Raw genomic sequence first — 72089 nt, forward strand, 5'->3', positions numbered from 1 at the left:
CCAGGTGAGTAAGTAATCCAGGACTTCTGTTTCTATATAGCTTCTTCCTCGTACCACTTGATCAACCAATCAACATACAACAAGGCTCTTGCCCTTGCCACAGGCCCCACCATGCCCTGTTGTATCCCACCAAGCTTTTTCATTTTTTCTTTTTTTTTTTTTTGAGACAAGGTCTCTCTCTGTCACCTAGGCTGGAGTACACTGGCACAATCATAGCTCACGGTAACCTTAAATGCCTGAGATCAAGAGATCTTCCTGCCTCAGCCTCCTGAATAGCTAGGCCTACAGGTGTGCACCACCACACCCAACTAATTTTTATTTTAAATATTTTGTAGAGATGAGGATCTTGCTATGTTGCCCAGACTGGTCTTGAACTCCTTGAGCTCAAGCTATTCTCTCTCCCACCTTGGCCTCCCAAAGTGCTGGAATGCAGGCTTGAGCTACCACACCCAGCCCACCCCACCAAGCTATCATCCTTCGTTTACATTACCTGCTTGGCTTTTGAAGGTATTTGAGTAGCAGCCCCCATCGAGCATGCTGCATGTGCCCAGCTTTGTCTTGGTGTTGTGGAGGGCACAGGGGAAGATGGAGTGTTCTCTGCTCCCAGGTGTGGATGGCCAGACATGCCTGCCGAGAGAGCAACCCGCAATGCTGGGTCCACCATCGAGAGGCCATGTGATGCCAGGCCAGAGGCTGCTGAGTGGGGACCTGAGTCAGGCTTTTGTGGGGGATTTGGTTAGGCTGAGTGAAAGGAGAGCCTTCCAGTAGGGAGCCCACAATAGCAAGTGTGGGGAGAAAAGAAGGCAATTAGGGTTTCATGGGCTGGAGAGAAGGCCTTTCTGCATAGAGTGGAGGGAAGTTTAGAGGTTAAATGGCTTTGAATCCATTCATACTGTTTACTGAGGACCTTTTTGTGTCAGACACCAGCTAGGCAACCTACACACTGTATCTAATTTCATCCTTATTACAGCCATGGAGGTATTTTTCTTATTTTACAGCTGTGCAAGTATAAATATGGACATGAAATATTTTGAAGTTGAATGACTTGCTCAAGCCCAGTCTGACTCCAAAACCCATGTTTTTCCCATACAGAAAGCTCCTGGGGGAAGGTAAGTTTTGGGTACATATGAAGCAGTGAGAGTATAAGCCTTAGGAGGAACTGGAGATGGTAGGAACTGTATAGGCAAAGGCAGGTGGCAGGACCAAGGTGTTGATGCGAGGTGGAGGTTTGATTGATGCAGAACTTCCTGCTCAGGTCCCATTACTTTGTCAAGGGCCTTGCTGGGCCCACTCAAGGGCTGAGCAGCTGTCTGATCTGCCCATCTTTCCCAGCACGCCAACCTCCTCCAGCTGGCCCCATGTGCTGCCTTTCTGCCACGCTGGTCTTTTCAGGCTCTTTTCTGGCTCCCCACCTTATCTTTTGCTGTTTCTCCCACCTGAATGTCATCATCCTCCTATCCTCATTATCCCCTATCCTCTCTACTTATCCAAATCCTGCCTTTTCCTTTTCTTTTTTTTTTTTTTTGAGACAGGGTCTCACTGTGTTGCCCAAGTGGGAGTGCAGTGGCGCGATCATGGCTCACTACAGCCTTGACCTCCAGGGCTCAGGCCATCCTCCAGGCTTAGCCCCCCAACTAGCTGGGACCATAGTTGTGTACTACCGTGTCTGGCTATTTTTTTTTTTTTTGGTAGAAATGAGGTCTCACTATGTTTCCTGGGCTGGTCTTGAACTCCTGGACTCAAACAATCCTTTGGCCTTGGCCTTCCAAAGTGCTAGGATTACTGGTGTGAGCTACCACACCTGGCCTAAATCCCGCCCACTTCTTTATGGTTCCCTGGACATTTTTGCTCCTCCTGAAAGCCCTTTTTGACTACTCCAGTTGCCCTGGTTCTTCGTTGAGGATGCGTAGGCCTCGTTCTAAAGTCCACCTTATCTCCCCAGTTTATAAGCTCCCCATGTTCAGGCAGGGGTCACAATATTACCCACTCTCCACAAGCTCCACAAGCATTATGGGCAGTGGTAGGCCACTGATGGGGGCATTTCCTATGGGCTGGGCAAGGGGCCAAGCCCTTCACACACATTTCCTGATTTCACCCCCGCAGCAAACCCTATGATATAGCAATGAGTCAACTATTAACTTTTAAAGATGAAGCAACTAGAGACTCAGAGAGAGGCTGAGTAGCCTGCCTGGATGTGGAGACCATCCTTGACTTGATCTGACTCTGGAGCCCACTCTCTTGACCCCTCTTCTTGCCTGGAGCACCCATGAAGCGGGAGTAAGTTTTGGATCTGGACTAGCCCAGGTATAGAGCTGGCTCAAACGAGGCCCCTGCTCACAGGTACCCATGGTAAGAGATGTGAGGGCCCAGTGAGGTGGCTGGCCTCTTCGCAGATGCCTTGCAGCACACCCCCTTCTCTTTTTCTGTTATTTCTTTTGTTTGCTGGTAATGGTGTGTGTGCTTCTGTAAACTCAGCCCTGTCTTTCATTAATTTCCACTAGGAAGGGAAGCCAAGGTGGCCACAGTTTGAGGAGGTGCCCATTTTCTGGAGGTCAAAATAAGCCCAACTTGGGTGATGCAGGGAGCCTGGGGATGCTTCACCAACTCCAGCTGTCCACAGCTCAGGGATCCTGGTCCCACTGAGGCCTTGAGTCTCCCATCCTCCTGCCTAGGCAGGATGAGCCAGCCTGGAGGCAGGTGGCAGGACAGGAATGCAGCCTTCTCTCCAGCTCTTGACAGGGCATCTCTGGGAGGCCCCCCGGCTCCTTCAGACCACAGCTCTGCTGGGGAAGCCAGGGATTAGGGGCCTAATTCCACCGAGAATCCTGTTTTTCTTAGCCTCACACAGATTGCTTTTTAGGAAAGGCCTCTCATCTAATTAGCCTGAGTCAACAGCTCCATTTATTTGGACACGTGATGTTATGAAATGGGCTGCTGCCGGTGTGTTTTTGTACCGCATATCTGGGCTGCCCCTCCAGGATGGCATCAGGAGCAAGGCGCTGCAGGCCGTCCAGGCCGGCAAGAGCTCAGCCTGAGAGCAGCTCCAGAAGAGGCCGGAAGGGAGGCCACAGGTTGGCCAGCCAGGCGGAGACCTGTGCACTCTCAGATTTCATAACAAGAAAGTGACCCACTGAGTGTCCACATATCCAGCTTCCTCTCCCATTGGTGTTTTTGAATCAAAATAAAGGGATTAGGGGCCCTTGACCAAAACTCCTTCCTTTCTTCCCCATCAGAATCAAAAGAGACTTCTACAAGGGGCTTTTGATGGTGACAAACCCTTTACCACATCTATAGTACTCTGGACTTTTTGAGAAAAAAATCAATAATAGTTACTATTTATTTTTTTCTTTTCTCAGACTTCTTAGGGATGAAAATTGCTATTTAATGGTGAGCATTTGCTATGTAAAATGTGCTAAGCACATGATATGATAAATCACACACACACACACACACACACACACACACACACACACACACACACACACGGTTTCTTCTCTCTCTCTCCCCCACACCTGCTATCCTTATCTGCCTGGTGAAAGTGGAAGTCCCCCCATTCAATCCCCTCCTTACTCTCTCCAGCCCCTCTCAACATTGGTATTTGTTTGTTCAGATTATTTTCTGTGCATTTATATTCATGTATATCATATATTATTTCTAATCCTAAAAGCAGTCATTCAAGGAAGATATTAATATTCCCATTTTGCAGATGAGAAAACTGAGGCAAAGAAAGGCTAAGTAACTTGTCCAAGGTCTCATAGCCAGCAAGGAGGAGAGCTGGGTTGAAATCAGGCCTGAGTGACTACAGAGACTGCTGGGCAAGCCTTGTCCCTCTGGCACTACCTTGACCACAGCAGGTTCCAGACTTTGGCATTTTTTTTTTGAGACAGGATCTCACTCTGTCACCCAGGATAGAGTGCAGTGGTGTGAGCACAGCTCACTGCAGTCTTTATCTCCCAGGCTCAAGCGATCCTATCATCTCAACCTCTCAAGTCCTGGGACTACAGGTATGCAACACTATGGCTGGCTAATTTTTTTTATTGGTCTTAATGAATTGTAGTGCATTTCTTACTTGTGTCTCCTTCTTGCCACCTCTCCATGTTGTTACAATTTTTGCCAAATCGGTCAGTCAGGGTGGGCACTCAATACAGTTGGGCCACATGGAAGTCATCCTCTGCTCTGCTGCCTCTGCCCTTCTCCCCGACCTGGATTCACAGCCAACCTAACAGCTTTAGTTAGACCACTTTCTGCTTTCTGCATCCAGAGCCAAATGCAAATAACTGCCAGCAAGGGTGGCGTTGCCACTACTCCCCTAGATTGTGACTGGTCAACGTGCACATACCCCAAGCCACTGAGCATTTCGGGCTGAACGTTCATCTCTTCTTGGCCAAATAGGATATTGTTGTGAAGAGCAAAAATGTTTTCCTCTTTATAATGGGCCAGGAGCTGCTGTTCGGTCAGGAGCTGCTGCTGCTGCTGCTGCTGCTGCTGCTGTATGTGTGTGTGTGTGTGTGTGTGTGTGTGTGCATGCGCGCATGCACAAAAGACTAAAATTAATTTTCATAATTGTTGTAGGGTGGAAAAGTGGAGAACTAGGAGAGGCAGGAGTCAAAGACATTGCTGGATGCATTGAGAAAACAAATGTCAGTGCTAGGCCTGGAAGCTTCTTAAAAAGGTAATGGGACCTTTTTTCCTGTTGAACTTTCAAACCTTCTGACCCTGTAATTTCTGCCCTGGAGTTTATCAGGGACACCAGGGGCCAGGAGTGTAGCACGACTAAAGTTACTGGGACAAAGCTGGAGGCAGGTCAGCGCTCCACAGGGGAGTCCCAAGGGCCTGCAGGCAGCCACTGCCACCAAGAACTTCTAAGGCCAAGAAAGGGAAGCCTCGAAACCAAACATCCCTGCAAAGTCCCCGGCAAATGTGTTCCTCATCAAGGCAGATACAAACAAAGTTTATTAAAAAGCCTTCCAAAGGGACATTCCAAATCACCAGCAGGCCTCCTCGAGGTGAATGTCCATTCTCCTGCGAACTCTTGTTTCAGCCTTGTTGGAGCTTTTCAAACACCGAGTCACCAATGTATCCAGGAAGGAAAATAAACAGGGGGCTCAGGGTGACCCAGCGCTTGGTACAAGTCTGCACTTTCTGACACCACAGCCAGTGGGGTTGATAGGAATGACCTGGGAATCGAGTACAAACAGGGCAGTGAAGCCTCTGGCCCTGTTGGGGGGGTGCCCCTCTTTGTGTCCTAATGGCAGCCCACCAGGCAGAGGAAGGGCCCCTGTGGTTGCAAAAATGGCGGGTTGGTACCATGGAGCAAGCTCTGGAGTGGGAAAGTCATGCGTCTTCTGCATTCTGGGAGGAGGAAAGGGCCCTGCCTCGAACTAACTGAAAATTTCCTCATCTGTAAAATTGGTGGTTTTCCCAATAGATGGAAGTAGAGTTGCTCTGGTTGGAGTGGAGGTTGCAGGCATCAAAGCCTGGCTTCACATGTTTCCCAAAGCATGTAGGAATATGCCAACCTGATGCTCTTTTCCAGTGGTTTCTTGAGGGGACAGCAAACTCCTTATCCTTATCCTTGTGAATCCCTAGGGCCCTGTGGAGCACAGTTTAATACTACCCATTCCAGAGTTTAAACTAAGATTCTATAATTTTAAAATAATCTAAGTATGACAAGTGGACCAATAAGCAAGTTGTGAACCAGAGTTACTACAATGGGTAGGAATAGCTCTGTCTTTAGAGTCAGACAGGCCTAAGTTGCCACTGCCTACTGTGTCACAACTTCATGCTTAAACTTCCAGAACCTCATGAAGACGGGGTCATTACTGCCTCATGCCATTGGTGTGAGCATCTGTGCTAAAGTCTAAATCATCAGTAAAGACTGACACAGAGTCAATACTTAATAAGTGGTAGCTCATTTGACTCAGCAATCCCATTGCTGGGTATATATCCAAAAGAACATAAATTGTTCTACCAGAAAGGCACATACACGCATATGTTCATTGCAGCACCATTCACAATAGCAAAGACATAGAATCAACCTAAATGCCCATCAGTGGCTGACTGGATAAAGAAAATATGATACATATACACCATGGAATACTACACAGCCTTAAGAAAGAATGAGATCATGTCCTTTGCAGGAACATGAATGAAGCTGGAGGCCATCATCTTTAGCAAACTAATGCAGGAACAGAAAACCAAATACTGCATGCTCTCACTTATAAGTGGGAGAAAAATGATGACAACTCATGGACACAAAGAGGGGAACAACAGACATTGAGGCCCACTTGAGGGTGGAGGGTAGAAGGAGGGAGAAGAAAAAAATAGCTGTTGGGTATGACACTTAGTACCTGGGTGATGAAATAATATGTACAACAAACCCCCGTGACATAAGTTTACCTATATAACAGACCTGCACATGTACCCTTGAACCTAAAATAAAAGTTAAAAAAAGTAATAATTATTATATTTTTATTGTTGGATATGCCCTATGACACTAGCCTGTTCAACATTTTGGGGAGTCAAAGGGGTGACTAGAGAATAAAGGAGAGGAGGGAGAAGAGAGGGTACTCATGGGAGGAAGGAGGAACTTTGCTGTTGATAAAAATCACACCCATAACAATTTATTGAGAGTGTCTATGAGCTGGTACTGTGTATGGAGATTATAGCAAGTCCCTCTTGCAACACTCCCACACTGCTGGCTACTGTGTTCCTTTTCTTTTTTCTTTTTTTTTTTTGAGATGGAGTCTTGCTTTGTTGCCCAGGCTATAGTGCAGTGGCGCAGTTTCGGCTCATTGAAACCTCTGCCTCCCGGGTTCAAGAGATTCTCCTACCTCAGCCTCCTGAGTAGCTGGGACTACAGGTGCGTAGTGCCACCATGCCCGGCTAATTTTTTGTATTTTTAGCAGAGACGGGGTTTCACCATGTTAACCAGGATGGTCTCGATCTCCTGACCTTGTGATCCGCCCGCCTTGGCCTCCCAAAGTGCTGGGATTAAAGGCATGAGCCACGGCCCCCGGCCCTGTGTTCCTTTTCTTACAGGGTGAAAACTGAAGCTCAGAAAGCCTTGGCGATTGTCCAAATCTCCAGGCCTGTAAGAGGACCTAGGACTCAGTTGTCTGATGTCAAAGTCTAGGCTCTCAGCCCCTAAGGATCACATGTCCCCAAATCTGAGGTGAAGAGTGCCCTCCTCCTGAGCCAAAGATGGCCTCGATCTGGAGATCCACATCTTGTGCTGGGGGGAGCCTGCTACAGCTGCCAGTTGCAGTGCTGGAGAAATCCTTCCTGTCACAGCGTTGTGTACAAAGCCAGGGAATGATTTGGCCAGTTTGGGTGATCCCAGCTTTTCTGGTTCTAAGCCCGGATTCTAAACTCTGGCTGCACACTAGCGCCACCTGGGGAGCTTTGAAAAATTCACACCACCCAGGCCACCCAGGCCACCCAGACCAATGACATCAGCATCTCCTGGTGGGGCCAGAACATTAGTATCTTGTTAAATTGCGTGGTGATTCCAAAGAGCATTCAGGCCTGAGGACCTCTCAGAAAGGAAACAGCTGGTTCTGGAGCTCTCATTCCCTTTCACCGACGGGCTGGGGTGGGGGCTGGGAGTGAAGGAGGAGTTTCGAGGCAGGAATTGTGCATGGGTAGGGTGTTAGTAAAAGGAGAGAGATTAAAGACTGACAAAGAATGTGTGGGGTGTGCGACATGGAAGCTCAGACAGATTAAGTACCGGATTCGGAGTGCACACAGGGTCAGTGGCAGAACTGGGAGTCATTGCATTGAAGTGGTGCCAAAATGACTGGGATCTTTGTTACTGGGGAGACCCCAAGCTCAGTGGTGGAGTTTTCCAAGACCCAGTTCTGCACCTGATTCTCTTCCTAACCCATCTTCTCACTCAATGAACTTTTGAACTTTGTTCACACCCAGGGCTTTCATCACCACCTGACTCTCAAATTTTTGTTTCCAGTCATGGCTGGTCCTTGGACCCTCAAACCCATATATGCAGTGACTCACTTGACATTTCCACTTGGATCATGCCAAGGCATCTAGGGCTTCACATGGCCAAGACTAAACTCATGTACTGCCTTTATCCCCAACCTGGTCCTTCTGCAGATTCCCAGGCCTGGGGACCAGGAATCATACTTGACTCCAACACCTCTTTCTCTACCTGTCTTCTTAGCTTTTAGTACCTTTTAAGGACCTGTTCATCTTGGCCTCTTGTCTTCATCTTCATTGCCGCCTCATTAGCCAAGCTACCATCATCTTTGGTAATTAATTCTTTTAATTTTTTACTTTTTGGTAGTTTATTTTTGCTTACATGATTATTTGATTATGTCTGCCTCCCCCACTAGCTTATACACTGTGTAAGGGCAGGGACTAGCTTTTTTTTGTATCCTCAACATCTTACTTGGCCCCTCAGTAAATAGTTGTTGAGTGAATAATCTGTTTTAAACTTTTTATTCATTTCGAGGGCTGTTGATATAATCACTGCTTCATTATGGCTTGCTGCTTTCAGGACGATGAAATCACGAAGCTGAAATCAGAACGATGTGCTTAGATGACTTTGCATTCCATGAAGTTGGGGAGCATAGAGGTTTTGTCTATGGAGGTTGATCAAGGGGGTCTGAGGGAACCACATGATGTGAGCTGAGACATGGACACACGACATGGCAGGTGAGTGCACACACACACTCACAACCGTCCTTGGTCAGCCCTTCTCTTACTTCCTTGCTCAACAGACATTATCTTTATTTGGAGAATCAATTGTGAAATCAATCCCTCACTATTTCTCCAACAATGCAGCTAATAAAAAGAAAAGCTATTTTGATGGTGTCTGGTTTTCAGCTAAAAGGAGGGTCAAAATAGCAATTTTATCAGCTGCCCTTTGAAAGTGCTTCTCTTGGTCACAGCAGTTCACAGGGAGAAACACGATGATTCTGACGCCATTCTTGATATTAGCTCCTGCTTGAGGTAACATATTGTGTTACCTCTGAAACAGGGCATCCGTGGGTAGCCAGCAAGGTCAAGTCAAGATTATATCATGCCACCGTGTCATCAGAACATGGCTCAGTTCTCCCCTATCACCTGTTCCAGTGAAATACTGGCCAAAATGGTGTGTCTGTGGGATTCTGGCAAAAGTGGGCCGTGGGAAGAAGCCCCAGGCCCTGGGCTTTTCATGCCCTTTCTTGAACCTTCTCTTCTTAGACACTTCTCCAAGAAAACTACCCCAGTGTCACAGTGGTGACTCTGACTTGTTGTTCCTGCCCCCAAGTAGATGGAAAGGCCATTGAGGGCAGAAACCAGGAACTTTCCATTCTCCACCACCACCTATCTGGGTCTTCATGGGTTCTCAGGATTTCCCTGGTAGGGGGCAGAGGTATGGCTGTGAAGTAGTTAGAAATTAAGTAATGGAGTCAGAGAGAATAAATCTACTTTCGGTACCTGCCACTTCTTGGCTAAGAACTTTGGGCAAATTACTTAATATTGCTGAGCCTCAGTTTCCTCATCTATAAAACAGGGATCATAATAGTAGTTATTATATGTTACTTGCATAAGGTTTTGTGAGGTGGAGTCAATGAAATAATGCATATAAAGCTTTTAGTTTAGTGCCTGGAAACAGGAAATACATAATAAATGCCAGTTTATGGGATGAATGGAGGGTGGAAGTGCCCCTCCTTCCTGGATTGGGGGTCAGGGGAGATGCTGGCATACACTGGAACCCATTGGAGGTGAATTCTCAGCTCTTCTAAGTTCACCACTCCTTTGGATCTGAATTCCAAAAATGGAAAATAGACACCATTGCCCTTTACTGCCATCTTGTTAAGCAAGGCACAGATTTAGAACCCACATATTTTACAGGTTAAATGCCAGCAGAAGACATAAAACAGATTGCAGTGTCCCCAGCCAGCAGCCCCTTATTGCATATATCTTACAGACAAAGTAGTTTTATTTGTTGTCCCTTTTACTAACCCATCTTGTCTAAGTATATTTTTTGGGACTCTGAATCTGTCAAAGAGGCATTTAAAAGGAACTCATCAATTGTTCTTGGCCACCAAAGAGTAAACAAAAGCACAGATGCCCCACTTTCCTAGGCTAAAACCCCAGCCACCCTGCTTTGATGTGCCAACATTCCCTAATGAGGTCACGAAGGCAGCATGTGTTCTCAAGAGCTTCTTGTGCACAGCCAGGCCCCCTGCCACAAGACTGGGAAAGACCCCTGTGATAGAGAAGCCCAGGGCGTGGCCGGGCTCAGAAGAGCTCTTTTGATTTACGGTTACTTCTTAGGCTGCCGTCTTGTGGCAGTTGTTCTGAGATGAGTCTGTCTGTGGGTGATGGGGCTCTGAATATCTCCAAAGATACACTCCCCTGTGATTATGTGCACTTGCTTGATTATGTGTATGTTCCTCTTTGTGTCCATGTACCTGCCTGCATTTGCATATGGGACTCTGGGTCCTAAAGTCCAGTTGTAGGAAAAGTGAAACAAATTAAGAGGATCTCAGGATGGGGCCTTCTCCAGGTGGGACATTCAGGCCAGCACTGGGTCGCAGGGGTCCAGGTGATATGTCTGGAGCAGTGTAGTGTCAGGACAATAGTAAAAGCAGCCATGTATTGAGCAATTACTACGTGCCAGATGTGGCCAAATACTTCCTGTATATTTTTTCATCTAATTGTAACGATAGCCTTCTGAGCTAAGTGCTGTTATTTCCCAGTTATATAGATGAAGAAACCAAGAGGAGAGGAGAGGTCAAGGCACTTTCCAAAGTCATGGAGCTAGTATGTAATACAGTTGGGACCCAAAGCTTATGCTCTAAACACCCTTGTGCAGCCCTGGGTGGGACACAGAGCCACAAATACCTGGGAACCTGTCCTGAGTTAGCCACTTGGATTATGAGACTTTGGCCCAGTCACTTAACTTCTCCCACCCTGTTTCCTTATCTGTGAAATGGAGCTTCCACACAGGGAAATTGTGAGAATTAAATGAGATCACCAATGTATTATATTCAGCACAGCGCCTGGCACAGGTGAGGGCTCAGTAATACAGGTTTCTTTCCCTGGCCCCACCTCTTAGTTTGGGAGGGAAGAAATGGGAGGGTCTATCTCTCTAGTTGGTCCTCCTACTATTTCATCATTGTCTCCCTCCCCTGGGCTTTACAGAACCCTTTGCACCAGTGTCAGGAAGTCCTTGGTTCCTGAGAGTATGACCCATTTCTCAGTTTAATCATCTTGGCTGCATGGGAAAGGCAGCACTGGCTAGTGTAAAGAGCTCTTGACCAGAATTGAGGCTAACCTTGGTTTTAGTCCAATTCCAATTCTGAGGCTTGGACAACTTCTGTTTCTCTGGGTCTCAGCTTTCCCATCAATAAAATGGAGGATGTGTCCATATACAGGACCAGTGTGCATATGTGGTACAGGTGCAGCCACTCCCTGGCTCTGCACCCACTAAAGGTGTGATTAATCAATTGCACCATCTTTGTTGGTGATACTGGATGTAGCTGCAGAGCCCTCCCCAACACATGGAGGCAATCACTGCCAACTGGTTAGAGTTGAAATGACTATTAGAACCTCTTGGGTATTCCTGAAACCATTTGCTGTCTAAGGACCCTTCCATCTCTGTTATTCTGACTCTGCCATCTGGGTCTTTACTGCTCTGTGGGACAGTGCAAAGAGCATGGGTCTGAAATGAGGGGAGTTGATGATAGCTCTAGCCACATCTAGCAGTTCTGTGACCTTGGGCAAGTTGTTTACACTCTCTGAGCCCTGTTTTCTAATTTGTAAAAGGGGAGTCCTTACATAGACTCTGACCATTTGCATTGTTGTGAGATCAAAAACATTGTAGCCTCCCTGAAGGCAAGACCTGAGTCCCTGTCATTGTCACGCTGTGCTTAGAACAGGGCCTGGCCTGAAGCTGATCCTTCATGAATTTTTGTTCAGTTGAAGTGTGGTAGAATATTAAAGCTGTAAAAATGGAAGGAACTATAACCCAATCAATTACGTCTCTAGAGATGTGGTTTTCAGTCTTTATGGAGCACAGTGCTGCTCTGAGAATCCTTTCAACATGCAAATTCCTGGGCTCCGCTTCAGGGAGCTGATCCAGGATGCCTGGGGTAGGACCCAGATATCCCCAATTTCAGCAGGCTTTCCTGGGAATTCTGTTGAAGGTAATCCAGAAACCACGGTGTGGCAAACAGGGCTGCAGAGTTGGGAGGCCCAGAATGGAAGTTAAAATAAATGGAGAGGCCTCAATTTGTTGCTAGTTGTCCACCAGGAGTTGTATAGAGTGGCATTTTGGAGTTCCCAGAGCCTCTGGACCAGTGAGGGAGTCACCAGGAAGGATGACTGTGCCTGCCCCTCTACCCCTCATTGGCTGCTTCTCTGAGATTTCGGTCCTCAGTGACTTACGCTCTTAGGTTTCTGTGCTCTGACCCTTGTGGCCCATACAGCAAGCAACCAGGTTAGTGGCACTTCCCCTTTCATCCCAAGTAAAATAGGAGTGTTGGGGTGTAGGCTGCCAATGCTGTTCATCCTTAACTATCCTGTGTGGCTCATGTGCAGCTCTCCCCAACTCCATCCACAAGCTGGAGACAGAGATTTTTTAGGAAGGGCAGCTAGGAGGTCACTGGCCTGGGCTCAGCCAGGGTACTCCAGCTCAGGTGGAGAGTGTGTGTGTGTGAGAGAGAGACACAGAGAGAGAGAGAGAGACGGAGAGAGACAGAGAGTGCTTTCTGGTGATTTTGGCTGTCTACATGGTTCCCAAAAGACTGAGTAGAAAGCAAAAAACAAATGTAATGTTTGGGATTTTTTTTCCTGCATGTTGATAAACATGGAGATCTTTGCAAACACCCATGTATTAGATGGAAATGGAAATGTTTCATCTTTATGTTTCAGTATGTGATAATGCATCTTGCATATGTAGACAATTGGTAAAAAAAAAAAACACTCTTTGACAGTGCGAGACTCTGTCTCAAAAAAAAAACACTCTTAATGATGTTATTTTGCTTTACATTCATAATCATTATTGTCATTGTCATCCTCATTACTCAACTTAATTTCATGAATTACTGAGAGAGATTTGGATTTTTGAATTCCCATTAAATATTCAAAATAAATCCAAATTTAAAAAATTTTTGCTTCTTTTCTTTTCCTTTTTTCCCAGGACCTTTCTTCCACAGCCAAGTTCTGTTAACCTCATGTGCTTCTTATGTGATTAAATGAGTTAATATGTGACCTCTGCTTACAATAGTGCCATAATGATGTCCATCCTTCTTTGTTACTACTACTACATGCACAAACCTGTTAACATAAATCCAACTGTAGCAAGCCCCCGAAATATCCCAAACTAATGTGGGAATTGTCTGTCCTACAGACATTAAATTCTCAGCCAACTGAACTCTTTTATTTTAAGAGAGGAGACTTGTGCACTTTAGCCACCTGGGATGGAGGCCATGCTGGACTCTGCTGTCTTCAGAAACAGGGCTTGATGGGCACAGCCTAATTTTTCTTTGGTTTTGTGGGGGTCAGAATTTAGAACACCAGCTGGTGGTTGTCAGACCACTACATGGCCCAGAGCCAGTGCTTCTTGAGTTCTTTTTCTCTGTGTTATTTATGGTGCACCCTTCCCATTCAGAGACTCAATCATTTCCACTTCAGAGAATCTTCTGTTCTCTTCCTTCTAAGTCGCCGTACCAAATCCATCACGCCCTAGGGACAAGCAAGACACTGTTAAACTTGTAGGAAAAACAACAGTCAGTATATCCTGGGCCAGACAGCTGCTTTTCCTTAATCCTAGGCTGTTAATGATGTTCTGGAAAGTGAAGATTGCCATGCAAATACCTTTCAGAGAAATGAACTGTTACCTGGACATTGCATTCTAGTGGGACATGGAAGCCTCTCCTATGCTCAGCCATCCCTGGTTCAGTACCCAGCTGGGTGGGACACTCTAGCTGGCCTCCTTTCTTGGAGTCCCTGCTGCCCTAGCTTGTGCAGCATGTCTCACAAGTGAAACCAGATGGCCAGGGTGGGCAGTGAGGGAGACCCAAAAAAAAGATCCAAGGAAAACTGAGCTCCTGGTCCCACCCACTGCCCCAAAGTGCTTCTGAATCGGTTCATCCATGAACAAACCCTAGAATTCCTTTTATCTCCCAATCACCAAGAATTCGATCCTTTATTTAGTCCTGAAACTCGGAAACTAATCTTTTATTTATCTCTGCTGTAATCCCACTTCAGGCTGTGTGTGGAATACACCACTTGGGAACAAACCTCTAGGATTTCAGAAGGACCCTCAGTCAGGAAAGCATAAGGGCTTACAAGAGAAAGTAAAACCAGGCCCAGGATGTTTTGGTTCCATGTGTGAATTGGAGAAGAATGTAGCTCATTTGGGCTTGTGTGATGGGGAACGAGCCACAGGCAAGCTCCCTAATCACAAAACCACAGGAGAGGGCAGGAAAATGGGGCTGGCATGATGTTAGGCAAGGCAAGCTGGTTGAAACAATTTCCCAGGCTCCCTTGAATGCTAGCTTGGCCCTCAAGCCAGGGCAAAGGATCGTTGACAAAGAATCATTGCTGCTTGGAGTGTGCTGAGCAGCTTCAGATGGCCATCCTTCTGCCGGTTTTGCCCTCCCACCACCGTGGATCATGGCCAATGTGGCAGGCATGTGCTAGCCAAATGCACCCTGGCCCCCTCTCCCCATGTGCCCATCCTCAGCAGACTGACTTCCACTTGGGCCCTGAAAGGAGCACCTTGCCTCTGGAGGTCTTCCAGACCACCATCTCTGCTCTCTTTCATTCATTCATTCTTGTATTCAACTAGTATTTCCCGAGTGTCTACTAGGCCCAGGGACCAGGGCTGGGAAATGGCTATTCAGTGCCGAGCAGGCTATCACAGAGCTCATAGAACCTGTGGGGAAAGAAATCAGATGCCAAATAAAGTCATTCAACTAAAATTAGATGGAAGGAGGGGAGGAGCCACATCAGGGTTTTGGGATTTTGGAATAGGGGAACAAACCTTGTGCCAGCAGTCAGAGGCAAGCAAGCTGACCTTAGAAGGATAAGTAGGCGTTAGCAGGGTGCAGAGTTGCAGGGCAGGGAGTCTTCCCAGACTCCTTCACTCTGTTTGGCTTTTTGGCTTCTCCATGTTTCCCTCCAATCCTTAGCTTCTGACTCAGGCCTCAGGGCACTTGGCATGCATTCAGGACTCCACTTCTAGAACCTGTCTCTGAGCCCCAGCCCCTGGCACCACTTCCAGAACCAGCCAGCTGGTCTGGCCCTCCCAAACCCCCTCCTGGGGAGGTGGCTTCCCTGTCTCTGTCCTTCTTTCACCAACTCACTCCCATGTGTACCCATACATCATTGATTCACACACCATGTCAGCCCAATTCTATGGAGCTTTCCTGGCACCTGCTGGCCTCACAGGGGCTGCAGCTCGCTTTGTTCATACATGCTCTCCCTCAAAAGTTAGCTCCTTCATTAATGTTCCCTCAATCTGGGCCAGGCACTGCTCTGGACACTGGCAGAGTGGTAAAGGTGAGCCTGAAAGAGGACCAAGACAGCGGGGTCAGGGAAGGCTTCCTGGAGGGGGTGACTCCTGGGAGAGTCCTCAGGCTGAGGATGAGTTAGCCAGGTGCATTGCCCTTCTGTTCACTTCTACTTCTCATACCCTTTCCCATGCCTCTCTACCCTCTATGCCAGCCTGTCCCATTTCTGGGCTTCAGCTTCAAGAGATAGCGCTGAGAGGGCCCTTGGAAGTCTTCCAGTCTGACCTGCCCATTTGACAGATGGGGATAATGAGGTCCCAGGAGGAGAAGGGATTTGCCCAGAGTGAAGCAGCTAAAGGAAGCACGATGGCTAGTTACTTCTATTGTTCCAGAGTCTGTGTGCCTAAGACTTACTTCTTCTCCAGCCAGAAAGCCTTTCTTGGAAGCTGACATCAGTTCTCTCCTCTGTGTGTCCCCTGGCACCCTCCTGACCACTCTTCCTCTCCCTGCCCTTTCACTTGGCATTGCCTCATGGTCTCCAGGGAGGGTTTTGCAGGGAGTCATAATGCCTTCCTGCCCTTGGGCAAGGGAGCCTGGAAGGGACATATATTAGGATACTCAGGGGACTCTCTCTAGGGAGAGTCCCTTTGGGCTCTGTCTCTTAGGGCCTCACTAGAGACAGTGTCTTAGTCCATTCAGGCTGCTATAACCTAACACCTGAGACCAGGTGGCTTATAAACAACAGAAATATATTTCTCACAGTTTTGAATGCTGGGAAGTCTGAGTGTGTTTCCTGCTTCATAGCTGATGCATTCTTGCTGTGTCCTCACAGGGTGGAAGGGGCCAGGGAAGCTCTCTGGAGACTCATTTATTTAATTAAATTAAATTAATTTATTTGAGATGGAGTCTTGCACTGTCACCCAGGCTGGAGTGCAGTGGCACAATCTCAGCTCACTGCAAGCTCTGCCTCCCAGGTTCATGCCATTCTCCTGCCTCAGCCTCCCGAGTAGCTGGGACTACAGGCACCTGCCACCATGTCCAGCTAATTTTTTGTATTTTTAGTAGAGACGGGGTTTCGTGTTAGCCAGGATGGTCTCGATCTCCTGACCTTGTGATCCACCCACCTTGGCCTCCCAAATTGCTGGGATTACAGGCGCCCAGTCTGGGAGCCTCATTTATGAAGGCAGTAATCCTATTCAAGAGAGTTGTCCTTGGGATTTTAATATATGAATTTTGGGGGGCACACAAACATTCAGACCATAGCAGACAGTGTAGCTTCGCTGTTAAGAGCTGTGAGACATGCACCCCATTTTAATATCCTGTGAACCTCAGTTTTATCATCTGCACAATGAGGATAAGAATAGGGCTAGCAGCAGCTTGAATGAAATCATGTTTGAGAAGTGCCTGCTGCATAGCAGGTGCCCACCATTAAATGCTGTTATTGCAGTTCTGTGTTCAGCCCTTGCCCATATAGTCATGGCCAGAGGTTGGGGAGGTATGAAAATTTCTGGAATGCTGCATCAAGAGGCCTAGAGTAGGGGGCATAATATGCTGATGGGCCAGGCCTCTAGGGAAATAGTTTGATGGATAGGTTGGTAGAGGATAGAGTGGAGTGCCACAGGTTAATAAACGATAATCTTCTGGAATCTTCGCCAATTTGACAGGAAAAGGAAGAAAAACGCCAGTAAATGTCTGAAGACCCTCCCCTCCCCCCACTTTTTTTTTTTTTTTTCTGAGACAGAGTCTCGCTCTGTCACCCAGGCTGGAGTGCAGTGGCGTGATCTCGGCTCACTGCAACCTCTGCCTCCCAGGTTCAAGCGATTCTCCTGTCTCAGCCTCCCGAGTAGGTGGGATTACAGGTGTGCACCACCACGCTCAGCTAATTTTTGTATTTTTAGTAGGGACAGGGTTTCACCATGTTGGCCAGGCGGTCTCAAACTCCTGACCTCAGATGATCCACCCTCCTCGGCCTCCCATAGTGCTGGGATTACAGGCGGGAGCTACCGCTCCTGGCCTGAAGACCCCTTCTAATAAGCATGACATGTACAGATGGTTTTGTTATTCAGTCCTGTCTGTGTTTGTGGACAGGACATCTGTGTCCATGAAGGCTTAGCTTGCAGGGCTTTGAGCCTGTGATGGCAGCAGAGTCTAGGCCTCAGTCTGATGAATGGATTTAAAAGGAATCCAGCTCAGAAGAGAGTTCCTGTTAGAGCCAGGACTCTGTATGAACAAGGAGAAAAATGATTCTCTGGCTGGATGTTTCTGGGCACACATACCAGCTAAAGAACCTGCTCAGAGAAGCATGCTCCCATATACTATCCCACTACAGCAGGGAAAAGTAAAGCACAGAGACCTCGATTGACACCCAGTCTCTTAGCAGAGCATCTTGGACAAGAATCTGAGTTTGTGAACTCATGTTTTCTCCCTTCCTTTTTTTTTTTGAAGTAAAAATTATTTTTATTTGCATTCAAAGTTGTACATTGATATAGACCCACTTTTGCATTTTAAACTAGACAATAGTGCTTTCCTGCCCTAATCTTGAAGGTTTCACTTAAATTTGTAATCTGTTTTAAGTGAAGTAATATTTTCTCATAGTAGTTTTACCCTGAGAAATTTTTCCTATTTCAGAACACATTTTGAACTGTGTTATGTTCTGTCTTTTAGTGTTCATACCTTTCTTCTTCCAGAACCAGATCCTGTGATTCTGTGTCTATAACCTATTTCTTAGCTCCTTTCTTCCTACTTTTTCTCCCTCTCTTTCTGATTATGGTAAATAATTTGATTTTTATTCTAAAACCACTGAGAAGGCATGACTGTAAGTAGGAAAGTGAGATGATCTGATTTTCTTTTTTTCAGACGGAGTCTCGCTCTGTTGCCCAGGCTGGAGTGCAGTGGCGTGATCTTGGCTCACTGCAAGCTCCGCCCCCTGGGTTCACGCCATTCTCCTGCCACAGCCTCCCGAGTAGCTGGGACTACAGCTCGGCCTCCCAAAGTGCTGGGATTACAAGCGTTAACCACTGCGCCTGGCTGAGATGATCTGATTTATATTTAAAAAATTAGATTTATTGAGATATAATTTATATACCACAAATTTACCTTTTAAAAGTATATAATTCAGTGATTTTTTAGTTTATTCACAGAGTTGTGTAACCATCTAATTCCAGAATATTTTTATCACCTCAAAAGGAAACCCATAAACATTAGCAGCCACTCCCCATTCCTCCTTTCCCCCAGCTCCTGGCAATCAGAATCTACTTTCTGTCTCTCTGGATTTGTGTATTCTGGACATTTCATATAAATGTAATCCATTATATGTGGCCTTTTGTCTGGCTTCTTTCACACAGCATAACATTTTCAAGGTTTGTTCATGCTGCAGCATGTATCACTGCTTCACTCCTTTTTACTGCTTAATAATATTGTATTGTCTGGCTATATCACATTTTGTTTATCCATTCATCAGTTGATGGGCATTTGGGTTGTTTCCACTTTTTGGCTGTTATGAATATTTGTGTACTGGTTTTTTATGTGGACTTACGTTTTGACTTCTTTTGGGTATATACCTAGGAATGAAATTTTTGGGTCATATGATAACTCTGTTTAACATTTTGAGGAACTTCCAAACTGTTTTCTAACGTGGCTATACCATTTTACAACTCAACCAGCAATGTGTGAGAGTTACAATTTCTCTATATCCTAACCAACACTTTTTATTCATTATCTTCTTAGTTTTAGCCATTCTAATGGGTGTGAAGTGGTATCTCGTTATGGTTTGCATTTCTCTAATAACTAAGGATGTTGAACATCTTTTCATGAGCTTATCAGTCATTTGTAGATCTTCTTTGGAGCAACATCTATTCAAATTCTTTGCCCATTTTGATGTGGGCTATTTGCTGGTCTCCTCTTTTCTGAAGTGCGTTAGTGGGTAATTATCTGATCTTGTGGGGCACAGGGCATTCCCTGCCTCTTTGTAGCCCAGGGATCACCACAGGGACAGGAACCAGCTTACCAGTTAGGTATTATCCTCGGGGATTCTCTAACCCCAGATCAGTTTCAGAAACCCTGGGAGTGGTCCAGGGAAAACCAATGTGGAAGGCATTGACTGAGGCCCTGGCTAAAAGCCAGGAGCTATTAGGCTTGTTCCATGACCTCTATGAGTTGAAATCCAGTTAGTGATTCAGGTACAGAGGCTGTGTAATAACCAGGACAGAGGCAAGCCTTGGAACTCTGGGTGACGGGAAGGTTAGAAGGTATGTCCAGGATGATATCTCAATCCAGGCCTGGGATCCAAGGCCCTTTGGACAGCCAGGTTGGGCCCAGATGGAGCCACATCACCTTTGCTCAGGCTTCTCACCTGCCCTTGCATAGGACAGCTTTCTTCTACCCTACCACTCTGCCTCAGCTGGCATTCTGCCGCCAGGACTTTCCATCCTCTGGTGAGATCCTGGCCAACCTTGAGAGTTAAGATCCTCTTTATTGTCCCCTCTGACTGCTCAGCTCATGAGGATTTCCCACCTCTGACCTTCTGCTTACTGACCTTCCCCAGTGACCTACCCTTGCCTTCTTAGTAGAGGGCCCTCGGGAGGGAGCAGACACCTAATCCTAGCCAGAACAGGCTCCTGCTTTTCATCATGAACCATGCACAGGTGCTCTTTCCTTCAGGCTGTTCCCCCTGGCCGGAGATGTTCCTCCCTTTCTCTCCTTCTTTTTTTTTTTTTTTTTGAGACGGAGTCTCGCTCTGTCGCCCAGGCTGGAGTGCAGTGGCGCGATCTCGGCTCACTGCAAGCTCCGCCTCCTGGGTTCACGCCATTCTCCTGCCTCAGCCTCCCGAGTAGCTGGGACTACAGGCGCCCACCACCACGCCCGGCTAATTTTTAGTATTTTTAGTAGAGACGGGGTTTCACTGTGTTAGCCAGGATGGTCTCGATCTCCTGACCTTGTGATCCACCCGCCTCGGCCTCCCAATTCTCTCCTTCTTTCTAGCCCATCCTCATAAGTCCAACTCAATTCCCCTCCCTGGAATTTCCTGACCTCTGCAGACCACTGTGACATCTATGGCTGAATTGTATCCCCCTCCTAAGTTTGTATGTTGAGCCCCTAACCCCCAATGTGATGGTATTTAGAGAGAGGGACTTTGTGAAATAATCAGGTTTAGATGAGGTCATGAGTGATAGGATTCGTGCCCTCATAAGAAGAGATAGTAAAGAGCTTGCATGCTCTCTCTCCCAGCTACGTGAGGACATAGTGAAAGGGCAGCTGTCTACAAGCCAGAAAGAGTACCCTCATCAGAAACCAACCATGTTGGCACCTTGATCGTGAACTTTTTAAGAATGATTTTAGCCTCCTGAACTGTGAGAAAATAAATTTCTGTGGTTTAAGACATCCAGTATGGTATTGGACGACTAAGACAGTGACCTTTTCATCATCTTCCTGAGCTTCCACTGTATGCGTGGACAAATGCATGTGCATGTATGCATGCACACACACACAAACATAGACACACACACACACAGACACAAAAGCACACACACGCATATACACCTGGTTCTATTCTATAGCACAATGTTCCCCAGATTCTAGTCTTCCCAGCCAGTACTACCTTCACCAATTTTTCATATCCAGGCATTATTTGTACTTGCTGTATTTGTGTTTTTAAAATGTTTACTTGATACATTTTGTTCCATTGACTTTTTTCACATGCTGCCTCTTTCAGCCTTATCCAAAGCAATAATATGTAGTGCAAAAAGGGATTTGATGTGATTAGTTTTCTGATAGACATTACAATACAAAAGCATTAGGTTTGTTCTTCTAAAAACCTAAAATCATCTTTGCCATTGCCACCAGTGGCATCAGTTCCACACGTTGGAAAGCACTGCTGCAGCGTTATTCTTTTGCTACTTCATGCCTTTCTATTAAGTTTATAGCCTCCTGGGTGTGATGGCGCACACCTGTAATCCCAGCACTTTGGGAGGCTGATGCAGGAGGATCACTTGGGGCCAGGAGTTCAAGACTAGCTTGGGCAATATAGTGAGATTCCATCTCTACAAAAATGAAAATAAAAACATAAAAATTAGCTAGGAGTGGTGGCATGTGCCTTCTTTTGAGAAATGACTATTCATGTCCTTTGCCCACTTTTTAATGAGATTGTTTTATTCTTACTGTTGAGTTGTTTGAATTCCTTTTATATTCTGGGTATTAGTTCCTTATTGGATAAATAGTTTGCAAATTTTTCTCCTATTCTATGGGTTGTCTCTTCAGTTTGTTGATTGTTCCCTTTGCTGTGCAGAAGCTTTTTAGTTTAATGTAGTCCCATAGGATCCAGCTGTTTTCTGAATGTGATGTGCCAGATGTTTCATGGCTAGATTGCTGGAGAGCTGCAGATTTCTCAGCTCTGCAGCAATCCAGTTCTTTAATGTTTCCTCATTAAAGAACCTCATGGTGAAACTGATATGCAGCAATTTTTTATCCCTTCCAGTGTTGCTGGATGAGTGAGATCAAAAGTTAAGAGAAGGACTTGGATGTCTAAGGCTGGGAAAAATTAGATCTGATAACAATTTGTAATGAGTAGGTCACATTTGTCACAATTAGAAAGGAAAATAAAGGTGCACACAACTACTGTTGGGTACTTTGCAGAAGATTCATGAACTCCATTTTGTTGTTATAGGGAAGGAGATGCTGGGTCGTATCACCCTTACCTTGCTGAAGGAGTAAAGACTACTCAACCACAATTATTTTACCTTTAAAATGTTCTGACTAGCATCACTTCACAGTATCTACATTTATTGCATTTTAAAACAATGTATTCACAGAAATATAACTTCTGTGAAAGTGCAGGTAGAAAGTACACAGATCATAACTGTATTATTTCGTCTTATGGATCTCCTCAGACTCCCTCAGGCTCATCTGCCCCTAGATGCTTAAACTCTTTCTCTACCTTGCCGTCACTATGGCTATGGGTGACCAAAGTCATTCCATCCTGCATTGTTCCTTGAACTGAGGCCAACCAGACTCACATATGGGCTGTTTGCATCCTCCTGTCACTTCCAGACTCAGATGAGACACCACATTAAAGTGGAGTCTGTCTTCCCAAGAGGCTGCCTAATGGGCCAGATGATGCAGTTGAAAAGTGTGAGGAAATTAATTCTTCATGGGGTAAACTCAGACAAATGGGAGACAGGAAGGAGTTGACAGATACATTCCTTCTCCTTTCTCCCCTTGATGAATGGCTGCAAGGCATGCTTTTCTGTTTGCCTGTTGCTCCACTTCCTTGCCAATACTTGATGTTTCCAGTCTTTATAATTTTAGTCACTTTGGAGGTATGTAGTAATATCACCTTGTGTTATAATTTGCATTTTCCTGGTGAATAATGACATTGAGCATCTTTTCATATAGTTATTAGCCACTTAGATAAATTTCTTTGTTAAGTTGCTGTTGTCAAGTCACTTGACCATTTTTTTCTATCGGGTTTCTATCTTTTTCTTATTGTTTTGTGGTTCTTAATATATTCTTGAGACTAGCCCTTTGTCAGTGTAAGTTGCAAATATCTTCTTGCACTTGTCTCTCTCCCCCTCTCTCTCTGTGAGAGAGTCTCCCTCTGTCCCCCAGGGTGGAGTGCAGTGGTGCAATCACAGTTCACTGCAGTCTCAACCTCCCAGGTTCAAATGATCCTTCTACCTCCTGAGTAGCTGGGACTACAGGTGTGTGCCACCATGCCCGGCTAATGTTTAAAGTTTTTTTTTTTTTTTTTTTGTGGAGATGGAGTCTTACTCAGTTGCCCCACTGGTCTCAAACTCCTGGGCTCAAGTGATCCTCCCTCCTTGGCCTCCCAAAGTGCTGGGATTACAGGTGTGAGCCACAATGCCCGGCTTCACTCTCTTATTAAGTGTCCTCTGATGAAAAGAAATCTTAGTTTTAATGTAGTCCAATATATTAACAGTTTCCTTTATTTTAGTGCTCTGTTTGGATGTGTCTTGTTTAATAAAAATTTTCCTATCCTAGAGTCATGATGATAGTTTCCTGTGTTGTTTTCTAGAGGCTTTATTTTTATACCTTTCACATTTAGATCTACAATTCATCTGAAATTTTTTGTGTGGCTTAAGTATAGGGTCAGGATAGATTTTTTCATTTCCCATTTGGATAACACCGACTCAGCACAGTTTATTGACTAGACCCTCCTTTCTCCCACTGAATTGCAGTAGTGTTTTCGTCATAAATCAGGTGATTGCACATATGTATGTCTGATTATGGACTTCCTATTCTATTCCATTGATCTGTTTGTCAGTTCTTAGGTAAATCAAATAATTCCTTAATTTCTGAAGCATTATAATGAAACTTGAAATCCAGTAAGGTAAATCTTTCAGCTTTATTCTTTTTATTTTGTCCCCTCCTTCCTCTTCAGCTTTATTCTTACTCAAAAGTACCTTGGCAATACTTTTTCTTCTTTTTAAATCAATTTTGGGATATAATTTACATAAAACAAAATGTGTATTTTAATTATACAGTTTGATAAATTTTGACAAATGTACACACACACAGACATCCCATTCCAAACAGGACATAGACTATTTCTGTTACCCCAAAAAGTAATTCCAATTAATCCCTCCCACCTGCTGAATATAGGCAACTACTGATTTACATTCTGTCATGATAGATGACTTTTACCTGTCCTAGAATTTCATATAAATGGAATAATATAAATGTGTAGTCTTTTGTGCCTGGCTTCTTTCACTCAGAATAATGTTTGTGAGGTTCATCCATGCTGTTGCATGTATCAGTAGTTCATTTCTTTTTGTTGCACAGCAGCATCCCATTCTATAAGCGTATCACAATTTGTTTACCCATTTACCTCTTGATGGGCCTTTGGGTTGATGCCAGTTTTAGGTTATTATGGATAATGCTGCGATGAATATTTATGCTTACATACTGTGGAGGTGTGTTTCATTCTGTTGGGTAAATACCTAGTCAGGAGCTGCTGGAGGTCAACAGTATGTTATTGTGTTCTTAATTTTGCATTTCTTTGATGACTGATGATGTTTAGCATCCTTTCATGTGCTTACTGACCATTTGAATATCTTCTTTGTTCACCTTTTCTGCTTCTTATTTTTATCAGTTTGTCTTTTCATTAATAAGTTGCAAGAGTTTTAAAAATATGTATTCTATATACATGTCGTTTGTCAGATATATGTATTGCAAATATTTTCCTCCTAGTCTGTGTATTGCCTTTTAATTTTTTAACGGTGTCTTTCTAACAGCAGAAATTTTAAATTTTGATTGTCTAATTTATCAGTTTTTTTCCTTCTATTCATTTTTGATAGTCCTTGCTTTTTGTGTATTAATCTAAGAAGTTTATGCCTATTCTGAGGTCATGAAGATTTTATCTAGACATTTTATTCTAGAAGTTTCATAGTCTTAGATTTTATGTTTAGGGCTATGATTTATTTTTAGTAAATTTTTTTTGTATGGTGTAAAGTGAGGATCATGGTTAATTTTTTTCCCATGTAGATATCCACTGTTCTAGCACCATTTGTTGAGAAGACTATCTTTTCCCCTAAAAATTACCTTAGTACCCTTAAAAAAAATCCTCTGATTGTGTATATATCTGCGTCTATTTCTTGACTCTTTTGTTCTGTTCCACTGATTTTCTATGTCTGCCTCTACACTAATAACTGTGTTTGCTTACTATAGCTCTATAATAAATCTTGAAATTGGATACTGTAAGTACTCCAGCTATGTTGTTTTTCAAATTATTTTTGGATATACTAGGTACCCTGCAATTTATATAAATTTTAGAATCATCTGGGTAATGTATATTAAAACTTACTGGGATTTTGACTTGTACTGTGCTGAGTGTGTAGATCAGTCTGACATGATAGAGAATTGACATCTTAAGGATATTGTTTTTCAATCCACAGACATAATAAATCTCTCAATTTATTTAAGACTTTAAAAATTTGTCTCAGCAGTGTTTTGTAGTTTTCAATGAACAGGTTTGCATATGTTGTGTTAAATTTATTTCTAAGTATTTAATATTTTTGATACTATTTGGATGTTAGTTTTCAATTTTGGTATCCAATTGTTCATTGCTAGTGTATAAAAGTACAGTTGATTTTTGAATACTGACCTTCTAACCTGAAATCTTGCTAAACTTACTTATTATATCTAGAAGTTTTTCTGTCGATTCATTAGGATTTCCTACATATTTGATCATGTCATCCGTGAAGAAGACAGTTTTCTTCCTCCCTTCCAATCTGTATGGCTTTTACATGTATTTCTTTTTCTTGCTTTATTGCCCTTGCTAGGACCTCTAGTATAATGCTGAATAAAATTGTTCAGAACTTCGTTTGCCTTGTTCCCAATCTCAGGGGGAAAACACCCAGTCTATCATTCATTATGAGCCTATCTGTAGGTTTTTCATAGATGACCTTTATCAGGCTGAGGAAGTTCCCCTGTATTCCTAGTTTCCTTAGAGTTTTAAAAATCACAAATGGATATTGAATTTTGTTAATTTTTTTTTCTGAATCTGTTGTGGAAATCATATGGTCTGTCTATTGATATAGTAAATTCTATGTATTAAGTTTTAAATGATAAGCCATGCCTGCATTGCTCAGATAAATGCCAACTGGTTGTGAAAAATGATCTTTTATCTTTTAAATTTAATAGTAATTGATCTTTCTGTTATTAATTTCAAGTTTAATTTTGTCAGAGAACATACTTTGATTGGTTTTAATTTCTTTAAAGTTATTGAGACTTGTCTTATGCCTGGAATATGGTCTATCTTCATGAATGTTGCAGGTGCATTTGAAAATATAGTGTTTTCTGCCCCTGGGTGCAGTTATCTATAAATGTCAAACAGGTCATGTTGATTGATAATGTTTTTCTACTTTTCTAAATTCTTACTGTTTTTCTACTTGTTTAATCCATAACTGAGAGAGGAATGTTGAAATCGTCAGCTCCCTGGATTTTTCTACTTCTTTCAGTTGTATCAGTTTTTGTGACTCATCTACTTCAAGCTGTGTTATTAGTTGCATACTCAATTTAGGATTATGTCTTCTTAATGGATTAAGTCATATGAAAGCTTCCTCTTTAATCTTGGTAATAGTTCTTGTTCTAAAGTCTATTTTGTCTGATGTTACTACAACTACTTAAAAAATAAAATTTCAAATTAAACTATGAATTATGAGTGCATGAATCATAAGTGTATATCATGATAAATTATCACAAAGTGAACACACACGTCTGGTGAACACCCAGATCAATATAAAACATTGCTAGCATTTTCCTGATGATTAAAGAGGCTGAATATATGTTTGTAATTAATATAGTTTCTTTTTTCCAATTTTTTGAGACAACTATAGATTTACATGCAGCTGTAAGAAACAATACGAAGAGCTCTTGTAAGCTTTTCATCCAATTTTCATCAATAGTAAAATTTTGCATAACTCTAGCACAATATACTAACTCGGGAGTTGACATTGATAACTTACCTGTTTTATTTAAATTTCACTAGTTTTTCATGCACTTGTGTGTGTGTATGTGTGTGCACACATTTAGTTCTGTGTAGTTCTTTTATGTGTAGAATCGTCTGATCGCCATTGCAGTAAAGATACAGGACAGCTCCATCACAAGTACCGTTTGTGATACCCAGCTCTCTCCTCTCCATTGCGCCCAAGAGTGGAAGTAGAAAACCACTACTCTATCCTTCTCGCTACAATTTTGTCATTTCAAAAATGTTATACAAATGGAATTATATAGTATGTAACTTTTTCAGATTTTGCCTCTTACTTGGACTTTGTGAACAATCTACACTTAATATAATTGTTGATTTGATTTTAAACCTATCATATTGATATTTATTTTATTTTTTCCCATCAGTTCTTCGTTCCTTTTCTCCTCTTTTTCTGCCTTTATTTGAATAGTTGTGTAATTTTTAGAATTTCATTTTTATCTTCTGTTGACTTATTAGCTACAGCTCTGCTTTAGTTTTTGGTGATTGCTTTAGACGTTACAATATGCACCTTTAACTTATCAGTCTTCCCTCAAATAGTATTGTACTAGCTTACACCAGCACACTTCCATTTTACCTCATGTTCTTCGAGTTATTGTTGTCATACTTTACTTCTATGTATGTTACAGTCTTTAGAATATGCTTTGGCTATTTTTGCTATATAAAGTCATTTATCTTTTAAAGAAATTAAAAGTGAGAAAAATATCTTTTTATGCTTATCCATAATTTACCTTTTCTGGTCTTCAATTCTTTGTGTAGATCTAGGTTTCCATATGGTATCATTTTCCTTTCAACTGAATAATTTGCATTAATATTCTTTATAGTGCACATTGACTTACAAAAAATACTCTTGCCTTTTCTTTTCTTAGAAAAGTTTATTTTGCCTGCATGTAGGATATTTTTACTGTATTTAGAAATATAGTTTGACAGTTTTTATTTCTTTCAGCACTTGAAAGATGTCATTACATTGTTTGTATTGTTACTGATAAGAAAACTGTTACATTTAAACTGTTATATTTCTTATCTCTTTCTTTCTTTCTATTTAATGTGTCTTTCTTTTCCTCTGGGTACTTTTTTTTTTTTTTTGAGATGGAATTTCACTTATTGCCCAGGCTGGAGTGCAATGGCACGATCTCGGCTCACTGCAACCTCCGCCTCCCGGGTTCAAGCGATTCTCCTGACTCAGCCTCCCAAGTAGCTGGGATTACAGGCATGCACTGCCACACCCGGCTTATTTTGTATTTTTAGTAGAGACAAAGTTTCTCCATGTTGGTCAGGCTGTTGGTCAGGCTGGTCTCAAACTCCCGACCTCAGGTGAGCCACCTGCCTGGGCCTCCCAAAGTGCTAGGATTACAGGCGTGAGCCACCGTGCCCGGCCTCCTTTGGGTACTTTTATTTATTTATTTATTTATTTAATTTTTTTTGAGACGGAGTCTTGCTCTGTTGCCCAGGCTGGAGTGCAGTGGCTCGATCTCGGCTCACTGCAAGCTCCGCCTCCCGGGTTCACGCCATTCTCCTGCCTCAGCCTCCTGAGTGGCTGGGACTACAGGCGTCTGCCACCACGCCCGGCTAATTTTTTTGTATTTTTAGTAGAGACGTGGTTAGCCAGGATGGTCTCGATCTCCTGACCTCGTGATCCGCCCGCCTCAGCCTCCCAAATGCTGGGATTACAGGCTTGAGCCACCGCGCCTGGCCGTCTCCTCTGGGTACTTTTAAAGATTTCATCTTTATCACTGGTTTTCAGTAAATTGGCTATCTGCTTTAATGTGTGTGTGTGTGTGTGTGTCTGTCTGTCTGTCTGTGTTTGTGTCTATGTGTCTATGCATGATTACCCTCTTGAGGTTTACTGAACTTCTTATATCTGGAGGTTTATAGCTTTCACTGAACTTCAAAATCGCCCCTGCCTCCCATTCTTTCCCTCCTGAGATTATAATTACATGTATGGTAGATTGCTTGATATTATTGAAAAAGCTACTTATTTATTCACCTGTGTGCTTTAGTTTTGATAGATTTGATTTGAAGTCTTACATTCTCTTAGTTTTTTTCTTCTGCAGTATTTAATACCATCCAATAAAGTTTTCGTTTCATATATTATATTTTTTATCTCTAGAAGTTCCATTAGGTTCTTTTTTTATATCTTTAATTCTGTCCTTATTATGCTTAGGTTGTCTTTAAAATCCTGGGACATACTGGGCATCTTTATAATAGCTGTTAGTGTTCTTGCCTGATAGTTTTATCATTTCTGTTAATCTACACCACTTTCTATCAACTATTTTTTGTTTTATTTTTGACAAATAATAATTGTATATATTTATGGGGGTAAAACGTGATGTTTTAATATATGTTTACACTGTAGGATTAAATCAAGCTAATTAACAAATTCATCACCTCAGATACTTATTTTTTTTGTGGTGAAAACATTAAAAACCTACTCTTTCAGCAATTTTGAAAAATACATTGCATTTTTATTTATTTTAGTCACCTTTCTGTGCAATTGATCACTAAAGCTTATTCCTCTTGTCTAACTGAAACTTTGTACCCTTTGATCAACGTCTTTCTTTTTGCCATCCACCCTCCTCCTCCAGCCTCTGGTAATCATTGTTCTACTCTACTTCTACGAGTTCAACTGTTCTAGATTCTGCACATAAGTGGAATCTTATGGTATTTGTCCTTCTGGGCCTGGCTTATTTCACTTATCACAATGTCCTTCAGGTTCTTAATGTCACAAATGACAGAATCTCCTTCTTCTTTAAGGCTGAATAGTATTCCATTGTGTATATATACCACATTTTCTTTATCCATTTATATGATGATAAACACATAGGTTGGCTCCATATCTTAGCTACTCATAATAATGCTGCAGTGAACATGGGAGTGCAGATACAAAACTGTTTATCCACAAGCAGAGGAATGAAATTGGATCCTTATTTCACACCACATAAAAAAAATTAACTTGGCTGGGCATGGTGTCTCATGCCTGTAATCCCAGCACTTTGGGAGGCTGAGGTGAGTGGATTGCTTGAGCTCAGGAGTTCAAGACCAGCCTGGGCAACAGAGTGAAACCTTGTCTCTACAAAAAATATAAAAATTAGCTGGGCATGGTGGCTTGCATCTGTAATCTCAGCTACTTGGGAGGCTGAGGTGGTAGGATTGCTTGACCCCAGGAGGCAGAGGTTGCAGTGAGCTGAGATTGCATCACTGCACCCCAGCCTGGGTGACAGAGTGAGACTCCATCTCAAAAAAAAAAAAAAAAAAAAAGATTGGGAAGTAAATTTGGGATAGAAAATATGATTAGATTTTTTAACAAAAGAAAAAAATCAACTCAAAATAGGTTAAAGAGTTAGATATAAGACCCCAGATTGTAAAATGGCTGGAAGAAAACAGGGGGGGAAGCTCCATGACATTGGTGTAGGCAAAGATTTCTTGGATATGACCCCCAAAGCACAGGCAAGAAAAGCAAAAATAAACAAGCGGGATTGAATCAAACTAACAAGCTTCTGCACAGCAAAGGAAACAAGAGAATGAGGAGACAACCCACAGATTAGGAGAAAAGATGTGCAAACCACACATCTGATAAAGGGCTAATATAAAAAAAATAAAGAACTTTATCAACTATTTTTACTCCTGTTTATGGGTCACATTTTGCTGCACATTCATATATTTAATAATCTTTAATTTGATGCTAGTCATTGTGAAGGTTGTATTTTTGAGTGTCTTGATTTTATTGCCTTCTTTTAAAGTGTTTTCTTACTCAATTTTGAAAGTGTTATTCTGGACACACAAGTCCTTTATTAGATATTTGCCTTGTGAATATATGTTTTTTTCCATCTGTGGCTTATCTTTTCATTTTAACAGTGTCTTTGGAGAACAAAAGTTCTTCATTTGGATGAGGCCCGTCATCACATTATTTCTTTAAGGATTGTGCTTTCAGTGTCATATTTAAGAAATCTGAGGCTAGGTGCTGTGGCTCATGCCTGTAATCCCAGCATTTTGGAAGGAAGGAGGATCACTTGAGCCCAGGAGTTCAAGACAAGCCTGGGCAACCGAGCAAGACTCCTTCTCCACAAAAAATTTAAAAAATTATTTGGGTATCGTGGTTTGTGCCTGTAGTCCCTGCCACTTGGGAGGCTCAGGTGAGAGGACTGCTTAAGCCTAGGAGTTCAAAGCTGTTGTGAGCTATGATTGTGCCATTACACTCCAACCTGGGTGATAGAGAGAGACCTGGTATCTAAAAAAAACCCCCCAAAACAAAATAGAAATAAAAATAAATCTGAGGCCAGGTGCGGTAGCTCACTCCTGTAATTCCAGCACTTTTGGAGGCTGTGTCAGGAGGACTGCTTGAGGCCAGGAGTTTGAAACCAGCCTGGGCAACATAGTGAGACTCCATCTCTAAAAAAAAAAATTTTTTTAAATTTAGGTGGGTGTGGGAGTGTGCACCTATAGTCCCAGTTACTTGGGAGGGTGAGGCAAAGGATCTCTTGAGCCCAGGAGTTCAAGTCCACTCGATCGTGCCACTGCACTCCATCCAGGGTGACAGAATGAGACCCTGTCTCCAATAAATAAACAAATAAAGAAATAAATAAAGAACAAATAAAATATCACAATCATATGATGGATACTGGAATCTTTAGAAGAAATTTACTACACATATTTATGTCATCTCGAAAATAAAGTTGAGAAAAAAACTGGAGAATATGAGGTAGTTATGTAAATTTAATTGTCCAGAAAACATAAACATTGCTTATTTATATCTATACATATATATATGTATATGTAGCTTTCATATATTGACTAGAATGATATCCACCAACTTTGTGTCATGATGTGAATCCCCTGGGAATGGGGGAGAAGAGTGGGGATCAAAGGATATGACAACATTATCTGTAATATTTTCTTTCCTTTATAGTTAAAAAGACATTAAGAAAATAATACTAAGAAATAACGACTGCTAATTCAGGGTGATGGACTCAAGAGCATGAAAAAAACTCTCAAAAATAAATTAGACCAAATGTCCATGCGGTGAAGGTCAGTGAGTACCCCTGAGAGGAAATCGAGGTGAAGCCCACACTGCCCTGAAATTCAGGAATACCTATTGGTTAAAGTACATAGAATATGTCATTGTATAAGCTGCTGCTGGAATGAAAGTGTCACAACTTCCTACTTTCCCTCATTAAATATTGCTTTCACTAATTTTTAAATTGTTTTTTCGTTTTCTTTTTTTTTTTTTTTGAGATAGAGTCTCACTCTGTTGCCCAGGCTGGAGTGCAATGGCACGATCTCGGCTCATTGCAACCTCTGCCTCTCAGGTTCAAGCGATCCTCCTGCCTCATCCCTGCTAGTAGCTGGGATTACAGGCACACGCCACCATGCCCGGCTAATTTTCGTATTTTTAGTAGAGACGGAGTTTCGCCATGTTGGCCAGGCTAGTCTCGAACTCCTGACTGCAGGTGATCCACCCGTCTCGGCCTCCCAAAGTGCTGGGATTACAGGCGTGAGCCATCGCGCCCGGCCCTTAAATTCTTATTTGCAGAAACACTTCCAAAAGGTCCAGTGCATTCATTACATTTGAATGTTGTTTGTTTACTATCTAATCTAATATGCATTTATCTTGATTGTCCAGGTCCAGGAAAAGGAGTTAAGGAGAGCAAACGGAAAATAAAATCAGTGGTCAGAAGCACCTCAGAGGATGTCGGGAGAAATCGTATAGGTAAATTCGTAACTGCAAAAAGAAGGAAAGACAACGATCTGGATTGGAGAGAACGGTTAGGTGTATAGAGGTGATAAAAAAAGGGGGGAATTTTAAAGAAAACTGAAGGGAGCTTTAAGCAAGAGTAGGGGTGAAACTGAGGATACAGTTGGCTGAAGGTGACAAAGGCAGAAGTAACAGCTCCTGCAGCAAAGGCAAGGGATCTGAAAATCCATGACTGGTTATGTGTGGTCTACTCTTCTTGGTAAAGGTGCTTGCCAGAATCTGCTTTTCTTTTTTCATGTCCTTGCCTGCCACTTACCAAGGAATTCTGCCAAAAAACCAACCAGCCAGCCAGCCAACCAACCAACCCACCCAAACAACAGTAATCCAACTGCCCGCTATCGACGAATGAAGATGCTGCATTTCCGGGCGGTGGCAAGTCCTCACAGTGAGTCTTGGAGGATCCACAAGAACCCGCAGCCGGTGGCAAGGGATTGTGGGAAGCAGTTCATTCCTGGAACAGTCGTCTGCGGGCCTTGCACGGAGGGCGTTTCGGGAGCGGCGGGTGCGCGTGGGGACCTGGACTCCCCACGCGCGGAGAGGGAGGTAGAGGTTGGAGAGGTGAGCTGGGGACAGGCTCCAGAAGGCGGAATTCCGGGTCGAAGAAGGGGCCTGGAGAGTGTCTCTCTGAACTGGGGTTGGGGGCCAGAGCACAAGGTTCTGGGATGGGGCCCTCCCGGTAGGGGCTGAACATACTTCTAGCGGAGGAGTAGAGCCCAGCGGCTGAGCCGGCTGCGGAGTCCATCTGGAGCTCCGGGAACTCGGGGTCCGCGTCCTCCTCGTAGGCCTCTTCCTGGGCGGCGATCTCTGGGACAGATGCGCAGAAGACTTCCTGCTCAACGACGACGTCCTCCCTGAGAGCGCCCAGGAAAACGTCCACTTCCAGGCCGGCAGACGAGTCGTCCTGCGCTCCTGAGCGTTCGTCGACAGAGCTCAGGAGGACCTCGGGGATCAGGATGAGGGTGTGTCCATCGAGAGACACTCGCAGGATCGACGTTGGCGGGAGCTCCAGCACCAGGTCGACGTCGTCCAGGGGCACACGCAGGGCACAGCCCGCGGCCAGGACCACTATGGAGGTGAGCGCGCCCATGGCCGGGGTCCCCGCCGGGTCTTCCAGGCTGGGCGCCACGCGGGGTTCGGGGCCCGCGGGCTCCTCCAATCGGAGGCGCTTGGCAGGGCCGGGTCCTCCTGGCTGCTGTCCCCACCAGGGCGCAGGGCAGGCGCTGGGGCTGCGGGGCCGGCTGCCCATAGCCTCGACGGCGCTCTTGGGCCTAGCAGAGGACGTAGGGAGCGCGGGCAGCGAAGTCCTCTTTGAGGTAACAGGTGTCGGTGCTAGGCGAGGCGGGTTGGGGCGGAAGGGGCGAAGGACCGCTCGGCGCGGGGCGAGTCCTGGGAGCTCCAGGGGCGCCTCCCGGAGACCGCAGTCTGTGCTGCTGAGAGAGCCTCGCGCGATGGAATCTTGGGCCTTCCTGGCGCAGACCCGGATGCACGTCCGATGACTAATAACGTGGGACGTCAGGTGGCCTCGGCGCACCAGGATGTGTCAATATAGGCCCCGCCTCCCGACAGTGCTCTGCGGTAGGCGTGGCCTAGAGATGATTGGATCAATTAGAACAAGAGCGAGGTGGGGAGGTGGGGAGGTGGGGAGGTGGGGGGGTTTCTTTGTGTCTGTAGAGGAAGGTTCCTTGGATGTGCTCATGGGATCCAATGGCGGTAATTGCTTTTATCTTGGTTAAGAAAAGAAAAGCCAAAACACAATTTCAAAAACTGCTTGCTTACTTTTATAAGTAGCTTATGTCTCAATGTCTCTTCTAAGATTTTCCAGGAATATATGAAAAAGAGCTTTAACTCATACTCACTGCTCTTTCCCCACCCTTCCTACGTGGTTCTAAAAGTTCTTTCATTTCTGATAGAAATTAGAAATGAAAATTTTGCTTTGATAAGTAAACTTTAATTTTTGTGGGTACATAGTAGGGATATATATTTATGGGTTATATGAGATACTTTGATACAGGCCTGCAATACGTAGTAATGACATCATGGTAAATGGGGTATCCATCCTCTCAAGCATTTATCCTTTGTGTTACAAACAATCCAATTATACTCTTTTAGTTATTTTAAATTGTACAATTAAATTATTATTGACTATAGTCACCCAGTTCTGCTATCGAATACTAGATTTTAATTCATTTTTTCTATTTTTTTTGTACCTATTAACCATTTCTATTTGCCCCCACCCTCACTACCCTTCCCAGCTCCTGGTAACCATCCTTCTACTCTCTCCGTATGTTCAATTGTTTTAATTTTTAGCTGCCATAAATAAGTGAGAACATGGCCGGGCGCGGTGGCTCACGCCTGTAATCCCAGCACTCTGGGAGGCCGAGGTGGGCGGATCACGAGGTCAGGAGATCGAGACCACGGTGAAACCCCATCTCTACTAAAAATACAAAAAAAAATTAGCCGGGCGCAGTGGCGGGCGCCTGTAGTCCCAGCTACTCGGGAGGCTGAGGCAGGAGAATAGTGTGAACCCGGGAGGCGGAGCTTGCAGTGAGCCGAGATCGCGCCACTGCACTCCAGCCTGGGCGACAGAGCGAGACTCCGTCTCAAAAAAAAAAAAAAAAAAAAAAAAAAAAAAAAAAAGTGAGAACATGAGAAGTTTGTTTTTTTGTGCCTGACTTATTCCACTTAACATAATGACCTCCAGTTCCATCCATGTTGTTGCTAATGACAGGATCTCATTCTTTTTTACGGCTGAATAGTACTCCATTGTGTATATGTACCACATTTTCTTTATCCATTCATCTGTTGATAGATAGTTAGGTTGCTTCCAAATCTTGGCTATTGTGAATAAAACTCCAGTAAACATGGGAGCACAGATATGTCTTCAATATTCTGCTTTTCTTTCTTTTGATTATGTACGTGGCAGTGAGACTGCTGGATCATATGGTAGCTCTATTTTTAGATTTTTGCAGAACCTCCAGACTGTTCTCCTTAGTGGTTTTTACGAGTTTACATTCCCACCAACAGTGTGCGAGGGTTCCCTTTACTCCAAATCCTTGCCAGCATTTGTTATTTCCTGTCTTTTGGATAAAAGCCATTTTAACTGGGGTAAGATATCTCACTGTAGTTTTGATTTGCATTTCTCTGATGATCAGTGATGTTGAGCACCTTTTCACATAGCTGTTTGCTATTTATATGTCTTCTTTTGAGAAATATTTATTCAGTTATTTATTCAGTTATTCATTTTTATATTGGATTATTAGATTTTTTTCCTGTAGAGTTGTTTGAGCTTCTTATGTATTCTGGCTATGAATCCCTTGTCAGATGAGTAGTTTGCAGATAATTTCTTTCATTCTCTTCTGTTTGTTGATGTTTCCTTTGCTGTGTAGAAGGTTTTTAACTTGATGTGATCCCATTTGTCCACTTTTGCTTTAGTTACCTGTGCTTGTGGATTATTACTCAAGAAATCTTTACCCAGATCAAAGTCCTGGAGAGTTTCCCCAATGTTTTGTTATAGTAGTTTTATATTTTGAGGGTTTTTTTTTTTTGACAGAGTTTTGCCCTTGTTGCCCGGGTTGGAGTGCAGTGGCACGATCTCGGCTCACTGCAACCTCCGCCTCAGGGGTTCAAGCGATTCTCCTGCCTCAGCCTCCTGAGTAGCTGGGATTACAGGTGTCAGCCACCATGCCTGGCTAATTTTTTTTTGTATTTTTAGTAGAGATGGGGTTTCACCATGTTGGCCAGGCTGACCTCGAAGTCCTGACCTCAGGTGATCCACCCGCCTTGGCCTCCCAAATCCTCTGCTGGGATTACAAGCATGAGCCACTGCACCCGGCCATATTTTGAGGTCTTAAATTTAAATATTTAATTCATTTTTATTGATTTTTGTATATGGTGAGAGATGGGGTCTAGTTTCAGCCTTACGCATATGGATATCCAGTTTTCCCAGCTCCATCAATTGAAAATCAGGATATTGAAGAGATATCTGCTCTCCCATGTTTGTCGGAGTATTATTCACAATAGCCAAGATTTGGAAGCAATGTAAGTATCCGTCAACAGAGGAACGGATAGAGAAAATGTGGTACATATATACAATGGAGTACTATTCAGCCATAAAAAGGAATTAGATCTTGTCATTAGCAGCACTGAATAGAGATAGAATGTGTTGGCCAGGGGTGGTGGCTCACACCTGCAATCCTAGCATTTTGGGTGGTCAAGATAGGCAGATTCCTTGAACAATTTAAAAAATTATTATTAAAAAAGAGATATAATGTGTTTGCCATATTTTTCTGCTGTTCTATTTCATCTGTTATGTTTTTTCTTTTTTTCTTTTTTTTTTGAGATGCAGTCTCGCTCTTTTGCTCAGCCTGGAGTGCAGTGGTGCAGTGGTGTGATCTTGGCTCACTGCAACCTCTGGGTCCTGGGTTCAAGCGATTCTCATGCCTCAGCCTCCTGAGTAGTTGAGATTATAGGCGTGTGGGATTATAGCCATGCCTGGCTAATTTTTGTATTTTTAGTAGAAATGGGGTTTCACCATGTTGGCCAGGCTGGTCTTAAACTCCTGACCTCAAGTGATTTGCTCACCTCGGCCTCCAAAAGGGCTGGGATTACAGGTGTGAGCCACTGCTCCTCGCCCCCGTGTATGTTCTTAGCAGCTTTGTTGAAAATGAGTTCACTGTAGATGTATGGATTTGTTTCTGGGTTCTCTATTCTGTTCCATTGGTCTATGTGTCTGTTTTTATGCCAATACATGCTGTTTTGGTTACCATAGCTTTGTAGTAGAATTTGAAATCAGGTAATGTGATTCTTCCAGTTTTATTCTTTTTGCTCCGGTTAGCGTTGGCTTTCTGGGTCTTTTGTGGTTTCATAAAAATTTTAGGATTTAAAAAAAAATTTCTGTGAAGAATGCCATTGGCATTTTGATAGGCATTGAATTGAATCTGTAGATTGCTTTGGGTAGTATGGACATTTTTAACAATATTGAGTCTTCCAATTCATAAACATGGAGTATTTTTCCACTCTTTTGTGTCCTCTTCAATTTCTTTCATCAATGTTTTATAGTTTTCATTGTAGAGATGCTTCACTTCTTTGGTTCAGTTAATTCCTAAGTATTTAATTTTATTTGTGGCTATTGTAAATGGGATTACTTTTTTGATTTTTTCTTCAGATTGTTCATTGTTGGCATTTAGAAATGCTACTGATTTTTGTATGTTGATTTTGTATCCTGCAACTTTACTGAATTTGTTTATCAGTAGTAATAGTTTTTGTGTGGGGTCTTTAGGTTTTTCCAAACATAAGATCATATAATCTGCAAACAAGGATAATTTGACTTTTTCTTTTCTAATGTGGATACCTGTTATTTCTTTCTGTTGTCTGATTGCTCTAGCTAGGACTTCCAGTATTATGTTGAGTAACAGTGGTGAATGTGGGCATCCTCGTCTTGTTTCAGCTCTTAGAGAAAAGGCTTTCAGTTTTTCCCCATTCAGTATGATACTAGCTGTGGGTCTGTCACATATGGCTTTTATTGTGTTGAAGTGTGTTCCTTCTATACCCAGTTTTTGAGAAGTTTTTAATCATAAAGGAATGTTGACTTTTATTATATGCTTTTATAGCATGAATTGAAATGATATGGTTTTTATCTTTCATTCTGTTAGTATGATGTATCACATTGATTGATTTGCATATGTTGAACCATCCTTGCATCCCTGGGATAAATCCTAGTCAATCATGATGAATGATCTTTTAAATGTAATGTTGAATTTGGTTTGCTAGTATTTTGTTGAGGATTTTTTGCATCAATATTCATCAGAGATATTGGCCTGTAGTTTTCTTTTTTTGAAGTGTCTTTGGCTTTGGTATCAGGTTAATACTAGCCTCATAGAATGCATTTGGCAGTATTCTCTCCTTCTGTATTCTTTGGAATAGTTTGAGTATGACTGGTATTAGTTATTCCTTAAATGTTTGGTAAAATTCAGCTGTGAAGCCATTGGCTCTCAGACTTTTTTTTTTTTTTTTTTTTTTTTTTTTACTGGGAGACTGTTTATGTTGGCTTCCATATCATTACTTGTTATTGGTCTGTTCAGGTTTTGGATTTCTTCATGGTTTCATCTTAGTAGGTTGTATGTACCTAGGAATTTATAATTTCCTCTGGATTTTCCAATTTATTGGTCTATAGTTGCTCATGATAGCGTCACTAATGGTCCTTTGAATTTCTGCACTATCAGTTGTAATGTCTCCTTTTTCATCTTTGATTTTATTTATTTGGTTCTTCTCTTTTTCTTTTTTTGAGATGGAGTCTCACTCTGTCACCCAGGCTGGAGTGCAGTGGCGCGATCTCGGCTCACTGCAACCTCTGCCTCCTGGGTTCAAATGATTCTCCTGCTTCAGCCTCCTGGGTACTGCTGGGACTACAGGAGTGTGCCACCATGCCCGGCTAATTTCTTGTATTTTTAGTAGAGATGGGGTTTCACCGTGCTAGCCAGGATGGTCTCGATCTCCTGACCTCGTGATCCATCCATCTCGGCCTCCCAAAGTGCTGGGATTACAGGCGTGAGCCGCTGTGCCAGCTGGTTCTTCTCATTCTTAGTTAGTCTGGCTAAAGGTTTATTAATTTCTTTTATCTTTTTTAAAAGCCAGCTTTTCATTTTGTTGATCTTTTGTATTTTTTTTTCATTTCAGTGTCATTTAGTTGTGTTCTGATTTTTATTTCCTTTCTTTTACTAATTTTCAGTTTGGTTTGCTCTTGCTTTTGTAGTTCTTTAGGATGCACTTGCTGGGCGCAGTGGCTCACGCCTGTAATCCTAGCACTTTGGGAGGCTGGGGTGGGTGGATCACCTGAGGTCAGGAGTTTGAGACCAGCCTGGCCAACATGGTGAAACCGTGTCTCTACTAAAAATACAAAAATTAGCTGGGCCTGGTGGCATGTGCCTGTAATCCTGCTACTTGGGAGGCTGAGACAGGAGAATCACTTGAACCTGGGAGGCAGATGTTGCAGTGAGCTGAGACCGTGCCATTGCACTCCAGCCTGGGCAACAAGAGCAAAATTATGTCTCAAAAAAAAAAAAGATGTACTGTTAGGTTAATTATTTGAAGTTGTTCTTTTTTGATGTATGCACATATAGCTGTGAATTTCCCTCTTAGCACTGCTTTTGCTGTATCCCATAGGTTTTTGTATGTTGTGTTTCCATTATAATTTGTTCGAAGAAAATTTTCAATCTCCTTCTTAATTTTTTCATTGACCTACTAGTCATTGAGGAGCATGTTGTTTAATTTCCACATGTTTGTATAGTTTCCAAAATTATTCTTGTTATTGATTTCTGGTTTTATTCCATGTGGTCAGAGAAGATGCTTGGTATTATTTCAACTTTTATGGAATGTGTTTAGACTTGTTTTGTGACCTAACATACAGTTTATCCTTGAGAATGATCAACATGTTGAGGAGAGGAATATGTATTCTGTAGCCCTTGGATGAAATGCTCTGTAAATATCTATTAGATCCATGTATTCTATAGTGGAGATTAAGCCCGATGTTTCTTTGATGATTTTCTGTCTGGAAGATCTGTCCTATGCTGAAAGTGGGGGGGTTGAAATCTCCAGCTATTATTGTATTGAGGTTTCTCTGTGTCTTTAGCTCTAATAATATTTGCTTTATGTATCTGGGTACCCCACTGTTGAGTGCATATATATTTAAAATTGTCATATCCTTTTGCTGAATTGACCCCTTTATCATTATATAGTGACTTTCTTTATCTCTTCTTACAATTTTTGTCTTGAAATATATTTTGTCTGATATAAATATAGCTACTCCTGCTCTTTCTTTGGTTTCCATTGGCATGGAATATCTTTTTCCATTCCTTCATTTTTAGTCTATGTGTATCTTTATAGGTGAAGTGTGTTTCTTGTAGGCAACAGATTATTGAGTCTTCTTTTATTTTGTTTTATATCCATTCAGCCACTCTGTGTCATTTCATTGGAATGTTTAGTCCATTTACATTCAGGTTATTATTAATCAGTAATGACTTACTCCTGCCATTTTGTTATTTGGTTTCTGGTTGTTTTGTGGTCTTCTCATCCTTCTTTCCTTCCTTTCTGTTTTCCTTTTAGCGAAGATGATTTTCTCTGGTGGTATGATTTAATTTCTTGTTTTTATTTTTTGTTTATTTGTTATATGTTTTTTGATTTGAGGTTACCCTGAGACTTGCAAATACTATCTGATAATCTATTATTTTAAATGGATGACAACTTAACACTCATTGCACAGACAACAAGCAAACTAACAAGCAAAAAAAAAAAAAACTCATAAAAACTTTACATTAACATTGTCTCTCCACTTTCTTTTTATTTTATCTCTTTGTTGATGTCTTGAAAAGTTGTTATAGTTTTTATTTTTGATGGAGTCATCATTTATTCTTTCTACTTAAGAATAGTTTACACACCACAATTACAGTGTTATAATATTCTGTGCACTTACTACTGAGTTTTGTATAAGAAATTACCATGGGCTGGGCGCGGTGGCTTACGCCTGTAATCCCAGCACTTTGGGAGGCCGAGGTGGACAGATCACGAGGTCAGGAGGTCGAGACCATCCTGGCTAACACGGTGAAACCCCATCTCTACTAAAAATACAAAAAGTTAGCCGGGCATGGTGGCACGCGCCTGTAGTCCCAGCTACTTGGGAGGTTGAGGCAGGAGAATGGCGTGAACCTGGGAGGCAGAGCTTGCAGTGAGCAGAGATGGTGCCACTGCACTCCAGCCTGGGCAATGGAGCGAGACTCCATCTCAAAAAAAAAAAAAAAGAAATTACCAGATAATTTCTTACTGTTTATTGACGTTCTTTTTTTTTTTTTTTTTCCAGTTTGAAGAACTCCCTTTAGCATTTCTTGTAGGACAGGCCTGGTGTTGATGAAATTTCACAGCTTTGGTTTTTCTTTTCTTTTCTTTTTTTTTTTTTGAGATGAAGTCTCACTCTGTTGCCCAGGCTGGAGTGCAGTGGCACAGTCTCAGCTCACTGCAACCTCTGCCTCCCGGGTTCAAGTGATTCTCTTGACTCAGCCTCCCGAGTAGCTGGGATTACAGGTGCCCACCACCACACCCAGCTAATTTTTGTATTTTTAGTAGAGACATGTTGGACAGGCTGGTCTCGAACTCCTAACCTCAAGTGATCTGCCTGCCTTGGCCTCCCAAAGTGCTGGGATTACAGGCGTGAGCCACCACACCTAGCCAGCTTTGTTTTTTTCTAGGAAAGTCTTTCTCCTTCATGGTTGAAAGATATTTTCACCAGATATACTATTCTAGGGTAAGTTTTTTTTTTCATTCAGTACTTTAAATTTGTCATGCCACTCTCTCTCAGCCTTTAAGATTTCCACTGAAAAGTCTGCTGTTGGAGCTACATTATATGTTATTTGTTTCTTTTCTCTTCCTGCTTTTAGGACACACACACATACACACATACACACACACAGACACACACACATACACATATATTTTTTAGACAGGGTCTTGCTTTGTCACTTAGGCTGGAGTGTAGTGGCACAATCATGGCTCATGGCTCATGGCTCGCTGCAGCCTTGAACTGCTGGGCTCAAGTGATCCTCCTGCCTCGGTCTCCCAAAATGCTGAGATTACACATATGAGGCACTGCACCTGGCCGGGATTCTTTCTTTACCCTTGATCTTTGGGAGTTTGATTATTAAATGCTTTGTGGTATTTGACGGACATCCTTGCAGTTTAAGATGACACTTTTAAAATAAATTATCTCCTAATGATGACTTGAGCCCTTCCACTCAACAGGAGAATCAGCAGAACCTGTAGGATCTTATTTGGAATTGACATTCTCTATTGTAATTTTGTTCCTATTTATTTTTAAATTTTCTTTTTGTTTCACTGGAAAGGAAAGATGATGCTCAGTTTTAAACATTAAAAGTGTACCAGTTGCGTTGTTACAATAAAACTAAATGTGTACACACACACACAATTTTAAGTTCTTAATTGAAAAATAACAATTGTAATAATTATGGGGTAAAATGCGGTGGTTTCATAAGTGTATAGATTGTGGAATGATTAAATCAAGCTAATCAACATACCCATCATCCACATACCCTTTTTTTTTTTTTTTGGTGAGAACATTTAAAGTCTCTTTTAGGAATTTTGAAGTATATAATACGTAATTGTTTACTCTAGTCATCATGCTGTAAGATAGATCTCAAAAACTTTTTCCTCCTGTCTGACTGAAACTTTGTACCCTCTAACCAACATGTCCCCATTCCCCCCACACCCCTCCCACCTCTGGTAAAGCACATTATACTCTCTACCTCTATGAGTTTGACTTTTTAGAATTTCACATATAGGTGAAATAATTGTTTTTTTGCTTATTTTAAAAAGATGGCATTATTAATTGAAAAATTCCAAGTCAAAACAGTTGTTTCCCACCAATACGTTGCTGCTATTATTCCACTGTCTTCTGGATTCATTTTTTGCTGCTGAGAAGCCAGTTGTCTAATTGCCTTGTCATTGTAGTGGCCTTCTCTTTTTGCGTATTAAAAAATCTCTTTGACTTTGGTGTTTTGTAGACTTTACAATAATCTTAAATGTGTTTTTATTTTTATTTATCATTTTTGAAAGTTGTTATGTTTCATTAATGAGGGCACTATACTATGCCCAGAACTATGTATGTTCTTAGAAATATCCTTGTTTTTTTCCTCTCTTGGGCACTGAAAGCCTTGCCACCTGTATCTGCCATAGGATCATAAAGATTAATGTACTCATGCCTTTTACACTCGTTCATGGTGGGAATCTGTTCATCTCCCATATCCCAGATTGAAATAATAAAATTCTCAATACATGGCATTACTACCTCCTACCTTTCTCCATTTGTGTTCTTTGATTTTGGATTATGAGCTTAGAATCCCTTTAGGATATCTCCAAGAAGATTTTTAACCCTGGGTATAGGGTATATTCTTTTCAGAGAATGTGAGGAGAGAGTTAGTTTAATTTTTGCCAGGCTCACCGTCTATTAGGGAACATCTTAAACTAAACTCTCAGCTTTTCCTCCTAAAGCAGATTGTGTTTTATTCTACTTGGAGCCAAGACTGATAAATGCAAAGCTGGGACTTTTTTCAGGGCTGTCCACTGGATTTTCTTTTTTCTTTTTCTTTTTCTTTTCTTTTCTTTTCTTTTTTTTTTTTTTTTGAGTCGGAGTCTCGCTCTGTCGCCCAGGCTGGAGTTCAGTGGCGCGATCTTGGCTCACTGCAAGCTCCGCCTCCCGGGTTCACGCCATTCTCCTGCCTCAGCCTCCTGAGTAGCTGGGACTACAGGCGCCCGCCACCTCGCCCGGCTAATTTCTTGTATTTTTAGTAGAGACGGGGCTTCACCGCGTTAGCCAGGATGGTCTCGATCTCCTGACCTCGTGATCTGCCCACCTTGGCCTCCCAAAGTGCTGGGATTACAGGCGTGAGCCACCGTGCCCGGCGACCACTGCATTTTCTTTTCCCCATAAATGGGCCATTAAAACCAAAACTCTAGGTAACCATGGATTGTTAGGTACTCTCAAGGAAACTTTTGCTTTAGCACTCACTGGATTCTACCTCTCTGGATTCGTGATTTGTCATCATTTTTGGCTTTGGAGAATTTCTCTTACATTTTGTAAGCTGTGCTTTGACTTTAAAAATATTAAAATAATTTTCTCCATCACTTTCAAGAGTGTTGTTTAGAGGATTTTTGGGACTGTTTAGTTTGCATATTGCTGAAGGTGGATGTCCTTTGTTACTTCTAGTGCAGGGTATCAGTCTCTTGCAATAGAAGACACAGTTTTGGAAACAGGGCTAACCGTTTCTCTTCAGAATGACCAGATAATTAGGTTGGGTCTTGTGACTGATTAACTGCTTTGTTATAGGGGGAGGACAGAGAGAAAATTGAGTTGTGGTGGCAATTGTGGTCAAGATGGTAGTACAGGGGAATTCCATCTACTGAAGGCAGAGAGCATTGCTAGGAAATATTAAACCGTATTACCTACAGACATCTACTTTCAAAAGAAAGATACAAGCTTCCAGGGATCAGAAATGGAGTAGAAAACCCAATCTCTGACTGAGTAGCTGATATTTTGATGACTCATGGTACTGGGACTAAACTATATAATGGCAACTGGGATTTCTGCTCCTTTGAGGGGGCTAAAATTTGGCTCATTGCTAATGTTCAAAGGTTGAAGAGGCACTAACCACTGTTGCATGGTTGTGCCTGTAGTTGATCAAGGAAAGACAAACTGAAACTTGGAATGAGCCTCTGTGTAATTGATTACACCTGTGACTTTCCAGAAAGACAAGTTACAAGAGTTCCAAAGCCCCAATTCTGAATGGTGGTCCTGGGAAGACTAGGAAGTGGAAACTATAAAAATTATAAATATGGGATTCAGAAGATGAATTCCCACCCAGAGTGTGCCCACTAATGAAAATTACTAAGCACGAGCAATCTAATGTGATTAAAAACAAATAATGAGAGATTTTACCTGTGGGGAAATTGAATCAATTTAGCTATTAAAGTTAAAAAATTTTCAAAACATAAATGATGGAATACCTTCCATGAACAAACTAGAAGTTTATGATACCAAGTGGGAAGTTTTGAAGCAAAAATCTTGAGAAAAAATCCTTAAAAAAAAATTCTTTGAAATGAAAACTTTCTTATAGAAGTATAAACAGAATAACAAAAAACAAAACAAAACAAACAGAATATTGTAAGCAGTCAACCAGAGTAGTTAATTGGATTAAAGAATAAAGGAAGTTGGGGCCAGGCGTGGTGGCTCACTTTTGGAGGCCGAGGTGGGCGGATCACTTGAGGTCAGGAGTTCAAGACCAGCCTGGCCAACATGGTGAAACCCCATCTCTACCAAAAATACAAAAAATAGCTGGGTGTGATGGCAAGCATCTGTAATCCCAGCTTCTTGGAAGGCTGAGGCAGGAGAATCGTTTGAGCTCAGGAGGCAGAGGTTGCAGCGAGCCAAGATCGGGCCACTGTACTCCAGCCTGGGTGACAAAGCGAGACTTCATCTCAAAAAAAAAAAAAATACAGGAAGTTCGATTTGATAAGGTATACATACACTCACAAACATACACGTATATTAAGATATCAAGATGTTATGAGCCAGGGGAGATTCATTGAGCAGTGCCATTATATATCTGATTGGATTTCTTTCTTTTCTTTCTTTCTTTCTTTTTTTCTTTTTTTTTGGACAGGGTCCTGTTCTGTTGCCCAGGCTGGAGTACAGTGGCACAATCTCAGCTAACTGCAACCTTCGCCTCCTGAGTTCAAGCGATTCTCCCGCCTCAGCCTCCCAAGTAGCTGGGATTACAGGTGTGTGCCACCACGCCCAGCTAATTTTTGTATTTTTGGTAGAGACGGGGTTTCTCCATGTTGGCCAGGCTGGTCTTGAACTCCTGACCTCAGGTGATCCACCCACCTCGGCCTCCCATCTGATTGGATTTCATGGGGATATAGGCGATATTCCAAGAGATGAAACTTAAGATTTTGTGGTATTTCAGGCAAGAAATAGTTTCCAATATTGATAGTTAACTAAATTATATCAAGCTAAATGAAAATATAGTCTACCCCTAGACACATTGTAGTAAACTGTAGAACACCAAAGGCAAATCAACATTTTAAAAAATATACTAAAATTGGCCAGATGTGGTGGATCACACCTGTAATCCCAGCACTTTGGGAGGTCAAGGTGGGTGGATCACTTGAGCCCAGGAGATCCAGACTAGCCTGGGCAACATGGTGAAACCCTGTTCCTACAAAAAATACACTTGAGCCTGGGATGTTGAAGCTTCAGTGAGCCGTGATTGCACCACTGCACTCCAGCTTGGGCGACAGAGTGAACCCTGTCTTAAAAAACTCTCTCTCTCTCTCTCTCTACACACACACACACACACACACACACACACACACACACGAACAGTCAAATTACATATAAAAGGACTAACAACTTGATTGACAGAAGACATCCTGCAACAACAAAAAATGGCAAAACAACGGGCTAATATCTTTAAAGTACTGTAGTTAAATATCATTTTAAAATTAAGAATGAAGGTGTAATTAAAACATTTACAGTCAATTCTAAGAAAGTTTATCACACAAAAACATGCTCAGACTTACAGAAGCAAGATAGTTTATCACATGTAAGACACAGTGGAAAGAAATATTAAAGGATATTCTTCACAAAAAGAAAACTGAAGCTACAATGAAGGAGTGGAATGTAAGAATAAAAATGTAGGAAATAATTGGTAAGGCATAGTAGTAGATCTGAATAGTTATTGATGTTTTTAAATAAAATAAAACCAGCTTGTTGACATCAGCTTTACCAGTAATCTTTTATCTCCTGTATAAAAATATGAGGCAACTACAGTAGTAAACTAACATTTTAAAAGTTAGAAGTTTGGTTTACATGAAAAAAAACTCAGGGTAGATTTTAAAAGGTATAAAATAATGTGGAATAGCAGGAATGCAAACACTTTCCATTGGGTGAAATCACTAGATTAACAAATTAAAAAAAAATACATAACACAATGCATGCTGAAAACATCTGATAAAATTCAACACAAATTTTCATTTAGAATTAGAAGACTAGAAGAAAACTTCAGCAGGATAAGGGGTTCCTAGGAAGAAGCAACATACAGTCTTGTATAGTAAGCATACTATTTGGCAGTTTCCTTGGAGAGCAGTTGGAAAAACCCTGAGAAAAGCCATGGTTAAGTCTTCCAAAATTCATGGGAAAAAAATACAAGGTAACTAACAACGTAAGAGATCTGGTGATTTCTTGGTTTGGGGAGAAGCGGGAGTGGCAGTATGATGCTGGAGAAAGACTGGAATTTGAGAGAAACAACTGATGCAAAACGAGGGAGAATGAAGGGATCTGAATATGACCTTGTAAAGAAGCCCAGAAATCTGGACACATTTTCTGGTATCCTTGCGCAGATTTTCTATTTAAAGATGAGGTCTAGAATATGCCTTTTCTTGCTGACGTCTTCATCTCCTACTATCGGTAGTGTGCAGCGAAAAAGCAATTGTCCGAACACGCGGTGCCCAATTTCCAGGTTGTTGGATACTCAATGTGAGAGATTCCCGCAATCCTAGAGGGCCTCCAGCAGAGCGGCCAGGATTGTTGTGTGTACGTGGGGGTGGGGGTTTATGCCTGGAACAGGCGTCTGCGGGCCTTGCACGGAGGGCGTTCCGGGAGCGGCGAGCGCGCATGGGGACCTGGACTCCCCACGCACGGAGAGGGAGGTAGAGGTTGGAGAGGTGAGCTGGGGACAGGCTCCAGAAGGCGGAATTCCAGGTCAAAGGTGGGGCGTGGAGAGCGTCTCTCTGAACTGGGGTTGGGGGCCAGAGCACAGGGTTCTGGGATGGGGCCCTCCCGGTAGGGGATGAACATACTTCCAGAGGAGGGGTAGAGCCCAGCGGCTGAGCCGGCTGGGGAGTCCATCCGGAGCTCCGGGAACTCGGGGTCCGCGTCCTCCTCGTAGGCCTCTTCCTGGGCGGCGATCTCTGGGACAGATGCGCAGAATTCCAGCTCGACGACGACGTCCTCCCTGACAGCGCCCAGGAAAACGTCCACTTCCAGCCCGGTAGACGAGTCGTGCTGCGCTCCTGAGCGTTCGTCGACGGAGCTCAGGAGGACCTCTGGGATCAGGATGAGGGTGTGTCCACCGAGAGACACTCGCAGGATCGACGTTGGTGCGGGCTCCAGCACCAGGTCGACGTCGTCCAGGGGCACACGCAGGGCACAGCCCGCGGCCAGGACCACTATGGAGGTGAGCGCGCCCACGGCCGGGTCCCCCGCCGGGTCTTCCAGGCTGGGTGCCGCGCGGGGTTCGGGGCCCGCGGGCTCCTCCAATCGGAGGCGCTTGGCAGGGCCGGGTCCTCCTGGCTGCTGTCCCCACCAGGGCGCAGGGCAGGCGCTGGGGCTGCGGGGCAGGCTGACCATCGCCTCGACGGCGCTGTGGACGGCGCTCCTGGGCCTAGCAGCGGACGTGGGGAGCGCGGCGGTGAAGTCCTCTTTGAAGTAACAGATGTCGGTGGTAGGGGAGGCGGGTTGGGGCGAGCGGGGCGCAGGACCGCGCGACGCGGGGCTTGTCCTCGGAGCTCCAGGGGCGCCTCCTGGGGGACCGTAGTCTGGGCTGCTGGTGGTGCCTCGCCGGCCACCGGGCTCAGCCTAGCTCGTTGGACCCTTGGGCCTTCCTGATGCAGACCCGGATGCGCACTGCAAAGCCAATTATGTTGTAAATGACGGCAGCGGAACCGAAGTCGCAAAATGTCACGCAATGCTCCGCCCCCTGGAGGACCCGCTCTACAGGCGGAGGTATCCGTGCTGTCCAGTATCCGTGGCTATAATTGGTCGGACACGCTGGGGAAATACTCTTATAGGCCTCTAGGGGGCAGAATGATCAGTATAACTTATTCAGAAAAAATGATACAACTGTAATAGAATTTAAAAGATGGCTCGCCTTTAGAACTCATGTTGTCTTGTGATTTCAGGGATTCTAGAGAAAAGACCACTCAGATCTCTCCGACCCATCCAAATGCTACATACAATTCCTTTAATGCTACTAAATTATTTCATTTTAGGAGTATTCAGAAAATACAGATTTCTACTTGGGAAAATTGATTTTAAAATTCTAAGTGAAGCTGGGAGTGGTGGCTCGCGCTTGTAATCCCAGCACTTTGGGAGGCTGAGGAAGGCTGATCGCTTGAGCCCAGGAGTTCAAGACCACTCTGGGCAACATGGTGAGACTCGGTCCCTATGAAAAATTTAAAAATTCAAAAATTAGCCTGGCGTGGTGGTGCGTACCTGTGGTCCCAGCTATTTGGGAGGCTGAGATGGCAAGATCGATGGAGCCCGGGAGGTCAAAGCTGGAGTGAACCGTGGTGGCGCCACTGCACTCCAGCCTGGGCAACAGAGTGAGACCCTGTCTCAAAAAAAAAAAAAAAAAAAAGTGAAACATTTGTGAATAGTTTCATCCTGAAAGTTAAAAAGTTATAAAATTATTAATCATATTAAAATTTAAAACAATATTAATAAAATTATTTTTTTCTTTTCTTTTTTTTTTTTGAGATGGAGTCTTGCTCTGTCGCCCAGGCTGGAGTGCAGTGGCGCGATCTCGGCTCACTGCAAGCTCCACCTCCTGGGTTCACGCCATTCTCCTGCCTCAGCCTCCCGAATAGCTGGGACTACAGGCGCCCACCACCGTGCCCGGCTAATTTTTTTTTGTATTTTTAGTAGAGACGGGGTTTCACCGTGTTAGCCAGGATGGTCTCGATCTCCTGACCCCGTGATCTGCCCCCCTCGGCCTCCCAAAGTGCTGGGATTACAGGCATGAGCCACCGCGCCTGGCCGTATAAAATTAATTTTTAAATTGAACACTTATATTTCCATGACTCTTGAATTTTTTTTTTTTTTGACAGAGTCTGACTCTGTCTCCCAGGCTGGAGTGCAGTGGTGCAATCTCAGCTCACTGCAGTCTTGGCCTCCCAGGCTCCGGTGATCCTCCCACCTCAGCCTCCGGAGTAGCTGGGACTACAGGCCTGTGCCACCACACTGGCTATTTTTTTTGTATTTTTAGTAGAGGCAGGGTTTTGCCATGTTGCCCAGGCTGGTCTTGAACTCTTGGGCTCAGGCGATCCTCCCTCATCGGCCTCTCAAAGTGCTGGGATTACAGGTGTGAGCCACTGCATCTGACCTGAGCTTTTTTTTTTTTGAGACGGAGTCTCACTCTGTCACCTAGGTTTGAGTTAAGTGGCACGATCTTGGCTCACTGCAACTTCCGCCTCCCGGGTTCAAGCCATTATCCTGCCTCAGCCTCCCGAGTAGCTGGCAGTACAGGCACTTGCCACCATGCCTGGCTAATTTTTGTATTTTTAGTAGAGACAAGGTTTCACCATGTTGGCCAGTGTAGTGTCAAACTCCTGACCTCAAGTGATCTGCCTGCCTCGGCCTCCTAAAGTGCTGGGTGCTGGGGTTACACCGTGCCCAGCCCTGAGTTTTTTTGTTTTGTTTTTTTTTTGTTTGAGACAAAGTCTTGCTCTTGTCCCCCAGGCTGGAGTGCAATGGCGCGATCTCAGCTCACTGCAACCTCCGCCTCCCGGGTTCAAGTGATTTTCCTGCCTCAGCCTCCCGAGTAGCTGGGATTACAGGGACTTACCACCATGCCCGTCTAATTTTTGTATTTTTAGTAGAGAGGGGGTTTCACCATGTTGGCCAGGCTGGTCTCGAACTCCTGACCTCAGGTGATCCACCCGCCTCGGCCTCCCAAAGTGCTGGGATTACAGGCGTGAGCCACCATGCCCTGCCAGTCCTGAGTATTTTAAAAAACGATCTTCTTCATTCTTCACAACACCTGAGGCTCAGTGGTAAAGCAAATTTTTCTTAAAAAAATAATTTAAAAAATTTGTGTGGGTATATAGTAGAGGTATATATTTATAGGGTACATAAGATGTTTTGATACAGAAATGCAGTGTGAATAAGCACATTATAGAAAATGGGGTATCCATCTCCTCAAGCATTTATCCTTTGAGTTACAAACATACCAGTTACACTCTCTAAGTTATCAAATAGTAGGTCTTATTCATTCTTTGTGTTTTTTTTTTTTGTATGCATTAGCCATCCTCACTTCCCTGGTAAAGCAAATTTTTCAAAATCAAATACCCAGGTTGTGTTGGATGTGGGAATCAAATGCACAGATATAGCTGGCTTTAAATCAAAGACTCTTTCCTGACACTTTTATGAGGAAAGTAGGAGTAGTAGATCACTAATTGGTACTGTGTATGCCTTTCAAATTAACAGGTAATACCCCTTTCCCCATTCTTTTTTCAAAATGGCTTTCCCTGCTTACATTCCCGTGAGCAGAGTATGTTTCCATTTCACTAAATCTTTGCAAGCATTTCTTATTGCCACATTCTTAAATCTTTTTCAAGCTATTGTAGTAAAATGCTATTTCATTTTGCATTTCTGATTACCAATAAAGTGAACCATTTTTCCTTTTTTTTATTATACTTTAAGTTCTAGGGTACATGTGCACAACGTGCAGGTTTGTTACATATGTATACATGTGCCATGTTGGTGTGCTGCACCTATTAACTCGTCATTTACATTAGGTATATCTCCTAATGCTATCCCTCCCCTCTCCTCCCACCCCTTGATGGGCTCCGATATGTGATGTTCCCCTTTCTGTGTCCAAGTGTTCTCATTGTTCAATTCCCACCTATGAGTGAGAACATGTGGTGTTTGGTTTTTCGTTCTTGCGATAGTTTGCTGAAAATGATGGTTTCCAGCTTCATCCATGTCCCTACAAAGGACATGAACTTACCCTTTTTTATGGCTAAAGTGTACCATTTTTTCATATGCTTATTTGCTATTCTTGTATCTTCTTATTTGAAATGCTCCTATCTTCTATTTTTTTACTTTTAAAAAACTCAGGTTCACAATATTGTATACCAGTTATTCATCAGATATATGTGTAGCAAATATCTCTGTCATTCTCCCACAGTTTTTGAAGGCATTAGCACCTGATTCACTATTATTCCCAGCCGATCTACTTCTGATATAATTTGTGGTAATTTTAATGTTTTCATAGATTTTTCCCCCTGAAGTCCTAGCCTCTTAGTTCACAATTTTGTTCTGCCTCCTACCTCACTGACTCATACCCTTGACTTTGTCGTTACCCCAAGTTGTAATCCCTTTATAATCACAATTTCAACATTTTATTCTCACAGCACCACCTTCTAACTTTCTAACTCAGTTTTAAAAAATATCCAAATCTATCCATTTTTCATTCTCTCTGGAAAAATCCTTTTATCCTACCATCTTTTAATGGAAACTGATATCATCAGGTTCTCACTTCCCTCTTTACCGGGAACTTAAATTCCACGGACAGCCTTGATAGTCATTGTCATATTTATATCTTCATCTTTCTTTCCTGTCTACTGCTTTGCTGGTTAAATCTATCTGCCTACTCAGTGCCCTTACTTGTATGGCTGAATGTGTCTGGAGAAAAACACTCAATCTCTTTGACTAGTCTCACTTTATAATCATGATCACCAACCTCCAGTGGGTTCCTAATGCTGCCAAGTGATCTTACTATATTGCTCTAGTCCATTCATTCTCTCACTCTTCCAGATGAATATTGCTTGCTTTCTCTTTTCTTCTCAAGCCTCCAATACCTAATCTCTTATTTTCACTTTTAAATGGTCACCTTACTTTCTTTTCACTGAGACAATAGAAGCAATCTGAAGATATTTTTCAAAATTCCCATAATCACATCGGCCCATATAGTTGCATCGGGACTACATATTCTCTCTTCTTTCCTGTTCCCTTAGATAAATTGTTCATGGTCCTAGCAAAGGCCACCCCCTCCACTTGTGCAGTTGATTTAATCTCATCTTGCCTTCTCAAGAACATTACTTGAGTAATTCTGTCTCTGTCCTGGATCATCAAATTTTAGCTATCTCATCAAATTTTAACTACTGAATCAGTATCTTCAATATATAATTTGAGAGGAAACCTCTTCTGTGTTAAACAAAAACTCTTGACTTGACTTAAACTCCTCCAGTTTCTGCACCAACTTTCTCCTTATATACCCAAACTCTTGAGTTAGTCAACAATACTTACATTCCCCAATTTCCTTCCTCCCATGCTCTCTTGAGCCCATTCTAATCAGACTCCTGTCTGTGCCAGTCATCTATAAACCCTCTTACTAAGGTCACTAATGACCCCTATATTATTACATCCAGTAGTTAATTCTCAGTCCTCATCTTGCATTCACTCTCTCCTTTAAACATTTACCCGCCTGGCATCCAGGATCTTTCACTCTCCCAGTCTGTCTTTGGCATCTTCTAATTTTTTCCCTTATTCTGAAGGTTGGAATATCCCAGGAGCCAGTTCTTGGCCTCTTTTTTTTTTCCTGTCAACTTTCACTCTTTTATGTTAAACACCATCTGTATATTGGTGACTCTCAGATATGTGTCTCCCTCCTGTACCTCCCCTATGAACAAACAATTGCATTGTCAACGTTTTCTCCTGAATATCTGTTAATTTGAAACACATGTAGTTTTCATTTTTATAGGTCAGAATAGTTGAATATTTCTCATTTTATATATTTCAACATAATAATAGGCGGTTCAAACGTTAGGTCCAAATTCGAGCTCTTCGTATTTCCCCAAACCCAATTATCTCCAAGTATTAACCATCACAGTAATCGGTAACTCCATCCTTCCTTTTGCTCAAACCAAAATTTTGGAATTAAGTGTCCTTTCCTTTGAAAAGGAGTGTCTTCCTTTCATGCTCCATAGCCATTCCATCAGGACGTCCTAGATCGTGCCACTTCCTACCATCCCTCCAACTACCACCCTACTACCACTTTTATCTCTTGAGTAAATTACTGTAGAAGCCTCCTAAATGGTTTCTTTGCATCTCTCCTTTGTCTCTTTTCCAGCTAATCTCCATACAATAGCTAGAGTTGTTCTGTTAAACCATACGTAAATTATGCCACTCAGCTCAAACACCTCCAATTCCATTCAGGGTAAAAGCCAATGTTTTTATATGGGCCTATAGGTTGTGCTTGGATCTCTCACTCCCATTATCTGTCAGAGTTTATCTTCTATCACTCTGTCCTCTGCTCTCTGGTTTCTATGATTTTCCTAAAAATTGACAGGCATGCTTACAGATTTTGCAATTGTTCTTCTCCTGCCTAGAACACTTTACATCTCTCTGAGTGTTTACTCACTTCCTTCAGACCATGTTGCCAGCAGCTCAATTTCTGAGGTTTTCCCGGAGCACACTATCTAAGATGGCAATCCCTGACCCTTCTACCTCCCCTCCCTACCTTAATTTAATCCTTAGCACTTATCAGTATTTAACATGTGGTGCATTTTATTCATTTATCTTGTTTATTTAATTTAATTTAATTTATTTTTATTATACTTTTAAGTTCTAGGATACATGTGCACAATGTGCAGGTTTGTTACATATGTGTACATGTGCCATGTTGGTGTGCTGCACCCATTAACTCCTCATTTACATGAGATATATCTCCTAATGCTTTCCCTCCACCCTCCCCCAACTCCACAACAGGCCCCGGTGTGTTATGTTCCCCTTCCTGTGTCCAAGTGTTCTCATTGTTCAATTCCCACCTATGAGTGAGAACATATGGTGTTTGGTTTTTCATTCTTGTGATAGTTTGCTGAGAATGATGGTTTCCAGCTTCATCCATGTCCCTACAAAGGACATGAACTCATCCTTTTTATGGCTGCATAGTATTCCATGGTGTATATGTGCCACATTTTCTTAATCCAGTCTATCATTGATGGACATTTGGGTTGGTTCCAAGTCTTTGCTATTGTGAATAGTGCTGCAATAAACATATGTGTGCATGTGCCTTTATAGCAGCGTGATTTATAATCCTTTGGGTATATACCCAGTAATGGGATCGCTGGGTCAAATGGTATTCCTAGTTCTAGATCCTTGAGGAATCACCACACTGTCTTCCTCAATGGTTGAACTAGTTTACAGTCCCACCAACAGTGTAAAAGTGTTCCTATTTCTCTACATCCTCTCCAGCACCTGTTGTTTCCTGACTTTTTAATGATCGCCGTTCTAACTGGTGTGGGATGGTATCTCATTGTGGTTTTGATTTGCATTTCTCTGATGGCCAGTGATGGTGAGCATTTTTTCATGTGTCTGTTGGCTGCATAAATGTCTTCTTTTGAGAAGTGTCTGTTCATATCCTTTGCCCACTTTTGATGGGGTTGTTTTTTTCTCATAAATTTGTTTGAGTTCTTTGTTGATTGTGGATATTAGCCCTTTGTCAGATGAGTAGATTGCAAATTTTTTCTCCCATTCTGTAGGTTGCCTGTTTGCTTTGATGGTAGTTTCTTTTGCTGTGCAGAAGCTCCTTAGTTTAATTAGATCCCATTTGTCAATTTTGGCTTTTGTTGCCATTGCTTTTGGTGTTTTAGACATGAAGTTCTTGCCCATGCCTATGTCCTGAATGGTATTGCCTGGGTTTTCTTCTAGGGTTTTTATGGTTTTAGGTCTAACATTTAAGTCTTTAATCCATCTTGAATTAATTTTTATATAAGGTGTAAGGAAGGGATCCAGTTTCAGCTTTCTACATATGGCTAGCCAGTTTTCCCAGCACCATTTATTAAATAGGGAATCGTTTCCTCATTGCTTGTTTTTGTCAGGTTTGTCAAAGATCAGATGTTTGTAGATGTGTGGTATTATTTCTGAGGCCTCTGTTCTGTTCCATTTGTCTGTATCTCTGTTTTGGGACCAGTACCATGCTGTTTTGGTTACTATAGCCTTGTAGTATAGTTTGACATCAGGTAGCATGATGCCTCCAGCTTTGTTCTTTTGGCTTAGGACTGTCTTGGCAATGCGGGCTTTTTTTGGTTCCATATGAACTTTAAAGTAGTTTTTCCAATTCTGTGAAGAAAGTCATTGGTAGCTTGATGGGGATGGCGTTGAATCTATAAATTACCTTGGGCAGTATGGCCATTTTCACGATATTGATTCTTCCTATCCATGAGCATGGAATGTTCTTCCATTTATTTGTGTCCTCTTTTATTTCGTTGAGCAGTGGTTTGTAGTTCTCTTCGAATAGGTCCTTCACATCCCTTGTAAGCTGGATTCCTAGGTATTTTATTCTCTTTGAAGCAATTGTGAATGGGAGTTCACTCATGATTTGGCTCTCTGTTTGTCTGTTATTGGTGTATAAGAATGCTTATGATTTTTGCACACTGATTTTGTATCCTGAGACTTTGCTGAAGTTGCTTATCAGCTTGAGGAGATTTTGGGCTGAGACAATGGGGTTTTTCAGATATACACTCATGTCATCTGCAAACAGGGACAATTTGACTTCCTCTTTTCCTAATTGAATACCCTTTATTACTTTTTCTTGCCTAATTGCCCTGGCCAGAACTTCCAACGCTATGTTGAATAGGACTGGTGAGAGAGGGCATCCCTGTCTTGTGCCAGTTTTCAAAGGGAATGCTTCCAGTTTTTGCCCATTCAGTATGATATTGGCTGTGGGTTTGTCATAAATAGCTCTTATTATTTTGAGATACGCACAACTACATGGAAACTGAACAACTTGCTCCTGAGTGAGTACTGGGTAAATAACAAAATGAAGGCAGAAAGAAAGATGTTCTTTGAAACCAATGAGAACAAAGACACAACATATCGGAATCTCTCAGATGCATTTAAAGCAAGTGCTTTCTCTTGTGGGCATTTAGTGGTATGAATCCCATTAATACCTAGTTTATTGAGAGTTTTTAGCATGAAGGCTGTTGAATTTTGTTGAAGGCCTTTTCTGCATCTATTGAGATAATCATGTGGTTTTTGTCTTTGGTTTTGTTTATGTGATGGATTACATTTATTGATTTGCGTGTGTTGAACCAGCCTTGCATCCCAGGGATGAAGCCCACTTGATCGTGGTAGATAAGCTTTTTGATGTGCTGCTGGATTTGGGTTGCTGTTATTTTATTGAGGATTTTTGCATCGATGTTCATCAGGGAGATTGGTCTAAAATTCTCTTTTTTTTTGTTGTGTCTCTGCCAGGCTTTGGTATCAGGATGATGCTGGCCTCATAAAATGAGTTAGGGAGGATTCCCTCTTTTTCTATTGATTGGAATAGTTTCAGAAGGAATGGTACCAGCTCCTCTTTGTACCTCTGGTAGAATTCGGCTGGGAATCCGTCTGGTCCTGGACTTTTTTTGGTTGGTAGGCTATTAATTATTGCCTTAATTTCAGAGCCTGTTATTGGTCTATTTAGGGATTCAACTTCTTCCTGTTTTAGTCTTGGGAGGGTGTATGTGTCCAGGCATTTTTCCATTTCTTCTAGATTTTCTAGTTTATTTGCGTAGAGGTGTTTATAGTATTCTCTGATGGTAGTTTGTATTTCTGTGGGATCTGTGGTGATATCCCCTTTATCATTTTTTATTACATCTATTTGATTCTTCTCTCTTTTCATCTTTATTAGTCTTGCTAGCGGTCTGTTCTGTTGATCTTTTCAAAAAATCAGCTCCTGGATTCATTGATTTTTTGAAGGTTTTTTGTGTCTCTATCTCCTTGAGTTCTTCTCTGAATTTAGTTATTTCTTGACTTCTGCTAGCTTTTGAATGTGTTTGCTCTTGCTTCTCTAGTTCTTTTAATTGTGATGTTAGGGTGTCAATTTTAGATCCTTCCTGCTTTCTCTTGTGGGCATTTAGTGCTATAAATTTCCCTCTACACACTGCTTTAAATGTGTCCCAGAGATTCTGATATGTTGTGTCTTTGTTCTCACTGGTTTCAAAGAACATCTTTATTTCTGCCTTCATTTTGTTATTTACCCAGTAGTCATACAGGAGCAGGTTGTTCAGTTTCCATGTAGTTGAGTGGTTTTGAGTGAGTTTCTTAATCCTGAGTTCTAATTTGATTGCACTGTGCTCTGAGAGACAGTTTGTTGTGATTGCTGTTCTTTTACATTTGCTGAGGAGTGCTTTACTTCCAACTATGTGGTTAGTTTTGGAATAAGTGCGATGTGGTGCTGAGAAGAATGTATATGCAGTTGATTTGGGGTAGAGAGTTCTGTAGATGTCTATTAGGTCTGCTTGGTGCAGAGCTGAGTTCAATTCCTGTATATCCTTGTTAACTTCCTGTCTTGTTGATCTGTCTAATATTGACAGTGGGGTGTTAAAGTCTCCCATTATTATTGTGTGGGAGTCTAAGTCTCTTTGTAGGTCTCTAAGGACTTGGCTTATGAATCTGGGTGCTCCTGTATTGGGTGCATATATATTTAGGATAGTTAGCTCTTCTTGTCGAATTAATCCCTTTACCATTTTGTAATGGCCTTCTTTGTCTCTTTTGATCTTTGTTGGTTTAAAGTCTGTTTTATCAGGGACTAGGATTCCAATCCTTGCTTTTTATTTGTTTTCCATTTGCTTGGTAGATGTTCCTCTATCCCTTTATTTTGAGCCTATATGTGTCTTTGCACGTGAGATGAATCTCCTGAATACAGCACACTCATGGGTCTTGACTCTTTATCCAATTTGCCAGTCTGTGTCTTTTAATTGGCACATTTAGCCCATTTACATTTAAGGTTAATAGTGTTATGTGTGATTTTGATCCTGTCATTATGATGTTAGCTGGTTATTTTGTTTGGAGAAATGCCATTTCAAATCCTTTGTCCATTTTTTAGTTGAGTTATTTTGTTGTTGTTGAGTTGTAGGAGTTCTTTATATATGCTGGATTATAGCCTTTTATCACATATTTTATTTGGAAATATTTTCTCCCATTCTGTAGGTTATCTTTTCATTCTATTAATTATGTCATTTTGGCATACACAAGTTTTTAATTTTGATGCATGCCAATTTATCTATTTACTTTTGTTGCCTGTGCTTTTGGTGTCATATCCAAGAAATCATTGCCAAATCCAATGTCATGAAGCTTTTTCTCTTCTTTCTTCTACAAGACTTATAGGTTTAGGTCTTACGTTTATGCAAATATTTCCTCCCACTCTGTAGTTGCCTTGTTACTCTGTTGATACTGTCTTTTGATGCACAAAATTTAAAATTTTCATGAAGTCCAATTTATTTATTTTTTTCTTTTTTTTTCCTGTGCCTCTGGTCTCATATTCAAGAAATTGCTATGAAATCCAATGTCATGAAACTTTTGCCCTGTGTTTGTTCTAAAAGTTTCATAGTCTTAGCTCATACATTTCGCCTTTGATCCATTTTGAGTTAATTATTTTTGTATATGATATAAGGTAATTTCATTCTTTTTCATTTGGATATCAAGTTTTTCTCAAGAAAATTTATTGAAAAGATTTTCCTTTCCTTATTCAATAGTCTTGGCACCCTTGTTGAAAAGCATTAGAGTATATATGGGAGAGTTTATTTCTGGGCTCTTTATTCTATTCCATTTGTGTATATGTCTGTTTTTATTCTAGTATTATACTCTTTTGATTATTGTAGCTTTGTAGTAAGTTTTGAAATCAGGAAATGTGAGTCTTCAAGCTTTGTTCTTCTTTTTCAAGATTGTTTTAGCTATTCAAGTTCCCTTGAGAATTCATATAAATTTTAGGATGGATTTTTCCATTTTTGCAAAAAATATTATTGGGATTTTGATAGGAATTGAATTAAATGAACAATATTAATTCTTCCAGTCCATGAACATGGAATGTCTTTTCATTTATTTGTGCATTCATTAGTTTGTTTCAGTAACATTTTGCAGTTTTGTAGTTTTCAGTGTTTTTTTTGCCTCATTGGTTAAATTTATTCCTATTATTTTATTATTTATGATGCTGTTGTAGTCAGTTGTCATTTCAAAGGTTTCCACACCAATGTTGATTCAAGATAGTAACCTATTTGTCATACCTAGCTTGTCCAACCCTTGGCCCTTGGGCCGCATGCAGCCTAGGATGGCTTTGAATGCAGCCCAACACAAATTCATAAACTTTCATAAAATATTATGAGATTTTTTTTTTTAGCTCATCAGCTATTGTTAGTGTTAGTGTATTTTGTGTGTTGTTAAAGATAATTCTTCTTTTTCCAATGTGGCCCAGGGAAGCCAAAAGATGGGACCCACTTATCTATACCATAATGAGTAGTTTCATGGAGAAATTTAGCTAATATTCATTTGAAATCACCTCGTGCCACCAATTGGCTGTCTTGAGAGCACTAGAGATTATCTGAGTAAGAGGTACAACCAGATTTTTTCCCTTTCTTCCTTTTCAAAATCAGGAGTTAATCACTGATTTTATGTAATGGCCTCATAAGATTGTCTCCAGAGATTTATTGTTTGAGGGTTTATATAGGATCATAACTTTGGTGAAGCCTGGTTGTTTGGCGTAGTAAGTTGCCAGGGCATTTCCTATAGCTTACACATTATCTATTTTTTCCATGAGCTTCAACCTTTATAATTACCTTTCCAGGAAGTAGGAGTGTGTCTACAAATTCCTGAATTTGTTGCCCATTTTTGATGGGGGTTCTGGTAGGGTAAGAAACCCCCTTTGTTTCCAAAGCATCTCAAAGACATGTACTACTCCGAAAGCATATCTGCTATTTGTATATATGTTTGATTTTTCGTCTTGGGCTAGTTGTCAAGAGATAGTAAATACAGTAAGTTCTGACATCTGGGCTGATTTTACTCAAAGAGAGCTTAGATTAGTGATTGCATATCCTGGTTGATAACTTCCAGTTTCAGTTTTGAGGTATGAGCCATCAACAAATAAGATTAGAAATAATATTAGGTCAAGGTTCTGTAGAGGAGTCTTTAATCAGTCTGAGTAAGGTACAGAGAATTCCCTAAGGAAGACAATCTTGAGGCTCCTTTTCTTTTTCTTTTTTTGTTTTGAGACAAGGCCTCACTCTGTCACCCAGGCTGGAGTGCAGTGGCATGACCATAGCTCATAGCAACCTTGACCTCTTGGACTCAAGTGATCCTCCTGCCTCAGCCTCCTGAGTAGCTAAGACTACAGATATGAGTCATCATGCCCAGTTAATATTTTATTTTTTTGTAGAGACAAGGTCGGGTCTCCGTATGTTGCCCAAGCTGGTCTTGAACTCCTGTGCTCAAGTGGTTCTCCTGCCTTTGCCTCCCAAAGTGTTGGGAATGTAGGCATGAGCCACCAAACCCAGCCTCCCTTTCTTTAGGTAGAGGCAGAAGAGAGGTAGGATTCAGAGTGAGTGTTGCCGTGGTGAATTGTAATGTTGAGGCAATGAGTAATAGAATTTCTTAAGATATTAAGGCTGGGCGCAGTGGCTCACGCTTGTAATCCCAGCACTTTGCGAGGCCGAGGCTGGCGGATCGCTTGAGCCCAGGAGTTCCAGATCAGCTAGGACAACTTGGCAAAACTCTCTCTCTACTAAAAAATACAAAACTTAGCCACACATGGTGGCACGCGGCTATAATCCCAGCTACTCGGGAGGCTGAGGCAGGAGAATCCCTTGAACCTGAGAGGTGGAGGTTGCAGTGAGCCGAGATTGTGCCATTGCACTCCAGCCTGGGCAACAAGAGTGAAACTCTGTCTCAAAACCAGAAACCAAAAACCAACAAACAAAACCCAAAAATTAGCTGGGCATGGTGGCACGTGCCTGTGGTGCCAGCTACTCCGTAGGCTGAGGTGGGAGAATCATTTGAACTTGGAAGGCGGAGGTTGCAGTGAGTCAGGATCACACTGCTGCACTCCAGCCTGGGTGACAGAGCTAGACCCTGTCTCAAAAAAAAAAAAAAAAAGATATTAATTGGCTGCCTGAAAAGTGTTGTGTATTCATTCTGTCAGTAGTAAGGTCTGTACTGCATGAGGAACCCTAAACTCAAGTTGGGAGGCTAGAACTAGCTCAGCAGAAGCTGTAATAATTTTTTCAGGTATTAGGACAGCAACTGCCCTAAGACAAGAGGGAAGAGGCTTTCAAACTGGGTCAAGGGTGAAGCTATAGTAAGCAATGTTTCTGTTCGTTTTGTTTTGTTTTTGAGAGTCAGGGGTAGTAGAGGACACAAGTTAGAATAACTAGTTCCTGGTTTCATCAACAAGGCACACTAAGCACTGAGCTGGCCATTTTAGTGATGTGTAGAGCTTGCCTCGAACTTCTAACAGAGTCCCATTTATTGTACATCAAGCAAGTCCCCTTTATTTTATGCTGTGAGGGTATCAACCTGGTTTTTAATGTAAGATCATTTAAAAATATTATCCTTGAAGTTAACTTCTCTAAGGGATCTTTTTTCTTATTTTTTTAAATATAGATTTTAAGAAGACTTTTTGCAACAGTTTTAGGTTTACAGAAAATTGAGTAGATAGCAAGGAATTTCCATATACCATCCCTCCCCCTCACAGTTTCCCCTTCTATTAACTCTTGCATTGCCATGAGACCCTTGTTAGAATTCATAAGCCAATACTGATACATCATTATTAGCTAAAGTCCATAGTTTACACTGAAGTTCACTCTTTGTGTTGTACAGTTCTATGAGTTTTGAAAAATGCATAACGTCCTATATCTACCATCATAGTATTATCCAGAATAGTTTCATCCCCCTAGAGGTCCTCTGTGTTCCACCCATTCACTCCTCTTTTCACCTCCAAACACTTGGCAACCACTAATATTTTTACTGTTTCCACAGTTTCATCTTTTCCAGAATGTCATATAGTCAGAATCATAGAGTATGTAGCTTTTTCAGATTAGTTTCTTTCACTTAGTAATATGCATTTTAAGACTTCTCCGTACCTTTTCATGATTTGATAGATCATTTCTTTTTATAGCTGAATAATATTTCATTGTATGGATGAACTACAGTTTGTTTATCCATCTACCTATTGAAGGACAGCTTGGTTGCTTCCAGTTTTTGGAGCAATATGTTTTTAGTGGTTCCTATCAATTTGCGTTAAAACCCAAGGGCTTGTCCAGATTGCTTATGCACAAATAGACAAAGAGATTTTGTAGTTTGGGATGCCTAGAGAAAGAGGCTGTTGAACGTCTTTTTCAGGTTACAGAAAACCTGTTCACTTTTGATTTCCTTAGGAGAGGGTCTCTTACTGAGGACTTAGTCAATTCATAAAACGGTATTTCAATCCTAGAAAAATTTGGCACTCATTGTCTGTAATATCCAGTTAAACTCCAAAATACTCTTAGTTGTCTTTTGTGAGGGGTCTAGAATATTTTTGGATAGTCTTTAGCATATCAGTAGAGAATGGTTTATCTTCCTCAGTTAGGTCATGCTCTAAATAATAGACTGCAGTTTGGAAAAAATTGTAAGTTATCTCTTGAAACGTTTATGTTTCTTTTCTGCTAAGGCTAGGGGCAACTAAACGGAATCCTTTTTATAGACTTCCTTGTTCTCTGAATAAAGTAGGATATCATTTACATTTTGTATCAGAACTGAATCGCAAGGGGAAATTTTAGGTCTTTTAAGTCTTGATTGAGGACCTGGGAAAATTGGAGGGGGCTCTAGTGAACTCCTGGGGTATGACTGTCTAAGTACATTATTGTCCGCCTTAGGTGAATGCAAAAAGGTATTGACTATCCTGATTGAGAAGTACACTGAAAGAGGCAGAGCAAAGATCCGACACTGTGAAGCAAATAACTTCAGGTGGAAATTTATGACAGAATGGTATTTGGGTCAAGTTTTATCAGGAAATGAGGTATAATGATTTTGTTGATGGCCTTGAGGTCTTGAACAAATTGGTATCTTTGTCGCTTTGTTTCTTTACTTGGAGGATGGGAGTGTTACAACGGCTAGTGCAGAGTATGAGAAGACTTTTGTATGTAAGGCCTTCAACCATAGTTTGAGCCCTTCCTTTGGCTTCAAGGGATATTGGAGAAGTTTGAGTAATGGCTTGGTAGGATCTATCTGAACTTTTATAGGTTCTGCTCTCGTTATTTCTCCTATGCCAGTGAAATTTTTAGCCCATAGAAGGTCATGGAATAGTGTCAAGATCTTTATCTGGGGTATGCATCAAATAAAATACAGAATGCAAAGGTATATTCAGAACAAACACAACTTGATTATGAATAGAGGAGTCCTCTGGAAACTTAAGAAATGCTCCCTCTGGTGTGCATTTATTATTGCAATCTCATGTATAAAGTATATCTCTCCTTATTAAATTTGCAGGTGTATTATCACAGAACAAGAAGGAATATTTCCAGGCAAAGGCCCAAGGGTTACAGTTAAAGGCTGGAAGACAGGGAAAATTTGTGTTATTTGAAATGCCTGCCACCTGTGCAGTACCATTACTCTGAAGAAGAGAGCACAAAGGCACAGTATTTAATGTAGAAATGGTAGCCCTTGCATTAATTTTTATTGGAAGTGTTTTGGGTATGGCTTCTCGGAGACTTCACCTTACTTTTCAGGGTTTTTCTGAACTGCAGGTTTTTTATGGAAAGAGATATCCTGTAGGTCCTCCGGGTCAGTCCAATCAACTTTTGCCATCTAGGATTTAGCATCTGTGGTTCTGACCCATATGTGTATGAGTTGATATAAGTCAGGTAATTCTGGGTCAGATGTACCCAAAAGGATTTTAAACTATTCTATGAATATTTACTAGTCTTGTCTGCATTTAGGGAAACTTACAGCTCTTAATTCTGCTCAGGTCCAAGCTTTAAATTCTCCAGTTGTCTGAATACCTGGTTCATGGAGGGATGGGTCTTAAGAGGCAACTGGCATTTTAGGTTTTGGAGAAAGTTGTTGGGAAAAGGTAGGGGGCCTGAACAAGGACAGCTGGAGGGAGGAGTTGATGGAGGTATAGAAGGAGAGAGATTGGGAGGATAAGGGGCAGAGGGAGATCTGGTTATAGAGAGGGAACTGGTGGACGAGGACAGAGGATTTACCAGGGAAATGAATCTAGTTCATTGTTGTCAAACTGCACATTAGCTTTTAATGAAGCCATTTTTGATTTAGAGTTTCATTTGGAGACCTCTATATAACTAAAAATGCTGCTTATTGAACATGAGAAATCTTATTTCCATTTTTTTCTAAGGTGCCTCTCAAGTGAATGATTTCAAGTTAAATGTTCTCCACAGTAGCCATTAAAGGCTCACATCACCCTTGGTAAAATTATGCCATTTAGAAAGACAGGGACAAGAATTAGGATTCTAAGTGAGAACACATATAAGAAGCAGGCATTTTTTTCTGTAAAAGGAGAGGATTTAGACTTAGATAACTCCATAAGAGATGGTGATGGTCAGCAAAATGTGGTGCTGGTGCTTCTGTGTCAGAGGCTCCCAAACTGATAGTCAGTGCCTCTGAATGTGGACTGTGGTAGATGGAAAACCAGAGAGAACACTTTCTGGATCAAAGCCAAGCTCTAAAAACAAAACATAAAAACAGGAAAACCTCACCCACTTTTATTGATAATCCACAGAAAAGTTTGTCCAAATGGAAGCTTGTCTGGTGAGAACTGCAAACTCACCGACTGTGAGGCCTGCCAACTCACCGGACTGTGAGGCTGGCTCAAACAACAGGCGTGTAGAGCCTATGACTGTGTTGTACCCTGCGATTTTCTTTCTTGTGATAAACAACAGTTTTAGACCATACAACACAAAATGGAAACACAAAAGCGAGTAAAAGGAGATGAAAAGAAATGGTTTGATTCCATCAAGGCTGCCGAACAAATGGAACTGATAACAAAACGTGGGTACCAAACTGAGAGTAAATGGACAGGGAACTCAATGCAAAGAAAGAGTTCAGACCTAGTGCTGACTTACCACACTGGGCTGTGTGTACCATATCTCACAAAAAAATGGAAAATAAGCGAAGACCACCTAAATGGGAACAAGCAGATGCAATTTATTTAGAGCTTTCTATAGCAAGGGAGTTAGCCCCATCACTTGCATTTGATAGAGACTTATTGGCAGGCAGGTGAGTTGGAAAATTTTATAGTGAAAAAGGGGAAGGCTTCAGATATGTCTGATTGGAAGTTGCTGGCATAGGGAAGCTGGAGGTGGACTAACTAGAAGTGGGGCATCCTATGTGATTGGTTGGTTTGTGCACCTTGTATCTTAGGCATAGGATATTTGGCTTTTTCTGGTTGGTCCTGAGTTGGAAGTGAGGGTGAAAATTAGAACACCTGGCAGTTATTGAACAAGTCTGGACCATTTTGGGGCCAGTTACTGCAGAGACTATGGTTTGGCTTCTGGGATAGTTGCTGCAGAGGTTATGGGTAAGATTTCTACTGTCATGTGTGGTCTGGACATTGTTCATTTGTATTTTCAGTCTCTCAGATCCCATTATCCCCTTGGCTACCAAGGAGTTCAGCTCTCTAATGGCATTTCCTGCCCTTACCTTGGCCTACTGGGTTTCTCAATGACCCCAGTGCCTCTCTAGGGCATTTGTTTGTTATGCAATGTCCCTTGAGGCCCTCCCACACATCATAGTAGCTGATGTATTTTACAGCCTTAGGTAGTATATGCACTGTATCATATCCACTTCTCTGGATGTTTTGATCCTTTTCTCTGCTGTCTGCCTTGGCAGTTATGGCATTCCTACTTAACGTAATATGGGACATCTTTTTCTCTAACCCTGCAAGATCCACCCATCAGATTGTTAGCACTCTCTTACAGCATCCTTGCCACGGTGTTAAATCATGTATCTTGGGAGAGTGCTTCTAAATTGAGAAACTCTCCCTTCTCTAGGCTGATATCCAGCACTCTCACTCTTATACTTGACTCCTGCTGGTATGTGTTGGGTGACACCCACAGCAATTCTAGGGCATATAGAGCCCCTTTCCTTAGTTACAGGCCAGTATTTCCCTGGCTGGGTTATAACATGCTTTAGTTACTGGCTTGTGGCAAAGAGGAGGTGAAGGTAGTTCTCGAGGTGGGTGCATGTTATCTTGCTAGGCAGAGGCTTCTGCAACATCTTATGCAAGGATGGAGTGCCAACCTTTAATAGAGAGGAGTAGGCCACTTCTACAGGCCAAGAGGATTGAAGGGGGTTTGGGATTCAAGATATTCAAGTGAATCTACTTGGTTATCTTCATCCAATGTTTCAGGGCTCAGTCTGGGCTGGGACCTTACCATTACAGACTTTCCTAGTTTGAGAATTCAGCCTTTATACTGCCACTATCCTTGCAGTAAACTCTAGGCCAGATCCTCAGTTGCGTTTCCGCCTGTTAGCTACAGGAGATGAAAGGCTATTTGTATGCTGCCAAGGAATGTGTCTAGATTTCATATTTGGGTTTTATTGGTAATTAATCACCCTCCGACTTTCACTTTCTTTCTCAAATGCATTTATTGTCCCAGAAACAGCTATTCAATTCCCCATTATTTATAACTATCATGCACATAATTACTCTGTGCCCCCAATTTTTCTAATGCCTGGGATTCTGCCAATGCCAGTATATTGCCTTCTTCCAGAGTCCCAGTTAGTTTGCCATTGATTAAGATCTTATTTGCTTTCCTGTAACATGCCATGGGCTATTCATGCTCCATGATTCAGCTCTGAATCCATTTTAGTGGCTACTTCCTATGACAGCCCCTGGCACCAGCTATCTTAAATTGGCTTGGGAAGACTTTGCAATGGAGATTTGCATGCAGAAATTTTGGGGAACAAAGAAAATATGACAGGACAGATGGAGGATTGAACTGGGATGCAGCTGCAACAAAGCCTCAGCCAACTCACTGAGAGCCCTAGAATTGGGATGATTCTTCAGAGTTGTCTCAACTTAAAGCAAGTGAGCTGGGCCTGTATACCCTCTAATTGAACAGTTATTGGCATGAATTACCCACGGAGGCTGAGGGTAATTCCTGGAGAGCAACTGAATTTAGCTGCTAATACTCCCAGCAGTCTTGATGGGATTGGGACTATGGACAGTCCAACACAGTGTCACTACTGCATTGAAATTGGAAGTTGGGCCATGTATGATTACTTGAGGATGGGAACTGTGATTTTTGAGTTGCAAATCATATGAGCTCCATAATGTTTGGCTCTGAGTCTTGACTCCTAGGGAGCAAGAAAGAGGCAAATGTAAAATTCAAATAGGGAGCAGACATGCCTGTAATCCCACTACTTTGGGAGGCCAAGGTAGGAGGATCGCTTGAGCCCAGGAGTTTGAGATCAGCCTGGGCAACAGAGAAGATTCTCTCTACAAAAAATAAAAATATAAAACATTAGCCAGGTATGGTGGCATGTGCCTGTAGCCCCAGCTACTGGGGAGGCTGAGATGGGAGGATTGCTTGAGCATGAGAGGTCAAGGCTGCAGTGAGCACTGCACTCCATCCTGAGAGACAGAGTGAGACCCTGTCTCTAAAAAACAAAACAAATTTGGAACAGAAAACGAATGCACATTCAAAATATGTCCACATACCAAAATTTTTGCCCAGGGGAAAATCAGTGTCATTAAATGCTATTAAATAATTGGAGATGTTATGCCTGAGGAAATATAATTATTGAGCTAATTAATATAGAATTTAAAATAAGAATGTTTAATTTCTTCTAGAGATAAAGGAGGAGATAACATCCGTGAAACTAGAAAAGTTTATATGACATTGACCAAAAGTTGTGAAATAAGAGCAAATAGATATAAAAAACCCAAGTAATCAGAAGTCTTAAAAATGAAAAATGCAGTATTTGAAATAAAGTCTTATAAACAACAATAAATAAATTTTGAAAACAGACAATGACAGAATCAGTTAATTGGAAGAGCGAAAGTGTGCTATGATACAGGATATGAAAATATAGATATTAAGAGATCTGGGAGAGGGCATTGATTAAGCAGCACAATTTCTCTATTAGGAGTTTCAGAGATTGGAGAGACGTTTAAATGTGCAAGATATATATATTTTTTGAGATCTTATGGAAGAATTAACTTCCCATCTATAGAAAGCTCACTGAGTTGCAGCTGGCAAAAGTCTACCAACAAACACATCAGGTTTATAGAAAGCTCACTGAGTTGCAGCTGGCAAAAGTCTACCAACAAACACATCAGGTTTAATGAAACCATAGGGCATCAAAGTCAAGAAAAATACTAGTGTAAGCAGCCTAATCCTGTTAAAGGAATGGCAATACAAATGACAACTTCTCACCTGCAACAATAAATGTCATGGAAAATAATAGAATTATCTTTAAAGTAGTGAGAGAGTATAGGATTTATTTTAGAATTCCAAACCCAGCTACAATACTACAAGTTTGAAGGTGTAACTGAAATATTTGCAGACATACGAACCCAAGATTTACCACACAAACCACGGCTGAAAGAATTCTTAAAAAGTATACCATGGAAAGAAGACAAATGAGGCCAGAATAAAGGAGTGGAATGCAAGAATAGAAAGTGAGCAAATTAAATGGTAAAGCATGTTGGAAAATCTAAATAATAATTATTGATATTCAACAGAAAAAAAAACTAGCATCTCATTGGCTTTAACTTTATCAGCAATAATTTATTTCATTATAAAAATGAGGCGAACCTGGCAAAATAATGACATTTTAAAATTAGTGCTGTATAAACTATCACAAGAACAGAAAACCAAACACCGCATGCTATCACTCATAAATGGGAGTTGAACAATGAGAACACATGGACACAGGGAGGGAAACATCACCCACTGGGGCCTGTCGGGGGGTGGGGAGATAGGGGAGGGATAACATTAGGAGAAATACCTAGTGTAGATGACGGGTTGATGAGTGCAGGAAACCACCATGGCACATGTATACCTATGTAACAAAACTGCACATTCTGCACATGTACCCCAGAACTTAAAGTATAATAAAAAAAATTAGTGCTGTATATGGGTATGTAAAACAAACAAACTAAACATTCAAAAAAAGGCAAAAAACAACCCAAGGTGGAGTTAGAATCATATAAAATACTGTAGAATAGCAGAAATGCAAAGATACTTAGTAGTTAGAAATTCTATTAGCACAAATCACCACAAGTTGATTAAAAAAATTACAAAAAGTCATCTTATGCATACAGAAAAAAAAGTTTCTTAAATTTTTAACATTTAAAACCTTAAATGGACCCTACAGTTACTGCCTTTCTCCTTCCACTTGTGTCTTCTCAAGTCCTCATAAAGCATCCAATTGTTTTAAATCCCTGAAGCCCAAAGCCTGGTCTCATTAGCGCTCTTGCCAGGTTTCTGTACGTACTCTCGTGGCCCAAAGGTTCCATCTAGCTATTGTATTGTATTATTGTATACACACAAATAATTAAATGTCAACATTTAAAACAACTTGATAACATCTTTGTAGTAACTTAGGCAAAAACAAAGCAAAAATTCAACACTTTTTCATGATCTGAAAGACTGAAAATTAACTGCTTCAATAGATTAAGGGTTATCTAACAACCATATAGAGTAAAGATCATACTTTATGGTAAAATTTAGAAGCATTAACACAAGGCATAAAACAGGAATGCCCATATTAACCATACTGTTCAACCTGGACTTGAAGTAATGTCCAATATAAAAGATTAAAGAAAAATAAGATGTACGAAGCTTGTCAAAAAAGACAATATTCTCATTATTTGGAGATATTGTTTTTATCAATCAGTCAATCAATCGAGAATCTACACATACACCACTAAAGAAATTCAGTAATTGCATTTGATACATCAACCTAAGAAACAAATTATTTCCGGCTGGGTGCAATGGCTTGTGCCTGTAATCCCAGCACTTTGGGAGGCTGAGGTGGATGGATCACCTGAAGTCAGGAGTTCGAGACCAGCCTGGCCAACATGGTGAAACCCCGTCTCTACTAAAAATACAAAATTAGTCGTGTGTGGTGGCGCATGCCTGTGATCCCAGCTACCTGGGAGGCTGAGGCGGGAGAATCGCTTGAACTTGGGAGGCAAAGGTTGCAGTGAGCTGAGATTGTGCCATTGCACTCCAGCCTAGGCAACAAGAGCAAAACTCTTGTCTCAAAAAAACAAACAAACAACACACACACACATACACACACAGAGTCTTAGAATTATAAGCTTTTCCAGGATAAAATAATTATATTAAAAACATAGAAGAAGAAATGAATGGAAAAGAGCTGGCTCTAAGAGTTAGGGGGGAAATAAAGCCCAATAACATAAACAATTTGCTAAGCCAATCATGAAAAAAAGGAGGGTACATGATCATTATTCCCAGTTCGGTCTGTTTTGCAAACAACAAACATTTGTCCAGGTACAACTATGTGCAAGATCACCCAAAAGGGCTCAGGCCACCATAGGGAAAAATTCCATGGTGAGAAGGTCGTCATAAACTAGCCCGGAGACTAGGGCCAAAACCCATTAAACAAAATAAATGTAGTAAATTAACTTGGGAGAAAAGGTGTGCCATGGTAACGTGCTGGGGAAAGGGCGGATTTTTAGAGAAATGTGCTGGAACTGAGGTTTAAAGCAAAACCAGGGGGAATGGAGCTGCCTAGGGGTGACTTCCAAACAAAACAGGCCCGAAGCAGCAATCTCACAGTCTGAAAGTAGACTGTATTTCAACTAGCGTATTTTTATGCTGAGGAGGATCTTTTTTTCCAGACTTTCTAAGTCAGCCACTGATCCAAAATTCTGCAACGCAGCCTGTATCAAAAAAGCATCTATCCGTTATCCACTCTCCGAGATCCTTGTAGGTTGCGCAACATACACACAACGGCTATCAGGAGACAGTCTCCTGGAGCCCAGCAGGGTGGCAAGGGATTGTGGGAGGCAACTCATTCCTGGAACAGGCGTCTCCGGACCTTGCACGGAGGGCGCTCTGGGAGCTCCGGGCGCGCGTGGGTACCTGGACTCGGAGAGGGAGGTAGAGGTTGGAGAGGTGAGCTGGGGACAGGCTCCAGAAGATGGAATTCCAGGTCGAAGATGGGGCGTGGAGAGCGTCTCTCTGAACTGGGGTTGGGGGCCAGAGCACAGGGCCCTTGGATGGGGCCCTCCCGGTA

The 72089-nt window shown here is 42.0% G+C and overlaps 3 protein-coding genes across 3 annotated transcripts in view; all 3 read right to left on the minus strand.

Moving 5' to 3' along the window:
* Positions 1–31668: 31668 nt before the first annotated feature.
* Positions 31669–34177, minus strand: PRR23A (proline rich 23A). The gene has a single exon (XM_004037738.4). The coding sequence runs from the start codon at positions 33966–33968 to the stop codon at positions 33168–33170; it is 801 nt and encodes a 266-aa protein (XP_004037786.1). The 5' UTR covers positions 33969–34177; the 3' UTR covers positions 31669–33167.
* A 12783-nt stretch (positions 34178–46960) lies between these two features.
* LOC101152850 (proline-rich protein 23B) lies at positions 46961–48957 on the minus strand. The gene has a single exon (XM_019023523.3). The coding sequence runs from the start codon at positions 48690–48692 to the stop codon at positions 47895–47897; it is 798 nt and encodes a 265-aa protein (XP_018879068.2). The 5' UTR covers positions 48693–48957; the 3' UTR covers positions 46961–47894.
* A 20776-nt stretch (positions 48958–69733) lies between these two features.
* The window catches only part of PRR23C (proline rich 23C), a 3510-nt gene continuing 1154 nt past the window's right edge, over positions 69734–72089 (minus strand). The window contains exon 1 of the mRNA XM_004037739.4: positions 69734–72089. This exon is cut by the window's right edge and continues 1154 nt beyond it. Within this exon, the coding sequence (XP_004037787.2) occupies positions 71865–72089 (225 nt within the window). The 3' untranslated portion in view covers positions 69734–71864.

Source organism: Gorilla gorilla, chromosome 2 (genome assembly GCF_029281585.2).
Source record: "Gorilla gorilla gorilla isolate KB3781 chromosome 2, NHGRI_mGorGor1-v2.1_pri, whole genome shotgun sequence".
NCBI classification, from domain to species: domain Eukaryota; kingdom Metazoa; phylum Chordata; class Mammalia; order Primates; family Hominidae; genus Gorilla; species Gorilla gorilla.

Excerpts from the sequence above, each read along its gene's own strand:
- LOC101152850 (XM_019023523.3), bottom strand. The coding sequence starts at position 48,692 with ATGGTCAGCCTGCCCCGCAGCCCCAGCGCCTGCCCTGCGCCCTGGTGG.
- PRR23A (XM_004037738.4), bottom strand. The coding sequence starts at position 33,968 with ATGGGCAGCCGGCCCCGCAGCCCCAGCGCCTGCCCTGCGCCCTGGTGG.